The 72,089-nt window shown below is 42.6% G+C and overlaps 1 pseudogene; it reads left to right on the top strand.

Annotated features, from left to right (window-relative positions):
• The first annotated feature begins 13,292 nt into the window (after positions 1-13,292).
• LOC144828107 (uncharacterized) lies at positions 13,293-67,700 on the top strand (annotated as a pseudogene).
• Positions 67,701-72,089: the final 4,389 nt, after the last annotated feature.

Here is a 72,089-nt window from a genome sequence, read left to right as displayed (position 1 = left end):
CTGGGATGTTTGGAATGCTTACCGTGGGGACATCTGTGCACCACCGGATCTGGATCCTGTCCGTGAGGAATTGGAAGTCGCTTGCGCCCACTACACGTACTCCTTTATATTTTCTGTAACGATGGAAGTCTATATTCTCCGCTTATGGTTCGCAGATACCCTTGGCACACCGGTCACTTTTCAGTTTGTGTATTGTTGTTTTTGTGTTCAATAAAAAGATTTTTTTTTAAAAGCATGGGGGATAAAGACGGCCCTTGAGGCATCCCACAGGGCAGAGAAAAAGCAGCAGCTTTTTAACCGCTCAACTCAATGATTTGTTTTCTGTCTGCTAAGGCTAAGAAAGATCTCAAAAGGGCCAAGGCTGAGCCCCTTATCCCAACCAACTGAAGCCGGTTGATAAGCACACCATGATTCACCATTTCAAACACAGCTGAGAGGTCTAGGAGAATCAAGGATGTCCTACCTCTCTTGTCCACATGCCTGTGGATCTCCTCTATGGCAACAACCAGGGCAGATTCCATGCAATGTTTTGGCCTAAAGACATGTTGTTAAGGGTTCAGAATTTTGGCTGAATCAAGATAGTTTGTGAGTTCCTCATTTATAGCCTTTTCTAAGATTTTCGTGTGGAAAGGTAGGCGAGATATTGGGCGGTAGTTCTTTGTCCTACCCCCTAAGGCCATACAGACCAACACTGTGGAGTTCCCACCAGTGGGTGGTTTTGTGGAAAAAAGACAGAGTCCCCCTGACAATGTCCTAACTAGGACATATAGGCTGGTAATGGGGCGCCCTAGGCCACTGCCCATCAGAACCTCTTCCCTGTTTGTTTTTCAAAAGGGGCATGGGAACTCTCCCCCCACCTTATTCAAGACTAGTCTGTGTCATTGTGAATCACCCTTCTTGGGGTCAATCCCAGGTACCTTCTTATGGACCTTGATGAAGATCCAGCGGTCCACTTTAAATTGTACAGCCCTTTGGAACAGCTTCTGACTGTCCTTGAATTTCAGCATATACTTCCCAGTGTTGAGGCCATGCTTCCCGATAGGTGCTTCCTTCATTGGGGTACTTCATCCTTCCCCCCTTCCCTGGGGCCACTAGTAAATCCCTCCCTTCATTAGGTATAGGCCTCCAAAGAAAAGCTCCCCAATCTTCCTCAGGAACACTATGCATCTCCAGAGTGACTTCATATGCCTTAAACCCCTGTCTATGTCATCCCCCAACACAATTAGGCATCAGATCTTTGGGGATATGGACTCTCCTCTGTCCACTGGTTTTTCACTGCCACTATTGCTGTTGGACCCCGAGACTTGTTTGATGCACATAATAGAGCAACTTCAAAACACTGATTGTATACAAATTAACCTTTTCAGTATAGTATAAAAAAAGAAAGAATTGAATTGATTTTCATAATACGGTGTTCAATTATGTTTTCATTCTTTCTGTCTCTGTCTCTCTTGCATATGAATTATGTTTGATGTAAATACAGTATTGAGTATTGAAGTATATCCCAGCCATATAGGACCAATTGTTTTTTGTATTGGATTGTACCCAGGTCCTTTGGTCGTTTTGCGTTACCCCCACTAGCGGTCAGCGTGACTTGCAGTTGGGGGGGTGGCGGGGATTGCACAGGGAGGGGGGTCAATAATAAAAAATAAAAAAATGTAAACCTACCTTTCCACCGGCCCGGGTCCCGTGTCTTCACTGCTCCTGCTCTCCTGCCTCTGACAGAGACAGGAAGCAGGTGGCCTTCCTCCCCTCCCATAGGCCAATCACAATGTTTCAGGGGAGCGTTGTGATTGGTCAGGATGCCGCCCAGGCAGGGGCTGTAGGGGATGGCATGTTCTCCATGTAGGCTACAATGCAGCCTGCATGGACAAGTGCAGAGTGTGCATGACTGGTTTGGGTGCTCAAGAGGGCAGACCAAACCGTCTTTACGCACTAAGGAGTTGGCAAACCACTCATGCCCTACCTGGGCAGCTCCGACAATAGCGCAGAGAAACATAAAATGGTAATAACCAAAAGTTATTGCCATTTTATGCTTTGGCTTTCTCGCACTGCAAGAAAGCAGTGGTGCGACGCTCCTCTGCCCTAGTGGAGGAGCTGCCCCTGGTTACCCCATTAGCTTATAATGAGGTGAACAGCACAGCATCATCCAATCCAACTGTTCACTGTTACACTTGAGGCCAGAATTTGTTGAATTTATTTCAATGAAAGGTATACACTATAAGGTTGGTTTGAAACACTTATATTTACTATCGAGAGGTTATACAAGCTACGATACATTTAAATATATTTTTCTGGGATGTGATTCCACCGCTTCCATCATTGACTAAGGTTGTTGTCGCTTAATGGTTTCTTTGTTACAGTATCAAAATACTTTTGTGAATTTAACATGGAAAATACATCATTTTTGCTACAATTGCCTTTGACTGGAGCTCCTTGCAGTACTGTTTTGAATGCGTGTACTCGGTCTACACGGGGTGAATTTTTAAACGTGGACCCCTTATCTGTGCAGACTAGCAGAAAATGAAAAGGCAGTGCGTTCCATTTCAGCAGGTAGCTAAGAAAATCATCTGTATTTAAGATGAAACTAGGGGTGTTTTGCGCTATTCATTTGACGATGCTTTCAGCCCTGCCAGGGATCCCAAGCAATGGCACAGAAAATTGGTCTACTCAAGGTTGCCTGGTGTTACATTAAAAGGAAGTGCATTGAATGCTCACACTTGGGGATTGGGCCGTATTACCTGCAAGCCTTTATTTATCATTTCAAAGCTTGAGGAAGAGTTTTGTCTCCTGCCTGGAAAATATGAATCAATTGTCTGCCTCGCAAAGCCACAGAAGTATAGGCTAGGCAGATGGTGGGTATAGATTAGTGTTGTGATTTTCCAGTAAGTAATACCTTTGAAGGTGGGAAAAATACATTTGATGCAGGACCTCAGTGAGGTAATACTTCTTTAACTGCTGCTCACCAGTATTCAAATGTATCCATCGCTTTAGCGTACTGTGCTGTACAGAGAAAGCAGTTTCACATTCAGATGACCTCAAACTCTATTAGCCCGAGACAAAAAAAAAAGGGAACAATAAAAAGGTCTTTCCTTTGTGATCTACTGAGAAGTCAAACCATAGGTGAGGCGCAATGTATCTGGCTAGCTATAGAACCTGCAACTATAAGTGGACAAAGATGACAACTAGAAAAATTAATTAAAAATTAATTATGAAGCATTGGAAGTACAGCACATAAACTGCTGGAGGAGAAGAGTAGGTTGGGGAATGGGGATTTGTCAAATGCTAAAGGAGGAGAGGTCCTTGGTCGTGGCTGATTCAACATCAAAGTATCTTACTTCCTTTAAGCAAATCACCTGGGAGGGGAAGCCAGCGACAGATTAGGGGACTTCAGTTCATGACTTACAGTATAAAGGATGATTTAAGATCATCAGCAATCAATAAATGGTTATTGTATATTTGATTCCACATTAAAACGGTACAAAAATGACAGTATAAAAGATAAAAATGTAACGTGCCACATTTTGAAAACATTACAAAAAATAAAAATACTTCTATTACAATACACTATTCAAAATAGTCTTAAAAAATGCACAGCTAAAAACTAAATTAAATATTTCTGCAAAACGTGCGGACTTACCAGTGGGCATTTACTTTGATATTAAACGTTACATCTTTAGCGACGGGAGAGGTGTCACCTCCGCTCTTCCTTTTAGCTACTGGTGACCTATTCCAATGGCAATGCACTTCCAACTTTCTGAGAATCTTGGGTACAATCACTTCTCTTCTATCATATTTTGACTTTTTCATATCTTATGTAAAAACATTGGATGCTCAGAGGTTTCATGTCCATATAGTAAGTTTTGAGCTGCCAGCTTTGACTTGATCACAGCATCATTTACAAACAGCAGGGACACCATTTATTCACAATGACTGCACATTTCTACAGGCACACGGTTATTTCATTACTGCATTTGATAGAAATCGCGGGATCAAGGATAGCAGACAATTGCGGGTCGGGTACTATGGCATTCCTACGATGGCCATATTTGAATATCCTTTGGATTCCTCAGTGTCTGATGATGTCCTTGGGAATACTGTGCGCAGTGAGGCCTCCACCCCCATGGCGATCTGTCCCTTGGATTGAGGAGTACTATGTTTCATTTGTTGAGTGGTTTGATTAACTTTTTTTCTCACACGTGCATATTATATTAACATGACTGGTCTGTATGAGAAAGAGGGACACAGGGGCAGTTGGTGGATTTTAGAAGTGGTGCGGGGTAAATATTCGACCCGAGTACATAGTGAGCGAGAGTCTGAACAGGAAAAGGAGATGTGGTGAGAGTCCTCCCCACTAGCGTAACGAAAGTTGAGGGGACCCCCTGCAAAGTACATGGATGGCTCAGTGGAGTAACGAAAGATGAGGCCCTCCCTTCAAGGTACACAGAGGGTCCCCGCTCCGGATTTAATCCAGAGCTCTCATACCAGAGTACTGTGCTGAGGGGCCCCCCTTCAGTTCGTCAGCCCCCCCCCTCCCCCGGCACCGCGGGGGCTTTGGAGGCCTGTGTAACACCCATGGGAGGGCTTCCCCTCCAGACTCAGAAGGAGATGTCATGGCAGGGTAATGTGCTGAGGGGGCCCCTGAAGGTCGAGGGCCCCTGCACTGCGGGGGCTGTGGGGGCTTTTGTTACGCCATTGGTCCTCCACCAGTAACATTCTAAAAAAGTAGTCCTAGTGGTGGATTTTAGAGGATATTTTTCCTGCTAATTTATGAAAAAAAGAGGTTCCAAATGGGGCATTTTACAGCACCAGTGTCAAGAAAACATTGGAAGCAAGTCAAAACTTACACCAGGCATAAACTCAGACTGCTTGCCAGGCCAAGGACACCCATCCACGAAAATAGGGACCCCAAGTTTTCCGACCTGTAACACATCTCTGCAACTTTAAAGAATTGATTAAGCAAGCGATCAAAGCCAAGACAGGGGGTGACAGCCTTCATGCCAAATACTGAAAAATAAGATAGCGAAAGACAGATCCATCCATAGTATTTCAGTCTTGAACTTCTGGTATGAACCAGACATACGAAAATAGTATTTCAGCAAAGTGTGTTTAGTTTGTAAAATACATTGGAGCTGTTGTTTCCCAGAAAGTCCGGGGACCACAACAACCAGGAGCCCTGCAACTTTCTCCCCACCTGTGTTGGAACCCGCCCACAGTGCTACTTCACGGCTCGCGGCCCCAGCTTCGCAGATGCCGCTTGTAGCTGTTGTTTCCCAGCAAGTCCGGGGACCACAACAACCAGGAGCCCTGCAACTTTCCCCACCTGTGTTGGAACCTGCCCACAGCGCTACTTCACAGCTCAGGGCCCCTGCTTCGAGGGACGCGCGAGGGCGCGTGCCGGGCGGGCCCGTTTGAGCCCGTTCGAGACCGGGAGAGGCTGGGCTGGGCCCGCCTCTAAGGCCTGGAATAGCAACGCCTGAGCTACTTATTAGTAAGTGAGCATAAAGACCAGTGCGTGACTTAATTTCAATTTTTTGGGCCTTACTCGTTGTAACCGTCAATATTCAATATGGCAGCACGTGAGGGCAGAGGGAGGAAAGGGGCGGGAATTGGGTATGTTGCGGGGACCCTGGATCAGTTCATAACTAGGGCTACATCCGTGCTCGCACATGAGATTGCCATCACGGAGCGACGTTTGTCCCTTGAGCCCGTGTTCGCAAAACGATCATCCCTGGGGGGCATCATGAATGTGCGTTCGCCGGAAGGACATTGTCAGCTTGTAGCCGCAACGGGCCCCCAGCCTGGAAATGCAAACTTACAGCAAACCCGGATATCTCTCAATGAGGTTGGAGATCACGCGAATTCTTCCCCATTGTCAGGCAGTATATTGCCTGGTCCACCGAAGAGCACGATTACGTGCACGGCAGAAAGCCATAAAGATCCCTCTGAATCCACGGACCACACACAGGGGGTGGCTACCAAGAGAAAAAGAGGAGGCACATGAGGAGGGGCACAGCAAAAAGGAAAGAAGCCCAAGATCTCTAAACCTCAGAGAGAGCAGCCGCACACAGACTCACCAGCTATCGAAGTCTCTCAAGAAACTGTGCCAGTAGCCAATACTATAAGTATGATGGAAATTGTAACAGGCTTACCATTGCCTGAGGAAATATATTGGCAGAAAATAGGGGCCCTTATATCATCTTCCCTGGAGCCACTACTGAATAGACTTGCAATAATTGAAAATAGACTGGAGAAAACGGTAGAACTGTTAATGTCAACTTTGGGAGGCATTAAAAATAAAGTAGTAGGCAGGGGCCATGCAAGGGAACCAACGATGGTGGGAGGAAGGGACTTTGTTGCACGCCCTAGTCTCGTAGCGCTCTCGACTGCGGGCCCGGTGGTTCCCCCAACGGGCCCAGATAATGCAAGGGGAGGGATAACGAGTGGTGGAAAGGTGGTTCCCACAGCGACACATGGGACAAGCGGGAGTAACGACAGGGATAGGGATAAGAATGTAGCAAGGAACTTGTGCTCCCATCTAGACCTACTCCCAGACTGCACACCCTATGTGGCTGTTCTGACAGGTGTGCCTGAACTGGAAGATGGTAAAGTTGAACCGTACGATCAACTAAAAAATAAGGTGATACATTGGCTAAATAACAATAGACCTCTGCCCAGAGACGTAAAGTGTAAGATTCTCTTTGTAAGGAGAGTGAGCTGGGTAGGAGGCAGGCCAAAACATTTAGCAGGAGATTGCATTGTTATCAACTTTAATGACCCTAAGGTGGTGGACTATGTCTGTTGGGAAGCCCGGACACACCCACGATCTTCTGAGGCCCGGAATTTAAGCTATTTTTATATGCCATCAGACTATATATCCAATTTTGAGCAGGCAGATGGCCACAATGATAGGATTAGTCAGTTTAGAAGGCCAGGAGTAGGGGCGGTGGGGGCGAGGAGTGAGCCTCTGCCTGTAGTATCAGGGGGAGAAGACATATATGGCCAGTAGGTAGCATCAACGAGGGAAGGGGAGGCCTGGCACTCTCACTGTATAACAGATATGCACCACTTCACTGGGGAAGACACCTTAGTGACGTTGACTGACTACAGGGAGAGAGATCAGGTCAAGAAAATGTGTTAGCTGTGGCCTCTCCAAATCTAAAATCAAAGGCCGAGGAACAGGAAAGGGGAGTCATATTGAATATGCAGCAGTTTGCTCCTGAAAAAATAAAGACTCTTAGAACTGAGGTATCCCAGGGCATTAATAGGCCAAATACAGGTATCTGCACTTACGCAAGTACTCCAGTGAGCGCAATAGAATTAGTATCCTGGAATGTAGCAGGCCTGTCAGCCAAGTTTCAGAACCAGGAATGGTTGGAATACATCAATAAATTTAAAATAATTTGTATCCAGGAAACCTGGGAGATAGACCATTTTAATGTTCACCTAGCTGGGTACAAATCGTTTGGGATCCCCGCAAGAAAGTCCATGGCCGGAAGAGCGAGGGGAGGTCTCCTAATATTCGTAGATTTGTGCTTGGAAGGGGGTTGGATTGATTTAAAATGGAACTCAGAAAAAATGATAGGCCTTGGATTTAAAAGTAGGGGCCTTAATATAATTCTGGTGAATTTTTATAACTCGGGAGGCAACAGAGTGAGAGAGCTTGATGAAAGATTAAGCCGGCTCAGGGAGAAGAAGCAGGGGCAACCGGCACCCATGTTTCTAATAGTGGGGGACTTCAATTGTCATCTGTGCTCCAACCTGTTACCAATCAAAGAAGTTTGGACTTCATGTATCACGGAGGAGGGACCACACTTCGAGCATACAATGGAGGGAAAGGAGCTGACTAGGGTGATGAAATATCACATGCTCGTACATACGATGGACTTATTGGTGGTGGAACCTAACAAATTGGTTACCCCCACTTTTAAAGGAAGGGGCTGCAGCTCCTTCATTGATTTTATTTTAGTGTCCCAACTGCTTAAGAGGTGGTTATTGCGATTTTCAATAGAATTGAGTGGCTTTAGCGACCACAACCTCACAGTACTGTCTTTAGCAGACCCAGTAAGAAGGAGGGTCATAAAAAAGGGGACTGGGTTCAATTTGGAAAAAGTCACCGATCAGGGTAGGCGTCTGAAATGGTCACGTATTAATGGCGAAAATATTTATAGGTCTCTAGTAACAGAAGGGAAACAGCTTTTAGAGGACTGCCTAGACTTAGCAGTGGAAGGACCGTACTTAGTGGAGACATTTGAGGAAATGGGCCGCCTAATTGACGGCCTTTTAAAGACGATAGGGCAAGGTAAGCTTAAAAACGACCCCAGATGGTTTGACAATGCATGTTCCCTTGCACAGAGAAATCTAAGAGTCGCCCTAAGGCTTAATCCAAGGGATAAATATAGGGTCATGAAATGCAGGTTAAATTATAAGCAGGCAGTAAAGTGCAGGAAGCGGGCTCTCCAGATTCAAACATGGGAGGACCTGAGAGGAGCGGCCGAAAGGAAAGACATGACCACCTTCTGGAAGATAATTAATAACCCTTGCTTCCAAGACGGGAATAGCCCGCAGATAGGATCTAATGTTCTCCCGGAACAGTGGGTGGAGGACTTTAGAGGGCTATATAATCGGGGGAATAGTGAGCCAACGTACAATAGGGAGGGGACGGGGGTGGGGAATGTAACACTTGAATTTACCCTGGAAGAGATTACCGCTGGTATCCTGGGTCTTACTAGAAATAAAGCACCGGGACCGGACGGGATACCCCCGGACCTCTACCTAAGTCAGGTGGACTTATGGGCGCCAATTGTGACAAGAATAATAAATGCTGCTATAGCCACGGGGCTCCTCGTTCGTGGTCATAGGCAATAATAGTGCCCATCTTTAAAAAGGGGAATAGAGATAACCCTCAGTGCTATCGTCCAATCTCTCTTATAGATGTTACTGCTAAAGTTTTGGGACGAGTTGTTTTAAATCGCCTGATGGATTGGGCTGAGGAACACCATATTATTACAGATGTCCTCTACGGATTTAGGGCTAAAAGATCTACAACAGACCAATGTCTAAATTTATATTTATTGGTGGCAAAATACACTATTGTTAGCAATGACGCGGTCTACCTGGCCTTCATGGACCTTACCGCAGAATTCGACTGTGTTAACAGGGAGAAGTTGTGGGCATTATTGACCACTCTTTGGGCAGATCAAGAACTGATTAAGATTATGAAAGCCCTACATTGGAACACCTTGGCCAAAGTCAGATACAACTTAGAGGGCGGATGTACTGAGTCCTTCACCTGCACTAGTGGTGTGCGACAGGGGTGTATCTTGGCCCCATTCCTGTTTTCTCTATATATAAACGGTCTAGAACAAGCCCTAGTAAGCCTAAATGTGGATTCACCTAGAGTAGGCAGAAGAGCAATCCCTGTTCTGCTCTATGCAGGTGACGCTGTACTGTTGGCACACACTCCACTGGGACTACAGCGACTGATAGATGGTTTCGTGGATTTTATGAATAACTTAGAGTTGTCTGCCAACTTCACCAAGTCATATGTAATGGAAACAGGGACCAAATTAAGGAAAGGCTTAAACTATAGAATAGGTGACCATAAATTAGAGAAGGTGCAGTCCTTCTCGTACCTGGGCATTTTATTTGATGGTATTTACATTTTAAACTATTAATTGAGGAGTGCTGCAATAAGTTAGTTTCCAGTACAGGGGCAATTATGAGTTTTGGGTGCAGACTTGGACGCTGGTCTCCGGCTGAAATGATGAAATTATATAATTCAATCTGTTATTCTAAAGTGGCATATGGGGCGGAACTCTGGGGGTTTTCTGATTCTAACAAACTGCAGGTAGGCGAGAATAAGTTTATGAGAAGGCTCCTCAAAGTCCCACAGTGCGTCCCCTCTCATATAGCTCATGAAGAACTGGGTGAGGTTTTGTTTATAGAGGACAGGATCCAGGTTAGACCCCTGATAGCATGGCTAAAGATTTGGGACAATCAAGAGGCAATATTAACTAGACAAATAATCATGGATTGGCTTGCGAGGGACAGGGGAATGAACATCCCATGGTTGGAGTATCTAAAGGTGGCTCTCGAAAAGAAGACCGCAAAGATCTCTTCTCAAACCCGACCTGAATTACAGGTCGGGATAAGGGTGGTGTGAAGAGGAAGTTTTTTATGTATAAAGTCCTAACTAGAGAAGAGAAGGAACGGGGCAAACAGTCGATCAAAGATTACAGCTTAGTGAGGACCAGCAACGGAATGGAACCATACCTCACCCTCATACACAACGCCCAGGATAGATTTTTAATTACACGTTTTAGGCTCAATCTTTTACACTATTTATTAGCCGACCCGGCAGGTTTTATTAGTGGTGCTGAGCCAAAGGGTCCCTGCGGCTGCCATCAACGATCTCCGCAGGATACCCTTCATTTTGTATTATTATGCCCTTTTTATCCATTGCCCAGATGCCGTTTTGTAGTTAGTTTGCTGAAGAAAAATCAATTTAAACATGCTAAGGTGGCTCTTCTATATTTACAAATGGCACAAAACCCCTTGACCCTACTCTCCATTACGAGCTTTTTAAGATTAGCAGTTAAACTAAGAGAGACAAGAGGGATCTGCTGAAAGGAGTGCCCTCGAAAACAGAAACTAAATGCAGGCGTGGGATCGGGGCCCAATGAATTGTAATTGATCTAGTCTATATGTATATTTTAATGTTATTTCATATTGTACTTTTATAGTGTTTTCTAATGCCGAATAAAGATTCCAAATTGAATTGAATTGTAAAATATAGCATTTATGTAACATAAATTAAGACACATAGAAGAACCATATAACAACATAAGTTGAATGTAAATCAGTGCAAACCTGACCAGCTTTTTGGACAAAAAGCACATAAAATAAAAATGTGTGCTGTGGTTGATGCCTGATATGGTTTATAAAGTGTTTCAAAGTTTACAATACAAACAATACATTTAACAAAAAAGTTTAATTTTAAATATAATGATAAATAATATAGCATAAGTAAAATGACTAGCATGTACATTTAATGTGTGTACATTTTTCTACTCTGGATATCCAGCCTGTCCGATCCAGCCCTCTTGGACCTATATTGAAAACCCATGTCTTTTATTTCTCATGAAGCAAACCTGAAATTTCGTATGTTTTCGTTGGATTTTGCTTAGGCTTCACAAAAGAGAAAAGTTGAAGATGTGATTCTGCCCAAAGTCTAGACTAAAATATAGTTTTAGTATTTATACTACACGGATCACTGATTTCTAATCTGTAGGTTCACCAAGTGGCAAATAACAGTCAACCGAAACCCCACTGCACATGTGTGGAAAGGCAAGCCATAAACATGTACCTATCTATCCCACAAATAAATCAAGAGCAAGCTAGCTTGTTGGTTCTTTGTAAGAAATGCAACCATACATTCCCACAGAATATTTACCAGTTTGGTTCTTGTATCAGTCCTCATGACACAATGTGAAGGGCCGCTAAATTGTATTTGAAGACAGGGAGGCTCCTATTATGCAGCCTTTTCTTGCTTTATTAAAAAAAATGGCCAAGCAAGAACTACATTACCTAAAATGAAGGCGAGAAAAACTATGAAATGACATCATAAAGGGAGAACCAATCAAATGACAAAAGCTCCCTTAAGTATGTTGACTGCAAACAACAAGCCCTCGTTTCTTGCTGCTCGCAGTCAAGAAAAGTACAGCATTTATTTTGTGATTAGTTCGTTATTTGATTGTGTTTTTGGTTTATAACTTTGATTAGCGTGACTCTCAAGCTTATTTACTGAATTAATTTTGTTATTGTCCTGTTATCTTTCTGTTAATGCTTTATCTTTTTCCTTTCATGATTTCCATCTAATTATGTATTAGCTTTTTATTGCCCCATTTGTCTCTCGCGGTCTACTGTGTATCTTCTAACGGTATTACCGTTCATCCCGTTGGTTCCCTGCTGTCTTCCTGACAGAACTCGCGACCCATCAGGGAGGGGAAACGGCCACTGCAACGAGGCCGTTTCAACGAAAACTTTAACCACGCATGCATTACAACGCATGCGTGGTTACAACAACAGCCTTTACCACGCATACTTTTACTACGAGGTACGTAGTAAAGGCATGTGTGGTAAAGGGTACATATAAAAAAGGGGGGTTGAGGGGGGCTTCCCCCCCAAAAAAACACTCACCTTTAGACGTGATGTGATCGGCATCGCAGAGGAAGGAAACGGCCGTTTTTTTTTTTTACTTATGACGTCACCACGCTAAAATACGTGGAAAAAGATAGGCGTGTAAATAGCATTCCGTTGTAACGCATGCGTGGTAAAGGCATGCGTTGAAAAAACATACAACCATCAGGGAGTATCTCCACGCTCATTCTACGTGCTGATACGCTGTTAATTCCTGGCAGCGGCGCTCTTTTCATACCTTGACAGTGCCGGTCCTCTTCTGAGCTTCGTTGTTCCTCACAAGTCTAATTAACTCTGACCTCAGGGGTGTTTTTTGAAAATTTCCGCTTCTTAATAGCAAGTCTATTTTCATTACGGTTCTTCTTGTACACGCCCCTTGTTTATTTCCTGTCAGATTTAACCCTCTGTTTACCTAAAAAGAGTTTTTTAAATTTTTTCTCTCTTTCAGACACTTCCGAGTGTTTATGATGTCTGAGGAAGAGGAATCTCTACAGTTTAAGGACAAATTAAAATCTTTTATTAAAGATTCAGTTCAGCAGGCAGTATCCATTTCTATGTTAAAAGTGTAAAACAATTTGTAAACTTCTTTAACAAAAATGTTTGCCTCTCTAAACGAAATAAAAAATGCCCGGCTCCTTCTACTTCAGAAATGTCCATTAAACTTGGTTCTCCCAACCGAGAGGTTTCCAAATCGGGTCCTCCTTCTTCCCTTCTTCCCTTTTCATTATCTCTATTTTAAGGGACAATGATGATGATGAAGCTCAGGGGCTGATAGATGACCCAGACAATTTGGATGGGTCTAATGTCCAATTTACTTACAGGCCTTGGGAGAAAAGGCGTAACATTTCTCCTGTTGACGGCAGTGCATTTCACCCTGAGTCTCAAGAGTTGGTTGACCATCTTGGTGAGCCTATGTTTAATCCTTCTCTTATCCACTATCCCAATTCAACTGAATGGTTTCCTACTGAGCACTTTGTGGAGTATGTTTCCTTTTATTTGTGCAATGCTCTTGATTAATCCACTAAAAATAAATTAAAATCAGCCCTTTCCGTCCTAATTTTATTACTAACACTCCCATTATTTAGCCCAATATGCTTATGTTCTTTTCAAAATTTGGCAAAGATCCTAAAAAAAGTGGTGGATAGAGCTTGGTCTAATTGCCAAGATAGATTATTGGATTTCGTGGGTCCTCTCACCAGAATTTTGGATTTGGCAGAAGAAGCCAAGATTGAGGGCACTCTTATTGACCCTGATACCCTTTCTAATTGGACCCAATGTGTGATTTGTATTTTAGGCAATACCAATGCCCATATTTCCTTGGAAAGAAGGAAACGTCTTCTTTTAAAAATAGATCCTAAACTAGTCTCCTTAGCTTCCAAATAAGAGGGCCCTGCTGCTAAAGGTTTATTGTTTGGTGACTCTTTCATTAAGGAGTTAAGCAAATATGTTGCCACCTTCACTACAATGGACAAAACTCAAACTTCCACCAAAATGATTTTTTCCCCTCTGGTTTTTGCACGGGCCGGTAAAGATCTGAGCCGCTTTGCCGGACACTCTTTCAATAGAGGCTCCTTTAACCAGCATGGTCAAACGGACTCGTTCTCAGGATATAAACCCCAGTTCTACCCACGTCTCAACAGAGGTTTCTGGTTCAGAGGCTCCAGGAACAATGGAGAACAATTCTCCGCTAAGTCTTTTCAATTCTGGCCTTCCTCCTGTAGGAGGCAGATTGGCTCTATTCCTAAGTTTGTGGGTTTCCCTTTCCACAGATATCTGGGTTCTTCAAGCGGTTCAAGGGTATTTAATAGAGTTCTACGATTCCCCAACCCAACCCAATTTTTTCTTCCTCTTCCTTTACAGTTCTCTCAGGAGCAAGACATTCTTATACACAAGGAGATTCCTTGTTTTCCAAACAAGCGATCCAGCAATGTCCCTTACATCCTTTTGGATTTCTCAGCAACATTTTCCTTGTTCAGAAAAAGAACAAGAAGTTTTGTTTAGCCCTGAAATTAAGGGAATTCAACAACTTTGTAATTTATTGCCATTTCAAAATAGAAACAATCTTACATCTAAGAGACATCCTCATCCAAAATGATTGGTTGGTCAGACTAGACTGGCAGGACACTTATTTGACAATTCCCATCCATCCTTCTCATCGAAAATGTCTCCAATTTCAATGAAATATTCTTTTTACCATTACAAGGTTCTTCCATTTGGCCTTTCTTCAGCTACTTGGTGCTTCACCAAGCTTCTTCATCTATTTATTTATTTATTTATTACTGACATTTATTGAGCGCGAACGAATACCCGTAGGCGTCTCGGCGCTAGACTAATCAGATGTCTTTCCCCAGAGCTTAAAAACTAAGGCAGGTCGCTAAGCCGTGTCACTGGTTAAACAGCCAAGTCTTTAATCTCTTTCGAAACTGCAGGAGTGAGGGACTGGTTCTGATGTGTTGTGGCAGGGTATTCCATATTTTAGGAGCCGCAACTGAGAAGCGGCGATCGCCCTAGGAGACTGTTTTAGATCGCGGAACCACTAATTGGTTAAGAGTTATGAATCGGAGCTGTCTGGTCGGTTTATAGGGAATGAGCTGGTCCTTGAGGGGGCGCGGTCCTTGGTCGTGAAATGCCTTATAGACTATGCAGAGTGATTTAAACTTGATCCTGTTTTGGATCGTCAGCCAGTGGTATGTCCGTATGGTATCAGCGATGGGTGCGAACTTAGGTGTTCCAGACAATAGACGTGCTGCTGCATTCTGTATTGTCTGCAGCTATGTTGTTACCCTGGTTTGTGAATTTAGAAAAAGTGCATTGCAATAGTCTAAGGATGATAAAACCAAGGAGCTGACCAGTGTTTTGGCAGCAGCATCCGACAGAAAAGGGGTGATTTTCCTTATCATTCTGAGTTTATAATGGGCTGTGGCCGCTACTTTGTTCACATGTGTCATAAAATTAAGATGATCATCGAAGGTTACTCCCAGGTTCCTGACCTTGGGGGTTGGGCTCGGAGGGGTGCCGAAGGCTGGTGGCCACCAGGTTGCCGACCAGATCGGGGAGAGGGGTCCAAAAATGACCACCTCTGTTTTATCAGAATTGAGCTTCAGGCAGTTACCTGCCATCCACTCTCCAATAGCCATCATTCCATTTTGGAAGCGTTCTGCCACCTCCAGCCCGTCACCTTTAATGGCCAACACCAATTGCGTGTCATCTGCGTATGAGGTTAGGCTCATCCCGTATGCTTTGATTACACTAGCAAGGTCCGAAACATAGATGTTAAATAGTGTCGGACTAAGGGATGAGCCTTGAGGGACCCCACACGGTAGTGACAGTTTGGCTGATTGGCAAGGCCCCAGTGTGACCGCCTGCGTTCTATCGGCCAGGAAGGAGGAGAGCAAGTCTCTCGCAGTGTGGTGAACGCCCATCCTTCCGACACGGTCGACCAAGGTCTTGTGGTCGACCGTGTCGAAGGCTGCCGAGAGATCTAGCAATACAAATAATGCTGTCCCTCCCTGGTCACGGATGATTCTGATGTCATCTGCCGCTTTGATAAGGGCGGTTTCCGTACCATGATACTTACGGAAACCAAACTGTGTATCATCTAATAGATGATTTTTCTCTAAATGCTCTGATAACTGCTGGTTCATAGCTTTTTCCGTCACTTTAGCTAAGAAAGGGAGGCTTGCTATGGGCCTGTAGTTCTTTAATTCCTCCTTATCTAGCCTAGGTTTCTTCAGCAGAGGCTTAACCAGTGTGTTTTTTAATGAATCTGGATATGTCCCTGAACTCAGTATCGTATTACAAACAAGAATGATGACCGGAATAGTTGTGTCCAGCACCATAGCAAGTACTGAGGTAGGGCAGGGGTCCAAAACCGATCCCGTTTTGATAGACACCACAATGGCCTTAGTTTGATCAGTGGTCAGAGATTTAAAACTAGTTAAGGTGTTTCCTGAGTACATGTGGGGGGGGAGGCTCTGTTGAAATTAGTCGTTGAGGTAAAAGCTTGGTATATATCATTTACCTTGGAGAAGAAGAACTCGGACAGTGCGTCGCAGAGTGATTGTGACGGAGCAGGATTGAGCTCTGGAGTATTACCAGATAAAGTTTTAGTGATGTCAAACAGTTGCCTGCTGGAGTTTTTAGCTTTTTCATTCAGTGGTGGCCTTTCTCAGAGCTCAAGGTGTTCGGCTCATCTATTCTCGTCATGGCTCAAGACAAAGATCTCCTGTTAGTACACGTTCTGCTTTGTCAGAATCTTCTTTCTCATTTAGATTTTCTGGTAAATCTACAAAAGTCCGTCCTGTTGCCAACCCAACAACTAGAATTTCTCTGTTTTCTCATCAATACTTCACAGTCAATTCTCCAACTTCCTCCTCACATAGTAGCTCTGATCAAAAAGGAGATCCGCCATTCCCCTCTCTCTTCCGACACTCTCCCTAAGAGCTCTTGCCTAATTAGTTGGTCTCTTGGCCTTCTCCATTCAAGCCATTTTTCCAGGCTCTCTTCATTATATGGGCCTTCAACACTTTAAGATATGTCACCTTCTCAGAGGTCTGGCCTATTCAGATTCCATTTCCGTTGATCAAGAATCCAAAGACGCTTGGATCAGGAGAATGATTTTTTTCTGCTGCCCCAGATCTTGTATTAGAATCTGATGCAGGTCGGACAGGTTGGTTACATGTCAACAGTTTAGAGATGCTTGCAGGTTACTTTGCCATCCAGTCCTTTACAAAAAACTGAGTCAGTTGCACCATTCTTCTTCGCATGGACAATCTGACTGTTGTCAGATATATCAATCATCTCGGAGGTAAGAAGATCAAAGATTCTTGCAGATCTATCCAGACACCTTTGAGAATTTTGTCTTCAACACAATTTGTCGGTACAGGCAGTTTACCTCCCAGGAAAGATGAACGTGGTAGCAGACTGGTACTCCCGCCACCTGCAAGATGCAGCGACTGGAGGCTGCATTCTTCAGTGTTAAGTCATCTTTCTTCTATATTCGGAGCAATGTCAATAGATCTTTTTGCTTTCCATCTCAATTCTCATCTCCCTTCCTTCTTCAGTTGGAGACCAGACCCGTTGGCCCTAGGTAGAGATGCTTTTCTCCAAACTTGGCCTCAGTCTCTTCGATATGCCTTTCCAACCTTTCTTCTTATTGCTCAAGTTTTGGCTCATGTTCGTAGACAGCAATCCTCTCTAGTCTTGATAACTCTGTTTTGGCAAGCCTAGCCCTGGTATCCTTCCCTTCTGGAGCTGGCCTTGGATTTAACAGTTTGGATTCCTCCTTTCCCGGACATTCTTCTCAACTCTTTCGGTCATCAACACAACATGATTATAGATGGATCCCTGTCTCTGATCGCTTGGAGGATTTCGGGTCATCCTGGAGAACCCCAGGAATTTTGGAGGAAGCTATCGGTCTCATACAACAATCATTTGCGCCTGGTACCTCAAGGATTTTTAAATCAGCCTGGTGTGCCTGGTGTTTGGACAGGAATTCCAATCCCGTTTTAGCCCATATCACTTTAGTTGTTAACTTTTTAGCTAACTTAGCAGCTCAAGGCAAAGCTTATCATACCATCAATACATATAGATGCGCCATCTCTGCAGAACATATACATGTAGGTGGAAGACCTATTGGTGAACATCCTTTGGTGTGTCGTCTCCTAAAAGGAATAAGACATTCTAAACCTCCTGCCCCCAGATACAATTCAATGTAGGATGTCAAGTTGGTTCTTCAATTTTTAATTTCATGGCTCGATAATGTTTTATTCTCTCTTAAGCGACTGTCTGCTAAGCTTACTATGCTTCTGTGCTTGATCTCTGTGAAAGGTGTTTCTGGTGTGAAAGCCTTGGGTGCAAATTTTTTCTGTTTTTCTCCCATAGGTGTCTCCTTTCAAGTATTCAGATGTACAAAAACTAATTTATCTTCTATTCTCTATCCCTTTTTTTCTCCTCAACCAAAATTGTGTGTGGCTAACTGTTGAAAGACTTATTTGTCTCGCACTGCAAACGTAAGATCTTCGTCTTCTCCTCAATTACTAATTTCTTTTAAAAAACCTAACAAATCTGTTTCTTCTCCTACTTTAGCTCATTGGATTAAATGGATTATGTCTCTTTCTGGAGTTGACGTTTCATCTTTTGGAGCTCATTCCACCCGAGGGGCTATGGCCTCTGGAGCTTTTTGGGCTGAGGCTTGTTTGCATGATGTCCTTAAATCTGCAGATTGGTCTAATGTTGGTTTATAACCTTTTATTGTAAACCTATTTCTCATGTTTCAGATGCTGTGATTGCAATGCTTTAAACTTGCATAATAGGAGCCTCCGTGTTTTGTAATAAAATTGAGATTTTCCTAGCCTTGGTGTCAGAAAGGCTAGATTGTATTAAAGACACGGAGGCAAGTATTATCCCCCCTCTATTTTGTTTAACCCTCCCATTTTATTTTGCAGTGCCTACTCCTTCCTCCGGTTCCTCAACTTAACCAAGAAGAACGTTCTGTTCAATTACGAATCCTGGAGTTTTGTGCAGGATCTCTCTACATAGACTAACGTCTCTTTTCTCCATATTTCTTGGAATGTTTTTTGGACTTTTCTATTATGTTAATTGTTTTGTTCACTATTTTTTCCTTTATTGTTACTCTTATTTAACTTTCGCATCAAGAAAAGGAGACTTGTTATTCGTAGTCAACATAATTAAGGGAGCTTTTGTCATTTGATTAGTTCTCCCTTTATGATGTGAATTCGTAGTTTTTCATTGCAATGTACTTCTTGCTTGGCTGCTGTTTTAATAAAGCAAGAAATTACTGCATAATACTCGCCTCCATGTCTTTAATAAAATGTAAGCTTTCTGACACCAAGGCTAGGAAAATCTCAATTAAGATTACATTGAATAATTAATAATAGTGTCCAAACAATCAGCTCATTAAAGGAAACATGCACTGATAAGAAGCTGTGCACACACAGGACAATACCAAATACTCTGCTCTCCAAACTGTGTCCATGCCTGAATAAGTAAGTTATGGAATATTGAGCAATGGTGCTGTCACAGTTTTCTTCTGATGTCCAACGTGTGGTATGGCCTGGCTTGGTCCCTGGCTGGAACTGGCCGGCAGGCACAGGTGGAGTAGGGTACATTGGCAGGTGAGAGTGCTTCTGGAATTGGTAGTCAGTCAGGCTTGGCTATTTGGGGGCTGGGTCCAGGTTTGTAGTGACCATTCAATTTTGTGGTATATACCTCATTATTTGGACTGTTAGCTTATACAAGCTGCTGCACAGTTGTGAGGCTGGTATTGGTGTACCTCTCTGGAGTCAGTTTCCCTTTCTCATCTGTAGTGTAGTTGGGACTGGTAAGTGGGGTGCAGTGTGCGAGATCAGGCTGGTAAAATGGTACGCACAGCATTTCATCAAATTGGCATAGCCACTTATACCTTTAACTGCTATCCAAAGTTGTGTTGTCAGTCTAGTGCTGCTATGTAATGTTACCACTACATATGCAGATTATTAGCCATGTGTGCTGCTTTCTCTCCCCTGGAGTGGTGCATGCCTGGGGCTAAGAGAGGCCTCTGTCTGATGTAGGGCCAATTGGCGACAAAGACTCTTTACGTGGGCAGAAGAGTCCAGTCAGCGGCATGCCAATGGAGACCAGGCAGAACAGACCTCAGAAGTCAGGACTGGTCCAGAGTCTCACACTCAGGCCAAAGCGGAGCAATACTGATAGCGCCATTGTGGCTGGAAAGTGTGTGGACCTGAGAGCACTATTTGTCCAGCTCACAGTCCAGCATGGTGAGGTTCAGGCCAGTTAGGGTAAGAAATGCCAATCTGAATCAGGCCTAGGTGACCTAGTCCAGTTTGCAGCAGTGCAGGTACGCACTACAGTTTAGCAGTGTGACGCTACTCTAGACCAGACGTGGCTGATTGCAAATTCCTGTGCTGTAGAGAATTGGGTAGAGGTATTTTGCATACCCAGAGCAGTCCTCTGTGTAGTCTTCTTAGAGGTGAGTAAGCCACTGAAAGTTCAAGCTAGGCTCGACTCAGATGCCTGGCTCTGAGGTCCACTTGGAACCTCGAGCCCAAAATGAGCCAAGCTTTCCCAGGAAGCTTAGTGGCTTAGGGCCTGATTACGAGTTTAGCGATGTGGCAGCGGTTGACGAATCTTCGCGAAATTTTCAAAACTGGTGGGGCGCTCCAGTCCGCTCCTACCCTAAAAGTCTTGGGATGATTCGTGAAGCTGGGGCTGAGAAAACAGGGGGTCCCAAAACGTGTTTTCCCCAAGCAATTTTCCATAGGTATCGTTCATTGCAGCTACAGCCCGAATGGCTGAAGGGAATTACACCAAATTTGGCAAAGTTGTAGTCCTTGGTTCAGACTCGTGCCTTTTGCTTATATGGTGTAAATCTGTTCAGTAGTTCCTGAGAAAATTACAATTAAAAGTACATATATATCTATGGCCTCGGTGGATGCGCAGATTATAAGCGCACCGTCCCGATGACGCGCAGAATGCTGATTGGCTGTCAAGTGGTTGTCAACATTCGAAACCAGGAAGTGTTGGCAGCCATGTTGCGCCTCAAGTGTTTAAAACGTATAAAGGGGGCATGTAAGAAATATTTTGATCATCTAGATCTGCTTAGGGAGTCCCGACAAGTTTTTTTTTTCTTTCTTTAAATACAGAGAAATGTGCGGTGGGTGCATGGATCCGCTGTAAAAAAAATAAAAACGAAGCGCGGGCTCCTGTGCTTGTTTAAAAATTAGCTACCTGGGAAGGATAAATCCCGGGGTCTAAAATATAGCATTTGAAGCGGGGTCAAAGAAAAAAGGGGGTCCCAAAACGTGTTTTCCTCATGCAATTTTCCATTAGAATCGTTCATCACGGCTACTTCCCGAATGGCTGAACGGAATTACACCAAATTAAGCAAAGTGGTAGTCCGTGGTTCAGACTCGTGACTTTTGCTTAAATGGTGTAAATCTGTTCAGTAGTTCCTGTGAAAATTACAATTAAAAATACATATATATCTATGACCTCGGTGGATCCGCGCATCTTGCACGCACTCTAATCACACCTTCCCGATCACGCGCTGAATGCTAATTGGCTGTCAAGTGGTTGTCAATATTCGAAACCAGGAAGTGTTGGTAGCCATTTTGTGCCTCGGTAGAAGCGAGGATGTAAAAAATAGTGGGACTAGTGTTTAAAACATATAAAGGGGGCATGTAAATAATATTTTGATCACCTAGACCTGCTTAGGGGGTCCCAGAAGGACCCCTAGGGTTCCAAAAAAAATCTTTTTGGGGGGGGGGGGGAAACTGAGAAATGTGTGTTGGGTGCATGGATCCGCTGTAATAAAAATGAAAAGAAAGCAGGGGCTCCTGTGCTTGTTTAAAAATTAGCTACCTGGGAGGACCAAATCCTGGGGTCTAAAATATCACATTTGATGGGGGTTCAGAGGGGCCCTGTAGCCCGGGGATCGCCATTCCTCGGTGCTACAAAATAAATGGGTGAGGGAGCTCAAAGGTCGGTCTAAGCCCCGGGGATTATCACCCTCCGGGGCTTTTTATATTTTGAGAGGGGGGCTGCGTGGTCTGCATTCTGGAGCATTCGAAAGCCTTGGGGAACACCACCCCCCAGCAGCGGCTCCTGCTGTGTCTCGGGGTGTCTACCCCCGGGACACTGCTGTTTGCTATGGCAGGGCGGGAGTTGAGGTTCCCGCTGTTTCATAGTAAGCTTGAGGATATATTAGGAAGTGCCATTTCATCACAATTTTTTTAAAAAGCCAAAAATGCGGTTAAAATTATATCGCCCTATTTACTAGGCGACGCTAAGATGCATTAATGCATGTTAGCAGCCGGTTTGCTAAGGGCTCGCTTTGTATCTCCAGTGAGTTGCAATATAGGTGTTCTCAGTGGCAAGGTAGGTGTTTCTATGAGAATATAAAAAGGAAGAGGGAGGCATGACAATAGCGTTGAATTTACAAGGCGGCCCTGGTTTTGAGGACCGATAGGTAAACTCTCGCTAATTGCGTTCATGTCGGATCCTAACATCTGTTCTGAAGTAGACTTATGCATATTTAATTAGCGATTTGGCAGATTTACAAGTTCCTTGCGTCAGTATTGCATAACATTTAACATGGGAAATGTGACGCGCAAGTGGTGCAAGGGGCTTGTTAATCTGCTACACAGTGTTCTGTCTTAGTTTGCTTTCCTTTCTGTCATGTAGAGGATCCTGGGTAAATATAACAGTTTCTGTACAGCCAGTACTTTTCAACCCTACCCCCAAACTGCTTACTGCCTGTTACCATAGTAAAGGTTCATGGAACACTTAAGTGAGCACACAGGTTAGAAGTTCACCACACAATGTTGCTAATCGAAACAGTTACTGTGCTGTAGTTTTAAAACATTTCGATAGGAACCGTTAGTCACAGCTATAGACTCTGGTAAAGAGCTGGTAAAGAGTTAGCCTCAGTATTGTACTTCTAGTTATAAACATCATTTTTATTTTTAAATGTTTTTTAAGCATATGATTATCATACTAAATAATAGTGAAATGTTGTCAGAAAAAGAAGACATATATACTTTTTTTTATTAACTTAAAACAACAATAAATAACTAGAAACATAACTTTAAGATAACATTATCATAAATAACTAGAAACATAACTTTAACAAAACAATATATTAAACAAAATGTGATATGGACTCCAATAGAAGTAGGGTAGGTAATCTGCAAAACAAAAATGAAAATAAGTGTTTAAAATTAGATCGATGTGACTGAAGGAGGTCAAAGATTACAAGTTAAGATAATACTTGGCAATATTTGTTAATTTGCATGTCTGCAGTGTGCCTGATACATTCCACCTCTCTTATAGGCCCGCGTTCAAGAGGTGTCTGTACGGAAGTACCTATTGCGACAGATTTACAGTATGGACCAACAGGTCTTAAAAATGATTCAGAGATGAGACAGAATTAGGTGAGACATCACGTCATAATACAGGACAATATTGATTCTTTTCAACGCATTTAATCTGAGGTATTGTGTATCTAGGCTGCTCTGCTTACCTTGTGTAAACACTGTGACGAACAGAGTTCACAACTTCAACTCAACTTTGGTTCTACACTGCAGACTATTAAATTCAGCCTTGAATTGTTTTATCGGCAGAGTGGACAGCAGCGTCCATAACTTTAAAAGAGAAAAAGAAACAATGTGAGAGAGAGGGAGAGAGAGAAAGAGGGAACAAGTATTTGCAATGCAATAGGTCTCGCATTAGGAAGGTTTGAGCTATTGGTATTGTAAATGACAATTTTTTTATTTATGTGTTGGTTTTCAAAATAGCGAAATTAATAGCTTTGTCGTTTACAATGCCAATAGTTTTAACTTTCGCGAATGTGACACCTATAGCATTTGTACTGCAATATGTGTTGTATTTACGTAACTTAGATGTATTGATATTACAAATAACAATGGTTTTTATTTTTTTTAAATAATCAATACTTAAATAAAAGTTATTGTAATTTATAATGGCAATAGCTTAAACTTTTGTAAATGACTTTTGTGAAGATTGTGTTCAGTGTATTTGATTGTGATGAAAATCCAAGAACAGAAGTGAAATATTAACATCTTTTTGTGATATTTGTAATAAAGCTTGAAACATTGAGAGAACATATTTGAACCAGTTGTTGTTGAATGGTTGCACAGATTGATGCTGTGGTGACGCTGAGTGATGTTGTGGTGGCGACGAGTGATGCTGTGGCGTTCAGTGATGCTGTGGTAACGCATAGTGATGTTGTGGTGCCCCTGAGTGATGCTGTGGTGGTGCTGAGTGATGCTGTGGTGATGCGATAGATAGATAGATAGTGGGAGGGCGATATATAGAAAGAGGGAGGGCGATAGATAGATAGAGTGAGGGCAATAGATAGGTAGATAGATAGATAGATAGATAGATAGATAGATAGATAGATAGATAGATAGATAGATAGAGGGCGATAGATAGACAGAGGGAGGGAGGGCGATAGATAGAGGGAGGGTGATAGATAGATAGATAGATAGACAGATAGATAGATAGATAGATAGATAGATAGATAGATAGATAGATAGATAGATAGATAGATAGTGATAGAAAGATAGATAGATAGATAGATAGATAGATAGACAGATAGACAGACAGATGTACAGACAGATAGACAGACAAGACAGATAAGACAGATAAGATAGATAAGACAGATAGATAGAGTTAGGGTGATAGATAGATAGAGTGGGGCCATAGATAGATAGATAGATAGATAGATAGATAGATAGATAGATAGATAGATGGTTGTGTGTGTGGGGGGGTTATGTGTGTGGGGGGTTGTGTGTGTGGGGGTTGTGTGTGTGGGGGGGTTGTGTGTGTGTGTGGGGTTGTGTGTGTGTGGAGGGTTTTGTGTTTGGCGGATTGTGTATGTGGGGGGTTGTGTGGGGGGGTTGTGTAGGGGGGTGGGTGTGTGTGGGGGGTTGTGTGTATGGGGGGGTGTGTGTGTGTGGGTGGGTGTGTGTGTGTGTGTGGGTGTGTGTGGGGGGTTGGGTATGTGGGGGGGTTGTGTGTGGGGTTGTTTGGTTGAGTGTGGTTGTGTGTGCTTGTGGTTTTGTGTGTGTGGTTGTGTGTGTGTATGGTTGTGTGTGTGTGGGGGATTGTGTGTGGGGTTGTATGTGTGTGGGGTTGTGTGTGTGTGTGTGTGGGGTTGTGTGTGTGGGTGGGTTGTGAGTACGGGGGGTTGTGTGTGTGGTGTTGTGTGTGTGTGGGGGTTGTGTATTGGCGTTGTGTGTGGGGGGTTGTGAGTGTGGGGGGTTGTGTGTGGATTGTGTGTGGGGGAGGTGTGTGTGTGGGGGTTGTGTGTGTGGGGGGTTGTGTGTGTGGGGTGTGTGTGGGTGTGTGTGTGTGGGGTGTGTGGGTGTGTGTGTGGAGATGTGTGTGTGAGGGGTCTGGGTGTGTGTGTGTGTGAGGTTGTGTGTGTGTGGGGGGTTATATGTTTCTGGGGTTGTGTGTGGGGGGGTTGTGTGCGTGGGGGTTGTGTGTGGGGGGTTGTGTGTGTAGGGTGTGTGAAGTTTGTGTGTGGGGGTTTGTGTGTGTGGGATTGTGTGTGGGGTATGTGTGTGGGGGGGTGTGTGTGGTGGTGTGTGGGGGGGGGTTGTGTGTGGGGTTGTGTGTGGGGGGAGTTGTGTGTGTGGGGTTGTGTGTGTGTGTGTGGGAGGTTGTGTGTGGGGGGTTTGTGTATGGGGGGTTGTGTGTGTGGGCGTTGTGTGTGTAGGGGGTTGTGTGTGTGTGGGGTGGGTGTGGGTGTGTGTGTCGGGGTGTATGTGGGGGTGGGGGTGTGAGGGGTCTGGGTGTGTGTGTGTGTGGGGGGGTTGTCTGTGTATGGGGTTGTGTGTGTGGGGGGGTTGTGTGGGGGGTTGTGTGTGTAGCTATACATAACAATAAGAACCGCGGTGCATACAAAAAAGGAGGAATAATAATAAAAGTTCGGCTGATAGCATCAAGGTTACTTACATGACTTAAATTGACTGATTTTGCTGTGTTTTAAACCGATGTAAGGTTCTTCTTCTGCTGTGGATAGAAAACTCATTCCATAGCTCAAGCACTAATTAAATTGAATGCATGTGGGATGAAGCATAAGGTCTCGGAATATATAAAATAAGTAGCAATTGAGCGAAGAGTTTGAGAGGGAGTGTTTTATGAAACTGAAAAATGGTGGAGCCAGTTTGTGAACACATTTAAACACAATACTGACGAAGTGAGACTTAAATTGAAGAAGCACAGGTAGCCGGTAAAGTAGAGCAAAATGCGTGCGGTATGCGGAAGCGAGAGTAACTCGATTACAGGAGTGTTTTTTATTATTTTGATTGGATCAGTGCTACATTTGGGAGACCAACTAAAGCAGGGCGCAGTAAAGGTGAACAAATTACACGGAGAGAGATGTGGGCTTGGAGAAAAGCCTGAAGTACGGGAGGCTGCGAGCTCCTCGTTATCACAGATGATCCCAGGGAGACATGTCCGGGTGGAGCAAAAAACAAAAGCTCTCGGCATTGCTGTGGCGGGGGGGGGAGCGGGAGTGCATTCCTTTGAAGTCTGATGCGTGGGCAGGGGAGTGGCAGCCTTTGAAGTCTGATGCCGAGGCACAGACAAATGGTGGTGTAAGGTCTCGGAATATATAAAAGAAGTAGCAATAGAGCGAAAAGTTTGAGAGCGAGTGTTTTATGAAACTAAAAAATGGTGGAGCAAGTTTGTGAACACATTAAACACAATACAGACTAAGTGAGACTTAAATTGAAGAAGCACAGGTAGCCGGTAAAGTAGAGCAAAATGCCTGCGGTATGCAGAAGCGAGAGTAACTCGATCACAGGAGTTTTAATTAGTTATTTAGATTGGATCAGTGCTACATTGCAGGGCGCAGTAAAGGTGAACAAATTACACAGAGAGAGATGTGGGCTTGGAGAAAAGCCTGAAGTACGGGAGGCTGCAAGCTCCTCGTAATCACAGATGATCCCAGGGAAAAGTAGGGATAGAGCGAAGAGTTTGAGAGCGAGTGTTTTATGAAACAAAAAAATGGTGGAGCCAGTATGTGAACACATTTAAACACAATACAGACGAAGTGAGACTTAAATTGAAGAAGCACGGGTAGCCGGTAAAGTAGAGCAAAATGTGTGCGGTATGCGGAAGCGAGAGTAACTCGATCACAGGAGTTTTTATTAATTATTTTGATTGGATCAGTGGTACATTGCAGGGCGAAGTAAAGGTGAACAAATTACACAGAGGGAGATGTGGGCTTGGAGAAAAGCCTGAAGTACGGGAGGCTGTGAGCTCCTCGTAATCACAGATGATCCCAGGGAGACATGTCCGGGTGGAGCAAAAAAAATAGCTCTCGGCATTGCTGTGGCGGGGGGCGGGGGAGCGGGGGAGCGGGAGCGCATTCCTTTGAAGTCTGATGCAGGGGGCGGGGGAGCGGCAGCCTTTGAAGTCTGATTCCTTGAGGCTCAGACAAAGGGTGTGTGTAACGTGGCTGGCATGCACGCGCCTGTCTCACATGAACTGTATGGGATCCGCAGCCGTTTTGGTAGTCTTTTCCTTTCCACTTACTATAATTCTCGCCAGCAATGCGCAAGCGCATTGGCAGGTGAGACCTAAAAAACAACATTAAAACTGTGAAAGAGAGAAAGTTATAGATGGAGCAGTTAAAACTGGAGAAAATCTTCGTAGCTCACCTTTTGACTCGGTTGTGTGTCCAAGCACGTGCCGGTTCATAGTGCACCCTCCAGTTTAGTGATCTGAAAGATAGTATATAGTTAGTAATAGCATAGTACATACAACTGCACAAGTATATTGTTGCTTTATTTCTTTGTACATCAACTTCCACTGCAAGGAGGTGTTTGTGCGATGTTTTTCTTCCAAAGTACTATACCCCTTGCACTCCCACTGCATAGTGGTGAGTTCTCATTACTGCGTACCCAGACTGTTGCACTCCATTGACTCCCAGAGTCCGGAGGTGAGTGCTTCTTCTTGCGCACTCAGGGGCAGATTTATAAGCTCCTTGCGGCACTTTTTCGTCACTTTTTTCATGTTAAAAATGACGCAAAAGTAGCAACCTATCTATTCTCACTGCCCGGAGGTAATTGTACATTCCTACGCAGTCAAGCTGCTGCACACTATCCTCTCTCTCCGGCCACATTTGACTTGTCGTGGCTTCGGAAACAAGCTTCTTTGCTCACCTTGTGTCATTGGGGTGATTCAAAGAGGGTGCACCACGTGTCGAAGCAGCCTTCTCAGACGTTGTTACGATGGACACGCATCATCTCAGAATCCTCAAAAGTTGAGCTTTGGAGGTGTTGAGGGGGACGCCAATTTGTGAAACACATCCTGTAAGATAAAAAAAAAAGTTAATATTGTGCATCATTTCTTTATCAAACGAGTGAGGAAGTGAAAGAGTGACTGAAAAGAATATTCGCAGCTCACCTGTCTGTCACCGGTGTGTCTTTCAGCATGTGCCGGGACATAATGCACCCTGAAGCTTTACATCTAAAAGATAGTAAAAGAAAGAAGTTATGATTGGTAATTGTTAATATCTTAATGTGGAGTAGAATTACATCGCCCTTTCACATACCTTCCCTCCCGCATTTAAAAAACAACTATTTGTACAGTTCCAACTTGTTTAATAGGCTTCGATTTTTGAAATATTACTATAGTAGTAATGTTTTCTATCCGGTTGTGAAAGCAAGTGGTGCGCAGTGATACACGTGCTTTCGATCATCACAAGCGACAGACATTTTTGACCGATCATAAAAGGTTTCCTGCTATTGGGAAAAAATACAAATGCAATAAGGTATGGTATAAAGGACTGCGTAAGCCTAAATTGCTGCATCGCCATTTTGAATCCAGTCGGCTGCACCCCATTTACTTCCTCTGCTGCGCACCCAGGCCTCACTGCTCACCTTTTCGTGGACAGGGCACCTTGTACATCATGCAGTTCCGCTCTTCCACTAAGAACTGTCACATATGGTGCTGAGTCTTGATATCGCTATGGTTAAGGACATACTCGTGGTCCCATCTTCATCGTAGGTTCCTCACCCGCTCAGTCCTTGCGGCACCACTAACTCAGTGACCAAAAAGGCCATGCTCGTGGTAGTGGGCCTTCCAGCTCGGTGGTTTGGGCCTACATGAGGCGTCCGAACCACTAAGACAGGCCATCTCAGAGCTTGGAATGGGAGCAACTCTAAAATGGCGTAGAGCACGTGCACCCCGTCTTTTTTATTGGTAGGGTCACTTGTGTTGTGACGCATGTGCTGGATGGGTGTGGTGTGGGTGTATACCAGGCATGAGGGAGTGTGTGTGTGTGTGCAGTTCTGACAACTAGACCTGGAACTAGGAAATCACTACAATGGAAATCTGGGCAATGTTGCGTTTTTGTTTTTTCCTGGAAGCGTAAGTGGAGTGGGCTGGACTAACATATGCCAGTGCTGCGCGAGGGTCTGAACCATGATTCCGGAGCTATGGGCGTTGTTCCGTTGTGAGCTATATGAGAAATCAAGTGATTCTGATTTCCATCTTGTAGTGCTGACGTCACCCGGGTCTTAATCGCAAATGTGTCATTATATCTGTGAAGTCCTACAACTTGTCCAACATGGAAGGTACAGGGTATCACTGACTCTATTTTCATTCATAGTTGTATACATAAAAGATGGTGTACATGACGCATTTCTGCGTATATGAATGTTTGTTGTACACTCAGTGGAGTGTTCTAGCTGTAGTAATACAGGGCTATGAAAGCTTTAGGATGCAGTTTTTGGCACATGAAGTGCAGCTAATATATATACGTATATAGTCATTCGGGTATACTGTTGAAGTTGGTGCTGGAAATCAGTGTTCGAGCCTCTGAGTCGCGTCCACATTCTGTTATTGAAGACAAATTACGTAATCTACGCATGCCTGAAAATGTACTGTAAATGCAGTGGCCATATAAAATGTTGATATAGTTTTGAGTTGACTTCACGCTATATAAATATTCTAAAAAAAAAAGAAGAAATAGAACACATTTATAAATTGACTATACAGTTTCTTTGCAGTATTGTAATAATCCATTTTGTATGTTCGTATTTGTAGAATGATCGAGAGAAAGTTATATAATCAAAGTTTTTGTTCTTGGCAGAGGTAAGATGGTTGCATACACTGTTTACAGCACAATATAAGGTGGTAGGGCGCAGGAGCAGCATTTTACAAACATAGTAAGTACACTGACACAGATAGATAGTTGAAGTGGGTACGGGCACGTGTGCTCGACTCCATGTTAATACATTTCTGTTGGTAACAAGTAGAATAGTAATCATGATGATATACACAGATATTCCATCATAAACGGTTTATAAATTCTGCTGTACAAAGGTAGGAGCACTATATGTGAAATAATACACAGAAGATTCTATTGTAAAGGGTTTATGAGTTGTGGTACTCTGAGGTTGGGGCGGTTTGTCTAGAGCCTGCGATGGTGCGTGGTTCAAACAGAACGCACTGGTAAAAATGTCTTTTGGCAACTGAATTTTGTCTTAATAAGGCCACGTGGCGATTATTTATAGTGCACTGAGTTAGTGGTACGTGTGGTGCTCAGCATGTACTCACCCTGCGATGATGCGTGGTTCTAGAGGTCTGTACTCAAAATATTGAGTGTTGTATACGGGTCTGCTTGAACTTTGAGGTTAAAAAAAAAACTACCATCAATGGTTATCAATTGCTCTGCAAACTAGGTCTACTGATTGCCCCCCTTAACAAATTAAACTATTGCATTTCACGCAGTGCATTCTAACTTTTTCAAAATGGGGAGGTATGTCTGGTGGCGTTGTTGAAGGTGATACCCCATAGGTACTTGGTATTGCCGGTGGTAGAGGTACATTTTGGCGCTGTGTTCTACATTTTTTGTAAACATAGTTCACAGGATTTAGAGATTAAAGGTGCATGCGCATACTAGCAGTGCCACAGGAGTATTTTTTGTCTGTGCCTTAAATAAATCAAGGCTAAATTCCCTATTGTTAGTAGTGTAGATCCAAAGCTGAATTCAAGTTGTAAACCCTGCTGTCCGCAGAGTAGATCTTAGGGTGGACTGCATTATCTGCAATCATGATTGAAGTGAAAGATAGAACATGTATGTAGCATACATTTTATTATTCAACTAAATCTATAAGTGATATAAAAGAAGTTTTTGAAGGAAGCATACTAAAGGGATTTTGTGTAGGTTTGATAGGTGTTATACTTAGTTTGGTTTACACTGAGTTGGTGGTATCTGAACCAACAAGGTTCTGTGGAGCCTGCGATGATGCGTGGTCTGGGCAGGCCGAGCTGATAGTAATGTTTTTTGTGTTGTGAATGCTGCCTTAGTAAGGCCATGTGATAATGATTTTTGGTGCACTGAGTTACTAGTACCTTTGGTGCTTAGCGTGTACGTATCCTGCGATGATGCAAGGTTTGGGGGGAGGGGGGCACAGTAATTGGAGTAATGTCTTTTGTCGATTGGATTCTGCATGAATTTCACTTAAAAGTGATAGTTTGCCTCATTGCTGACATAAAACTGTTCACTCTTCTTTCTGATGATTTATGGTGCACTGAGTTAGTAGTATCTTTGGCACTGAGATAGTACGTACCCTGCGATAAGGCGTAATGCAGGGGGGCTGTAGTGGGAGCAATGTTTTTTGCCTAGTGAATTCTGCTTTAATAAGGCTACGGGGAAATGACTTGTGGTGCAGTGAGTACCGAAAGAACTCAGCGTATGCAATAATTTGTGGTTCGGGGGGGGTCGCAGTGGTATACTGGAATGCGTCATGTACAATTGTCATTTGCTCTGAATGGTGAGCCCTCATCGCTGACATCAAGAAATTCTTTTTGTCGTATTTTTTAACAAAATCTGAGGACATAAAGTACAATTAACTCTACCTTAAAAAAACAAGGCTAAATTTTATGCTGTTCGTAGTATAGATTCAAAGCTGAATTCAAGATGTGAACGCTGCTGTCCACACTGTAAATCGAAGGCAGTAGTCAGCAGAGATATAGACGAGTGATTTTTGTCACTTATTTTACCAAAATCAGAACACATACAGTACAATTGTCTCTGCATTAAATAAATCAAGGTTGAATTCCTTACTGTCCGTAGTATACATGCAAAGTTGCCTTCAAGTTGTGAACCCTGCTGTCCACAGTGTACATCGAAGACAGTAGTTGACACAGACATCGAGGAATGCTTTTTTTGTCACATACTTTAACAAAATCGGAGGACACAGTACAATTGTCTCTGCCTTAAATAAAACAAGACTGAATTTTATGTTGTCTGTAGTGCTGATGCCCCACTGGTATCAAGTGGTAAACTCTGTTGATCACAGTGTACATTTGAAAACAGAACTCAGTACAGTCATTGAGGAATGTTTTTTGTGGCATCCTTTAACAAAATAGTCTTTGCCTTACATAAATCAATGGTAACTTGAATGCTGTCCGTAGTGTAGATGGAAAGCTGAATTGAAGTTGTGAACCCTGCTGTCCGCAGTGTAGATCGAAGGCAGTAGTCGATACAAACATCGATAAATGCTTTTTTTGTCACATACTTTAACAAAATCTGAGGACACAGTACAATTGTCTCTGCCTTAAATAAATAGAGAATTAATTTAATGTTGTCTGTAGTGCTGATGCGATTCTGGTATGTAGTAGTGAACTCTGTAGATTGCAGTGTACATTTGAAGGCAGTACTCTATACAGTCATTGAGGTTTTTTTTTGTTGCATCCTTTAACAAAATTGTCTCTGCCTTTCATAAATCAAGGATAACTTCAATGCTGTCCGTAGTGTAGATCCAAAGCTGAATTCAAGTTGTGAACCCTGCTGTCCGCAGTGTAGATCGAAGGCAGTAGTCGATACAAACATAAGTCTGCAGTGCTGGGCCGCTGAGATCGCAATGGGCATGTATCGAGGAGGCACGTGGTCATGGCGGCACCCACGTGGCAAGGTGAGGACCTTCGCTGTGGTATAGTCTCTTCTCTTTGCAGAAGTGAACCACACCCAAGGCGTTGACTAATTATTTATAGTCTTACGCTGACGTTGCATACGTTGGACCAGCCCACTCCGCTTCTGCTTCAAGGGGGGGGGAACACAACTACATGACCGAAATATTCCCCAGTGTCTGAGATAATATGGTTGCGTCCACTATGCAGTACACTACACGTATCAATAGTAAATCTACACACAGAATTGTTTTTGGTTTTTATAGTGAGTTGTGTATAGCATTTCACCGGTAGTCTTGGCATTGTGTAAATTATTGTTGATGTGTGAGTTCCTTCCCTTATACATAGTTGGTTGGCCCATCTCTGAACATTGAGCTTGTGTGCTGTTGAGGGGATATATTATCTTGGGATGATCCGTTGTCCTGTTTTGCGCTGCCTCTGAGGTAGTAGAGGGAGAGGGGCCAGGAGGGGTGGTTGTAGTTGTGGTGGCGCTGGGTATTTTGATTTTGTATGGTGTCGGAAGTGTATAATTAGTACCTCTATCACTTATTGCGCTTTAAATATGGGTATGAGTCGGATGTAATTCACGCAGTACATAGTTGACATCCTTACACTAGTTAAATGTTGATGTTAATTTGTTAGTGGTAAGTGGAAATATTGCTTGTTTTTTTTAGGTAGCATTGCAGATTTGGTTTCTTGTTCAAAATATGGGGAAGTAGTCAACATTATAATTAGGAATTGTCATTTAAAAAACCTTTGAAATTCACTGAAAAACCCACAGGTTTCAGGCAGGTTATAGTTAGGAATTATCATTTAAAAAACCTTAGAAAATCATTGAAAAAACCATAGGTAAGTGAATGTATAGGTAATTGATTAGATGTGTGTGTAGATCTAGAAATCACTGAGTATGTTTTTAGATACTTGTATTGGTGTGTCAATGAATTCAAATATAATACTCTGTATTTTTCAGTGAGTGATGAAAGGCTATACTAGTGTATGATGAGGTGTATCTGATTGTCACGTGGATGATGTCATCAGTGATGTCATTTGAGATGTCATCAGTGATGTCACTGACCATGTCATGAATGATGTAATATGTGACATCATCACCAGTGGATTGCTGGAGCGAGAGTTACAGTTAGTACAACTAACTATAACGGAGGAATTTCAATGGTTTTGTATGAGTGAAATGTCCAGCTAACTATAACACCCCTGAAACCTATGGTTTTTTCAATGAAACTATATATATATATATATATATTCACTGAAAAAACCATAGGTTATAGACCATATATAGTTAGGAATTAGCATTTACAAAACCTTATTTTACTCACACAAAACCATTGAAATTCCATATATAGTTAGTTGCACTAACTATATATCGCGCACCCGCAATCCACTGCTGATGATGTCAAATATTACATCATTCATGACATGGTCAGTGACATCACTGATGACATCACTGATGACATCTCAAATGACATCACTGATGACATCACTGATGACATCTCAAATGACATCACTGATGACATCACTGATGACATCTCAAATTACATCACTGATGACATCACTGATGACATCTCAAATGACATCACTGATGACATCACTGATGACATCTCATTTGACATTACTGATCACATCACTGATGACATCTCATTTGACATTACTGATCACATCACTGTTGACATCATTCATGTGATAATACGATGAACCTCTTCAGACTCTAATATAACCTTAGATACACTCAGTGTAAACAGACACTCACAGACTGTCACTCATCCATGGAGTTACTCACACACCTAGTCAGTCATGCAAAGAATCAATCACACCTCCATTTCCTCAACTATACAGTTATACACACCTTACTTATTCAAACATATACTAACACATATTTACTCTCTTATACAATCCCTGATACAAGTTCACAATGATCCATACAGCCACTCACACATTCACTGGCTCTTATGCACAGTTATTTATATATGTCAACTCTCACATGTACTGTGTTTTACATATGTACTTACTTTGACATGTAGCACTGAGATGTCCATTCACTCGCCAATACACTCATGCACACAGTCAACCGCCCATACAGCTGTTTCCACATGCACTTTTGAACCCATACATCTAGTGAATCAACTGCTCACACATCTATGCACAGAGTCATACACCTCCCAGCCACCCACACACTCACTCAGTCTCCCATAAAAATACTTGGTCAACCAATCAATAACCCATATAGTTACTCATATAGCTACTGATCAACACATGCAGCAGTTTACAGAACAACAGACATAATGATGCACAAATTAAGACAGTTTAGTCACTAACCCATGCACTCAGTGAGACACATTTAATCACTCACTCATACAGTCAGTCATGCACCTACTAAATCCTTCGTCCAGACACTTATACATCCACTCATTCTTCAATATGTAAGACATATTTAAACTTTACAGAAACATAAAATCACTGGATGTTGTTATCAGTGATGTCATCAGTGATGTCATTTGAGATGTCATCAGTGATGTCATCAGTGATGTCACTGACCATGTCATTAATGATGTAATATGTGACATCATCAGCAGTGGATTGCGGGTGCGCGATATATAGTTAGTGCAACTAACTATATATGGAATTTCAATGGTTTTGTGTGAGTAAAATAAGGTTTTGTAAATGCTAATTCCTAACTATATATGGTCTATAACCTATGGTTTTTTCAGTGAATTTTCAAGGTTTTGTAAATGCTAATTACTAACTATATATGGTCTATAACCTATGGTTTTTTCAGTGAATTTCAATGTTTTTTTAATAGCAAATATCAAAAGCTTTAAAATGTATTCTTCTTTAAATCGAAAAATATATTTTATATGTTTTTAATACAATTTTTTTATGTATTTTTGTTTAATAATTTTTTTTGATTCGCTCCCGGTCCGCGAACCGGGCAGCTTCCCGTTAGCTCAATTTGGTGCCGCGACTCGGTCCGCGAACCAGTAAACGTTCCGTTTGCGCAACTGCCGCGTTAGAAAACAACATCGTGACGTGTTGCGTAAGCGCGACGTATCGCGTTGTCGCGTAATGCGTCATATGACGCGCCGCGTTAGCGCACCCGGAAGTGCTCCGGTGCGCGAAGCGAGGCGCGAAGCGCAGCTTCCCGGAAGCGATCCGGGATGCGGCGCGGATCGCGTAACGTAAGCGTAACAAGTCATGTGGCCTGTAAATAACACTTTTCATTGGTTCATTTCACTTTCAGTTTCCTAATGATGTAAGGCTAGGTCATGTGACCTAAAAATAACACTTTTCATTGGTTTAGAACTATTTTTTTCCCAAATGATGAAAACCCATCCCTGTTTCCTCACTCTGACTTTCATCTTTGTGAGAGGAAGACCTTTTTTCATCACTTAGCGATGGCAAGTGTTGTAGCTTCAGCTGGTGCACCCCCACCACCACCACCACCTCATAGGAAGAGAGGACCACCTCCTCAGGTTATGGTTGAGCAAGAGGAGGAACAAGAGGAACAAGAGGAAGAGGAAGAAGAGGGGCATTTTTTGCCAGAAGAGCCTAGGAGGTCCAGAGTGAAAGAGAATTTTATTTGGCAATTTTTTAAATATCCCTGAGGCCAAAAAAAAGTGAATGCCCGCTACGTAACTTGCCTTATATGTAAAAATGATCTGTCCAGAGGGACAGATAAAAAATATAGTTATGGCAATTATGCGATGCATCGCCATATGGAGAGGTGGCACCCTAACAACTACAGTGCTGCGCAAGTACGTGACCTGCTCGATAACCCCCGTCCTGTGGCCAGTACATCTCTTCAACAGGCACTGACGGGACCAGAGGCGAGGGAGACGGTCCCAAATATTCAGCTGAAGTTTGGGGAAGTGAAATTTGTATGCATTTATTGCGAAAAATTGATTTGCTACAGAGAGAGTAGCGTAAATTTAATAAATGCTGCAATTGACAATCACAACTGTCCAAAACGCCCCAGAAAATAAATTATCTTTTTTTTTTTTGCTCCTGTGGAGCCCTTTATAATGAATCATTTTTGTTCCCCCCCCCAAAAAAAAACCAAAAAAATATAAAATCGTTCAAAAAATACAAAAAAAGTAAAAAAATGTTCAGAAAAATAATAAAAAAAATATAAAACAACAAAAACAATTAAAAAAAAGTTCTTTTCAGAACTACCTCCCCTTTATAAAAAAATTGCTAGAATGTTTAGCACTCTGGCAACCTCTATTTCTTTTGGTTCGCTTCCCGGTTCGCTCGCCGGTACGCGAACCGGAAGCGAACCAAAAAAATTATTTAAAAAAAAGAAGAGTAAGTATAAGGGAAGGAAACAGAGAGTAATGTTAAAAGAAAGACAGCTATAGGGAGTAAACCAGAGATACTGTTTAATAGATCTATTTACCGAAGAAAAGATGGAAGAGGGTATAATTGTGAAAAACAAAATAGATAGGGAAGTGAAAGAAAAAAAGGAGAGTAGAAGAATAATAAACAAGAGTTTCTTAGAGAATGTGAGTGAATGTTCAAAATAAGATTAAAACATGTGGAATAACAGAGAGAAAAAACAGAAAGCAGAAAAGAAGAAGTAACAGAAAAGGAATGATTGAAACAGCAAAGAAATGTAAATAACATAGGGGCATATTATCAACATAGGCGATAAAATTATCGCTGCTTTTATCGGCAGAAATCTGCCGCTAAAGCCGCTTTTGCGGCAGAAAACTGCCGCTAAAGCCGCTTTTGCGGCAGTTTTCTGCCGATAAAAGCAGCGATAATTTTATTGCCTGTGTTGATAATATGCCCCTTAGTGTGCTTGAACTACAGGGAGAAAGCATAATGAACAAGTAGTGAAAGAGTGATCAGTCAGAGACAGTGAGAGTAATAGAGACGGAGTGAGTGAAGAAGAGTGAGGAACTATGAGAACAGAGGGACTGAAAAAAGGAGTGGAAGGAGTAGAGTAAGTAAGTAATAGAGAAAGGAATGAGGGAAGTAGCAAAGGCAGGAAACTGAGGGTTAAAGAAATGAAGCAGTGGAACTAATAGAAGTTAAATGTGATAGAAATTTAACGAAAAGAGTACAAAACACTTACCTTATAATTGTCGTTAACTTAGTCACTTGTTATTTTTATACTTTCAATCTGTGAAAGAAACAACAAAAATTTGAAAAATATTAAAACATGTATTTAAAAATTAGAAAAGACAAGGGAAAAGATTGACAATCATCCAATTTTACAAAGAAATAAAGTTAGAGATAAACATGCAGAAAAAAAAGAGAAAGAAACGGTGATAGACAGTCAGAGACAAAAAGAAATTTAAATAGAGTAAATTACTTAGAAAGAAAAAAAGAAGATACTTTCAGTGACAGAAAAGAAGGATAGAAGAGTAAACTAAATTGAAGTTGTGTAAGCTACTAAAAGAAAGTGAGTAAGGTAAACTATATAAGGAAAGGGTGAATAATGAAAAGAGAGTGAGAGAGAGAGGAGACAGAGGAAGTGAAGGAAAGAGTGTCAGATACAGACTGAGTGAGGCATCTACACAATGTGATTCGTAATGTTAGGAAACACAGGTGATGTAATTGAAAAATGTGGAATTCTTTTCCTCATTTCACAATCACATCACCTGTGTTTCCTTTGCTTAGGTATCTCATTGTGCAGATGGAGTCTAGCATATCAAAGACTACGCAGAAGGTGAGCACTGTATGGAACAATTTTGACATTTACAGAAGATTCAGCTTCTCCATGCCCCCTACACAGTCCTAAACGTTTACAGTTTAAACTGACGGTATCTTGTTGGAGATGAAGTGAGGCCTATCTTGCAACATGGTGCATCTTTTGTATCACTGCTGCATCACAAAAGTGAAGCAACAGCGGCATAAAAGAGGCGCACGGCCATCATAAATCTGCCCCTAACATTTTAAATGATGGATTCAGGATGACGATAAGGTGTGGACTATCCAGAGGTTTGTTTGAGGTGAGGCCTACTCAGGGTTGCAGATAAAATTTAGGCTTGTTGAAGAGTACAGAGGAGATAATACATGTGCAGGCCTACCAATGAAGTGAGTCATGTCCACTGCACTCTTGAAAAAAGGCCAGACCTCTTCTGTGTCCCTGGACAAGCCTAAACCTCATCTGCACAATGTGATTCGTAATGTTAGGAAACACAGGTAGTGTAATTGAAAAAAGTGCAATTTTTTTTGCTCATTCCACAATCACATCACCTGTATTCCCTCAGCTTAGGTATCTCATTGTGCAGATGTAGTCTAGCATATCCAAGAGTACGGAGAAGGTGAGGACTGTATGCAACAGAGCAATGTACATTACTCACCTCCCTTGACACTTACAGAAGCCTCAGTTTCTCCATGCCTCCTGCACAGTTCTCAATGTATATCATAAATACAAAAAGTACAGAATTAATTATACATGTTAAATGGTTTATTTTTGCTGTTCTCAGAATGTATCAAATTTCACTAAAAACAGTGAGTTGAAGGTATTCATCATATAACAGCGGGGAAAAAAAACACAATCAAAATGATTGTGTTTAAAAAACCCATATAACATAACCAATCAGAAATCAGAACTCCTTAAAAGTAACTTACTGTCCATGACGTCAAAGGATGTCCTATGAACAGCTTATACTCTGTTGTGCTGCTATTATTTTCAGCCCGCCACTTTCTGAAAGAAAAGCTCCATCGTTTTGACAAATATGTTACATACAATAAATGACTTCTCGCTCTCTACCGCACATTTCCTCAAGGCCAAATCGTGTAAGAGCCATTTATAGCTCTTGGAATTCTTCTAAGCAAATCCCGTCATTTTCTTTTTCCGCAACTTTTAGAAAGAAAACGTTCAAGATCACTTTCACAATCCTGTACTAGTAATATCTCATCCTTCTTGCTCACTCATGTTCCACATTTCCACATTTAACTTTTTACTCTGTACTACACTTATCCTCAAGGCCAAATAGTGTAGGAGCCATTAGAACCTCTTGAAATTCCTCAGAGCAGATCCCGAGATTCTTTCCCTAAAATTTTGGTTTTAAAAACACCAGGTAAGAATTTTTAAGGTCAAAAGGCAATTTTTTTTTTAGTTAAAACAGAATCATTGCAGAATGACCAGCCGTTTCTAGACTTTAAATAAGCTGTGTAATGTCCTGATGTTGTTGAAGGACCGTCATGAATATATAATTGCTGCAGTTACAAACGTCCTTCCTGATATTGACAACTGCGAAGCCACAAAATTTTTCATTAAAGTTGTCAATTTTGTTCCATCAGGCCTACATCGTTGGAACATTAAAATGACATACTAGCCATATGATCGTATAAATAATGTGGACAGCATTGCTGACTTACATTGGCTACACTCCATGTTGTGATCGGCTGATTTTACTAGCTTATTAAAGGACACTGATTTACTGTCTGGCAAAGTTAAATATATAAATCTTTCTGAGTCTACATTAGTAGTACTTGATACCCTACAGTTCTCGCAGTCATGCTGCCATTGATAAGAAAGGCCAAACAGATGATCTACATCTACACCTTCATCTTGCAATACATCAAGAATATACTTTAAAAACTCCTGACAATCTTGCTGAATATTTTGAGAGAATTGCGTTTGACCTGAACATTTGTCTAACAGATTTCGAATTTCAGACACACTTTCTATTTTTGTTCTATCAGTGCTACATTTCTCTAACACAGAATTCAGCAAGCAGCAAAAACTTTGATCCGAATTGATCACAATCTGTTGTTTTAAAGTTTCTAGAGAAAAGACAACATTAACCACTACATTAGCGTAGCAGTTGACACCAGAACTATTTTCAAATTGAAAACCAACAACATCTTCAACAGAATCCTTTTTCTTTCTGCTTATAATTTCAGGTTCATCGACTTTTCGTCTTTTTGCTACAACCTCCCTACTATTGGTCACATTTCTTCGTTTCCGGCCTACCACACGTTTCTCAAACAAAGGATATTGAGGCAAATGTGGCGCATACTCTCTTCTTAACCTATTGTATTCCTTAACACAATCTAGATCCACACAAATGTTTGTGACATCACACTCAATCAAGTACAATCCCGATAAAGTTCTGACTCGTGACAATGCCACATATGCCATACCCTCCTTGAACACAGAACTGCCAATATTCACCAATGCACTGTCTACACTTAAACCTTGTGATTTATGGATTGTCACCGCATATGCCAAGCAAACAGGAAACTGCTTACGGCGAACATATAAGTCTTTTACAAGCAAAAACCTAGCAGAGCAACGACCAATTAGCTGTACTTCCTCAATGCCATCAAATTTAATTTTTAAAAATTCAATTCCATCTCTATTTCTGTATTTCACAAAATCAACAACATTACCCATTGATCCATTTACCAGACCTCTTTCAACATGTAAATTCCTTCTTAAAATTATACGGCAATTTAAGCACACATTCAGAGTCTTTTCAAAACCTGCAGTTTTAGATATAGTCTTCTCTAATGAATCCAATTTTGATTTCAAATTCTCAGACAAAATAATTGTTGATCCCATATGCTCTACTCTGTCAATAGCTTCCAGTTTCACAATCTCTTGGTTTTCTAAATGCAACATTTTGTTGTTGAAGATGGCACATTCTGCAAGAGTTGGCATCAAACATATTCCAGATTTCTTCTCAGTAATTTTCCGAAAAATATTCTCAGGCACAACGTCTTGTTCTGGATACAAATTTGACAGTAATCGTGCATGTAAAGCTTCTTTCCCATGCTCGGTCACTTTTCCGATTCTAACATCTTGTAGAATATTCTTGTAATCTTCATCCTTCGCCTGACGCATATTTTCACGCAGTTCAGCATAATTGAAGTTTAACCATATATTGACGTTGCCAATGCTCCCTAGGCACTTCCTGGTATCTTCATGCGTGAGCATTTTGAACACAGGTTGTCCTTTCACTGGTGTCAGCTGCAGAAGATCACCGAAAACAATGATGTGTTTGCCACCAAATAACACATCATACTCTGTTTTGAGAACTTCTTGCATTCTCAAATGCACAAAGGCAAGCATGACATTGGAAACCATGCTTACTTCGTCAATGATAAGAAGTTTCATTTTCCTCAAGACTCTTGAAACTTCACAACAAGCATCTCCAGATAACTTGTGGTATTGTAATTTGTTATCATGCTCCACTGGCAGCATCAGTAGACGATGCAAAGTAATACCTTTAATGTTATGTGCTGCCAGTCCAGTTGGAGCGGTGACAACACAAGACAGCGATGACTCAGTCCTTTTCTGCAAATAACATGAAATTGCTTTAATGAGGAAACTTTTTCCAGTTACCGCTTCTCCACTCACGTACAGTCGGACAGGCTTCAATGACGTACATGAGCACTCTTTCTTCTCATGACTTAATCCATGATCAATTTGGTTGGTAACTTCGTCATATATTTTCCTCTGCTCAACGTTGAGTTGTCTTTCCAAGTCTTCTAAGTTAACCGCATCCTCCTGAGCATGTGCCATGGCTCTTTCCACTTCAATCATGGCAGTGGCAGCTTCATTTTCGATAACTGGTCCTCCTAGTGGATCCTGACTCAATGAAACAGAACTCTGACTGTCCTGAGAACTGTCTCTAGCAATCTCGGCTGCAATCGTTGCTTCCTGCTCGATTTCCGCATCCAACATTTCTAGATATTTGGGAAAAACAGGACATTCTATGGTCTCCTTGGCGGCATTGAAAGAGTCTTTGTAACAGAGGAAATCTCCAAGCAGTTCCTCTTCTGCACGCCAAGGCTTGAAAACTTGCAAAAGTGCTAAATAGAAAAACTCTTTTCTTTCAGGAGATTCGCCACTCAATTTTCGATGGTTTACCAAGTGGCATTTTCTTTGCTTGACCAGACATCCCTCACTTCCAATTACAGCATACACTCCTTTATCAATATCTTCTTTGATGTTCCTCTTGAATATGTAATTTTGTAGAACCTCATACAGACAAACATTCTCGAGGTGACTGCTTCTATTTGGATAATATGTATCCAACATGTTGGTCTTCAAAATATCTGTACTGTTTGGCTCCTTTTCCGCCAAATACTCAATTTCCCGTACAGGTTTCAGAACTCGATTACGCGTTGCAGCAAGACCAAGACTCGCCCAAATGATACTCCTGGATTTGGCATAGAGACTTGCTGAAGACAACCGGTCAGAACATTCGTAAGCTCTGATTTCTCGATGCGACAACATCTTCAGACTGAAACTGTACAACTTCTTACTGAGGCTCTTTTAATGGGAAATGTCCTCCCACATATCCTTCAATTCTGTCTTTTCTTTTTTGGTGATGTAAGATGTCACATACCGAGCCACAGCCATACAGTTATCAGCCACAAACTGTATATCCATGTTAGCATTCCACATGTACAAAATCACTGGGTTGTAGTCGGTGATGTACTTGGACTCTTCGTTCCTTTTCAAATTGTACGTATTTTTGGGTGATTTCTTCATCACATTATGTCGCAGCGAAGACATCAAACTGTTCACTCTTCCTTTAGAAATCACCAGTCGTGGAAAGGCGAAACGACATTTTGTGTAGAACTTGTCCTTGTTTCTGAATTTACGACGACAGTACTTTCCGCAACGATGGCTTTGGAAGCGTAAAACTTGTTCTCTTAGGCTTTTGTGTTCCTTTGCCTTTGGAACGACACATGTAGAATACTGTTCTATGAAACTTATCACTAAGTCATCCGGATCTGTTCCAAATTTGGGTGCATCTTTGATCCACAGCAGCATATGTATATGAGGAGCACCTCTTGCTTGGTACTCCTTTCTCCAGAAGAAATCCAACACCTCTCCAAGAGGTGGATTTTTCTTGTTCATGATGAAAGACATCATAGCTTCAAATCTATGATTGAAGTACCTGCATACATTCACTGGATCCAAAGAGCACAGTTCTCCGGGTGTCTTGAATTCGATATTTTCAATGTTTCCATTTGCCTCTCGTAGAAATTCAAGTAAGTCTTCCCAGCCATACTCGGCACAGCTGAGAGTGAGGAACCATGTGGGAGTTCCTAAGTTCCTCAGCATACATTTTAAATCACCATGACGACGGTACCAGTACTCATTAGTACCACGCTGACACGCCATGAGCTTAATCAGGTGAGAATCCAAAATACTGTCTTGCACATTGACTTTATCCATAAAGTCACTTGCCGAGATGTTTTGCATCTGTACACCACTTTTCAAGATGTGGTTCACTGCATATGACAGTCCAGACAGATCGCTTTCAAACAGTAGATGAAACAAATAGAGAATGCTTTGACGAAAGCTAGGATCTTCTGCATACAATCGTAAAGTCCGGTATTCAGAAGCAGGAATTTGATCAGGTCGCTCATCATATCTTCCTCCTTGACCTGTTGGAAATAGCTGTGGGAAACACCGAGCTTCCAAACTTTCCTCCCAAACACTAATGGGACTTCCTTTGGCTTGTTTCATTTGAAACAACTCAATAGCATTCCCCATGACTTCCTTGGAATGCAAAGGATGAACACTATAATGTTCATATATTTCTTCATTTTTAGAGGCTTCTACTTTCTCAATTTGACCAGCACACAAATCGCTATCCTCTTCTTCACTTACTTCCTCTTCTGCAACATATACATTCTTGTAGTACTTATTGTTTTTCTTCAAATACAATGTTGCCTTTTTGACTTTCCTAACATCCACTAAATCTTGCCATATTTTCTTACTCTTTGTCGGAACCCCATTAACTAAGATAACCAGAGGTTCCTCTTCCACTTTCTCTACTCCAATTGTATTAATGTTTTTCTTCAAATCTAGAGGCAAATAAACAACTCTTCCCTTTAATCCTCTCTGTAAATCTGAAGGAGGCAATTTCCCTGTCTTTGGCTCCATTCTTACAATCGCCTGAAAGGGATGGATACTTTGAATCAAAATAGATTCATAAGTATTTAAATCCTTCAATTCAGAAGGAATCTCAACCAATTCCAGATTATTGTGAACCGTTCTAGCAGGCATCCGGTTTTGATTTAATTTGTTACAACAATAAGTACACACACGTTGATCCGATCCCAAATCAAAACAATTTTCTACCATCAAGTATGTTGCGAAATCCTTCCATTCACTATTATTTTCCCTTTCACTTTTTGCATATAAATCCACTAACTTAGTCTGATTCTTATAATAAGTGCGTCGACAACACACACAAGTGAAATTAGGCCTCTCACTTGATTTCACCTGAAACGTGGCAATTTCCTTCTGAAAATTATCTGTACTGGAAACCTGTACACTATCTTCCACATTACCTTCTTCTTCTGGGTCAATTTCAACATTCTCCTCTTTACTTGCAAAGTAACAAAACTCAATTTCTTCACAAATATTCTTCACATCTACTTCAGAACCATGCAAAAGAGCAGTGCATAATTGTTTAAGCATAATTGCTGGACTCTTAGCATAATACAACATTCTAACTAATTTCCTCACTTTATTATGATGCACTGCTAGCATCCAGAAATGATGAAAAACACTCTGGCATACTCTCCTGGAAAGACAAGCCAATGAATGACCATGCAAACCTGTCAGTTCTCTCAATCTGCAAGGATCTAAGTCTTGCAACAACTTAATTTTTTGTTTCAGACTTTTCTTACTATATGTACGTAAGAAATTACAAAACAAATCAATTGATTCCTGTCGCACACTGCAAATACTACTACACTTCCAGGTGTACACTGGACCCTTAGGACGTCTCCCTAAAACTTCATCACCTAACACCTCTTCTGCCTCTGTTGTCACAAGTTTTTCTTTTTCAACCACACATCCATCTTTCACCTCATATGCTCGACCACTGGTGTCAACTGCATGCACCAAATCATTATCCTGGAAATAACTCTCCTCATTAAAAAATGCCTCACAACTTGAACTATGCATCCATTCTCCTGTAAAAACTTCACAAAAATTACTACGATTAACTGTTCTCTTCCATCTACTATTTGATTTGAAATCATAAATTGCCTTGTTTAGTTTCCTAATTCTATTGATTATCAAAATAAATAACTTTCGCTTAATTTTGAATGCCTGATCAATAATTTTCTCAACTTTTTTTTTTCTCTTATAAAAAACCCCTTTCTGTTGACCTTTCTTAATATTTTTTAACAAATTGCCAATTATCCTGTTGCGGAACATTCGTCTACGAATGTCCCTAAACTGATTTTTCCTTCTACTACCTTGCACAGAGTTATCTCCTGCTCTAGCAGTAACATTTTTGATTGGCCTTTCCTTTCCGTTTAAATTGGCTCTCTTTTTCTGGACTAAAACATGTTCTGTAGTTAAACTTTTTTTTCTACAAATGTTTCTAAGGAATGATTTCGTTGGTGACTTGACGAGATTTTATTGTAGAGGACTGCTGCAAGCATTTAGTAATCTGCTGTCTTTGACGTTTTGTAGCCTTTCGGCTTCTTTCCTTAGACGGCATTCTCTAATTTTGAAATGATCTGCAGTTGAATCTGTGGTAAAATAAAATAATTTTTTTTATTAACCACTATTACCACACAGTAAATCAATAACAGTCGTCAAAAATGTAACACACTACTTGTCAATTTTACATACAATAATTTTTAGTGCATTGGCAAATTTAGTAGTCACAAATAGTAGCAAAGAAATGGAATGCTTCTACATTTGACCTGTGCTCTTTTATATGTGAATCTGAACTAATTTTATGAGCATATTTGACTATTTTATTAAAGACACTACACACAAGCTGTTTTTGAAGTTGTGTTTAATTTTAAATGAAACGGTTTACATGTTTACTTTTCATTTCCAGTAACTTTTTCAAATAAATGTTTATAGTTCCATAGGCTCAAGCAGGTCAGCTTCCCACCCTATGTCATACAATTCTGACAAATCAGCATCCTCATCATGTTCTTCATCATCCTCAGGATTTAAATCATCCAAGGGATCTACTTCCACTGATGTTTCAATCACAATTTCAATGATAATATCGAGATCAACAGATTGCTCATTATCACTCATGCTTGATGTTGTCGTTATCTTTAAAGAAAGAGAACAACAATGAGATGTTGCAGAGTAAGAGACAAATCTCAGGGACTATAATTGTAAAATTGTTTAACAAGAGTAACATTTTGCAGATATTATTTAACCATGTCCAGCGATGCTGTTTCAAACAGGCGTAAGGATTTGAATCAGCAATGCCATAAATGTGACTCAGTGAAATCTTCTTAATTTTACTGTGTTAGTTTTACAGGGCTTTCATGCAAATGACTGGCCACCCTACAACAAAACGCTCACATGAAATCTAACGCAGGTTTCATGTGGCACAGGACTTTACAGCATGACACATCTGCCTAGATGCATCAAGTTGTAAATATGTCGCAACTTAGCAAATCTTTTGCACCGCCGCTGCGTCACAAAAGTGACGCACAGCGGCGCAAAAGAGGCACACGGCTATCATAAATCTGTCCCTAACATTTTAAATGATTGATTCAGGATGACGATAAGGTGTGGCCTATCCAGAGGTTTGTTTGAGGTGAGGCCTACTCAGGGTTGCAGATGAAATTTAGGCTTGTTGAAGAGTACAGAGGAGATAATACATGTGCAGGCCTACCAATGAAGTGAGTCATGTCCACTTCACTCTTGAACAAAGGCCAGACCTCTTCTGTGTCCGTGGACAGGCCTAAACCTCATCTGCGCAATGTGATTCGTAAAGTTAGGAAACACAGGTGATGTAATTGAAAAATGTGGAATTTCTTTTCCTCATTTCACAATCACATCACCTGTGTTTTCTTTGCTTAGGTATCTCATAGTGCAGATGGAGTCTAGCATATCAAAGAGTACACAGAAGTTGAGCACTGTATACAACAATTTTGACATTTACAGAAGATTCAGCTTCTCCATGCCCCCTACACAGTCCTAAATGTTTACAGTTTAAACTGACGGTATCTTGTTGGAGATGAAGTGAGGCCTGTCTTGCAACATGGTGCATCTTTTGCATCACTGCTGCATCGGTTTCATGTGGCACAGGACTTTACAGCATGACACATCTGCCTAGATGCATCGAGTTGTAAATATGTCGCAACATAGCAACTCTTTTGCACCGCCGCTGCGTCACAAAAGTGACGCACAGAGGCGCAAAAGAGGCACACGGCTATCATAAATCTGTCCCTAACATTTTAAATGATTGATTCAGGATGACGATAAGGTGTGGCCTATCCAGAGGTTTGTTTGAGGTGAGGCCTACTCAGGGTTGCAGATGAAATTTAGGCTTGTTGAAGAGTACAGAGGAGATAATACATGTGCAGGCCTACCAATGAAGTGAGTCATGTCCACTTCACTCTTGAACAAAGGCCAGACCTCTTCTGTGTCCGTGGACAGGCCTAAACCTCATCTTCACAATGTGATTCGTAAAGTTAGGAAACACAGGTGATGTAATTGAAAAATGTGGCATTTCTTTTCCTCATTTCACAATCACATCACCTGTGTTTCCTTTGCTTAGGTATCTCATTGTGCAGATGGAGTCTAGCATATCAAAGAGTACACAGAAGTTGAGCACTGTATACAACAATTTTGATATTTACAGAAGATTCAGCTTCTCCATGCCCCCTACACAGTCCTAAATGTTTACAGTTTAAACTGACGGTATCTTGTTGGAGATGAAGTGAGGCCTGTCTTGCAACATGTTGCATCTTTTGCATCACTGCTGCATCGGTTTCATGTGGCACAGGACTTTACAGCATGACACATCTGCCTAGATGCATCAAGTTGTAAATATGTCGCAACATAGCAAATCTTTTGCACCGCCGCTGCGTCACAAAAGTGACGCACAGAGGCGCAAAAGAGGCACACGGCTATCATAAATCTGTCCCTAACATTTTAAATGATTGATTCAGGATGACGATAAGGTGTGGCCTATCCAGAGGTTTGTTTGAGGTGAGGCCTACTCAGGGTTGCAGATGAAATTTAGGCTTGTTGAAGAGTACAGAGGAGATAATACATGTGCAGGCCTACCAATGAAGTGAGTCATGTCCACTTCACTCTTGAACAAAGGCCAGACCTCTTCTGTGTCCGTGGACAGGCCTAAACCTCATCTGCGCAATGTGATTCGTAAAGTTAGGAAACACAGGTGATGTAATTGAAAAATGTGGAATTTCTTTTCCTCATTTCACAATCACATCACCTGTGTTTTCTTTGCTTAGGTATCTCATAGTGCAGATGGAGTCTAGCATATCAAAGAGTACACAGAAGTTGAGCACTGTATACAACAATTTTGACATTTACAGAAGATTCAGCTTCTCCATGCCCCCTACACAGTCCTAAATGTTTACAGTTTAAACTGACGGTATCTTGTTGGAGATGAAGTGAGGCCTGTCTTGCAACATGGTGCATCTTTTGCATCACTGCTGCATCGGTTTCATGTGGCACAGGACTTTACAGCATGACACATCTGCCTAGATGCATCGAGTTGTAAATATGTCGCAACATAGCAACTCTTTTGCACCGCCGCTGCGTCACAAAAGTGACGCACAGAGGCGCAAAAGAGGCACACGGCTATCATAAATCTGTCCCTAACATTTTAAATGATTGATTCAGGATGACGATAAGGTGTGGCCTATCCAGAGGTTTGTTTGAGGTGAGGCCTACTCAGGGTTGCAGATGAAATTTAGGCTTGTTGAAGAGTACAGAGGAGATAATACATGTGCAGGCCTACCAATGAAGTGAGTCATGTCCACTTCACTCTTGAACAAAGGCCAGACCTCTTCTGTGTCCGTGGACAGGCCTAAACCTCATCTTCACAATGTGATTCGTAAAGTTAGGAAACACAGGTGATGTAATTGAAAAATGTGGCATTTCTTTTCCTCATTTCACAATCACATCACCTGTGTTTCCTTTGCTTAGGTATCTCATTGTGCAGATGGAGTCTAGCATATCAAAGAGTACACAGAAGTTGAGCACTGTATACAACAATTTTGATATTTACAGAAGATTCAGCTTCTCCATGCCCCCTACACAGTCCTAAATGTTTACAGTTTAAACTGACGGTATCTTGTTGGAGATGAAGTGAGGCCTGTCTTGCAACATGTTGCATCTTTTGCATCACTGCTGCATCGGTTTCATGTGGCACAGGACTTTACAGCATGACACATCTGCCTAGATGCATCAAGTTGTAAATATGTCGCAACATAGCAAATCTTTTGCACCGCCGCTGCGTCACAAAAGTGACACACAGAGGCGCAAAAGAGGCACACGGCTATCATAAATCTGTCCCTAACATTTTAAATGATTCATTCAGGATGACGATAAGGTGTGGCCTATCCAGAGGTTTGTTTGAGGTGAGGCCTACTCAGGGTTGCAGATGAAATTTAGGCTTGTTGAAGAGTACAGAGGAGATAATACATGTGCAGGCCTACCAATGAAGTGAGTCATGTCCACTTCACTCTTGAACAAAGGCCAGACCTCTTCTGTGTCCGTGGACAGGCCTAAACCTCATCTGCACAATGTGATTCGTAAAGTTAGGAAACACAGGTGATGTAATTGAAAAATGTGGCATTTCTTTTCCTCATTTCACAATTACATCACCTGTGTTTCCTTTGCTTAGGTATCTCATAGTGCAGATGGAGTCTAGCATATCAAAGAGTACACAGAAGTTGAGCACTGTATACAACAATTTTGACATTTACAGAAGATTCAGCTTCTCCATGCCCCCTACACAGTCCTAAATGTTTACAGTTTAAACTGACGGTATCTTGTTGGAGATGAAGTGAGGCCTGTCTTGCAACATGGTGCATCTTTTGCATCACTGCTGCATCGGTTTCATGTGGCACAGGACTTTACAGCATGACACATCTGCCTAGATGCATCAAGTTGTAAATATGTCGCAACATAGCAAATCTTTTGCACCGCCGCTGCGTCACAAAAGTGACGCACAGTGGCGCAAAAGAGGTACACGGCCATCATAAATCTGCCCCTAACATTTTAAATGATTGATTCAGGATGACGATAAGGTGTGGCCTATCCAGAGGTTTGTTTGAGGTGAGGCCTACTCAGGGTTGCAGATGAAATTTAGGCTTATTGAAGAGTACAGAGGAGATAATACATGTGCAGGCCTACCAATGAAGTGAGTCATGTTCACTTCACTCTTGAACAAAGGCCAGACCTCTTCTGTGTCCGTGGACAGGCCTAAACCTCATCTGCACAATGTGATTCGTAAAGTTAGGAAACACAGGTGATGTAATTGAAAAATGTGGAATTTCTTTTCCTCATTTCCGAATCACATAACCTGTGTTTCCTTTGCTTAGGTATCTCATTGTGCAGATGGAGTCTAGCATATCAAAAAGTACACAGAAGTTGAGCACTGTATACAACAATTTTGACATTTATAGAAGATTCAGCTTCTCCATGCCCCCTACACAGTCCTAAATGTTTACAGTTTAAACTGACGGTATCTTGTTGGAGATGAAGGGAGGCCTGTCTTGCAACATGGTGCATCTTTTGCATCACTGCTGCATCGGTTTCATGTGGCACAGGACTTTACAGCATGACACATCTGCCTAGATGCATCAAGTTGTAAATATGTCGCAACTTAGCAAATCTTTTGCACCGCCGCTGCGTCACAAAAGTGACGCACAGCGGCGCAAAAGAGGCACACGGCTATCATAAATCTGTCCCTAACATTTTAAATGATTGATTCAGGATGACGATAAGGTGTGGCCTATCCAGAGGTTTGTTTGAGGTGAGGCCTACTCAGGGTTGCAGATGACATTTAGGCTTGTTGAAGAGTACAGAGGAGATAATACATGTGCAGGCCTACCAATGAAGTGAGTCATGTCCACTTCACTCTTGAACAAAGGCCAGACCTCTTCTGTGTCCGTGGACAGGCCTAAACCTCATCTGCACAATGTGATTCGTAAAGTTAGGAAACACAGGTGATGTAATTGAAAAATATGGAATTTCTTTTCCTCATTTCACAATCACATCACCTGTGTTTCCTTTGCTTAGGTGTCTCATAGTGCAGATGGAGTCTAGCATATCAAAGAGTACACAGAAGTTGAGCACTGTATACAACAATTTTGACATTTACAGAAGATTCAGCTTCTCCATGCCCCCTACACAGTCCTAAATGTTTACAGTTTAAACTGACGGTATCTTGTTGGAGAAGAAGTGAGGCCTGTCTTGCAACATGGTGCATCTTTTGCATCACTGCTGCATCGGTTTCATGTGGCACAGGACTTTACAGCATGACACATCTGACTAGATGCATCAAGTTGTAAATATGTCACAACATAGCAAATCTTTTGCACCGCCGCTGCGTCACAAAAGTGACGCACAGTGGCGCAAAAGAGGCACACGGCCATCATAAATCTGCCCCTAACATTTTAAATGATTGATTCAGGATGACGATAAGCTGTGGCCTATCCAGAGGTTTGTTTGAGGTGAGGCCTACTCAGGGTTGCAGATGAAATTTAGGCTTGTTGAAGAGTACAGAGGAGATAATACATGTGCAGGCCTACCAATGAAGTGAGTCATGTCCACTTCACTCTTGAACAAAGGCCAGACCTCTTCTGTGTCCGTGGACAGGCCTAAACCTCATCTGCACAATGTGATTTGTAAAGTTAGGAAACACAGGTGATGTAATTGAAAAATGTGGAATTTCTTTTCCTCATTTCACAATCACATCACCTGTGTTTCCTTTGCTTAGGTATCGCATTGTGCAGATGGAGTCTAGCATATCAAAGAGTACACAGAAGTTGAGCACTGTATACAACAATTTTGACATTTACAGAAGATTCAGCTTCTCCATGCCCCCTACACAGTCCTAAATGTTTACAGTTTAAACTGACGGTATCTTGTTGGAGATGAAGTGAGGCCTGTCTTGCAACATGGTGCATCTTTTGCATCACTGCTGCATCGGTTTCATGTGGCACAGGACTTTACAGCATGACACATCTGCCTAGATGCATCAAGTTGTAAATATGTCGCAACATAGCAAATCTTTTGCACCGCCGCAGCTTCACAAAAGTGACGCACAGTGGCGCAAAAGAGGCACACGGCCATCATAAATCTGCCCCTAACATTTTAAATGATTGATTCAGGATGACGATAAGGTGTGGCCTATCCAGAGGTTTGTTTGAGGTGAGGCCTACTCAGGGTTGCAGATGAAATTTAGGCTTGTTGAAGAGTACAGAGGAGATAATACATGTGCAGGCCTACCAATGAAGTGAGTCATGTCCACTTCACTCTTGAACAAAGGCCAGACCTCTTCTGTGTCCGTGGACAGGCCTAAACCTCATCTGCACAATGTGATTTGTAAAGTTAGGAAACACAGGTGATGTAATTGAAAAATGTGGAATTTCTTTTCCTCATTTCACAATCACATCACCTGTGTTTCCTTTGCTTAGGTATCGCATTGTGCAGATGGAGTCTAGCATATCAAAGAGTACACAGAAGTTGAGCACTGTATACAACAATTTTGACATTTACAGAAGATTCAGCTTCTCCATGCCCCCTACACAGTCCTAAATGTTTACAGTTTAAACTGACGGTATCTTGTTGGAGATGAAGTGAGGCCTGTCTTGCAACATGGTGCATCTTTTGCATCACTGCTGCATCGGTTTCATGTGGCACAGGACTTTACAGCATGACACATCTGCCTAGATGCATCAAGTTGTAAATATGTCGCAACATAGCAAATCTTTTGCACCGCCGCAGCTTCACAAAAGTGACGCACAGTGGCGCAAAAGAGGCACACGGCCATCATAAATCTGCCCCAAACATTTTAAATGATTGATTCAGGATGACGATAAGGTGTGGCCTATCCAGAGGTTTGTTTGAGGTGAGGCCTACTCAGGGTTGCAGATGAAATTTAGCTTGTTGAAGAGTACAGAGGAGATAATACATGTGCAGGCCTACCAATGAAGTGAGTCATGTCCACTTCACTCTTGAACAAAGGCCAGACCTCTTCTGTGTCCGTGGACAGGCCTAAATCTCATCTGCACAATGTGATTCGTAAAGTTAGGAAACACAGGTGATGTAATTGAAAAATGTGGAATTTCTTTTCCTCATTTCAGAATCACATAACCTGTGTTTCCTCAGCTTAGTTATCTCATTGAGCAGATTTAGTCTAGCATATCCAAGAGTACGCAGAGGATGAGGACTGTATCCAACAGAGCAATGTACATTACTCACCTCCTTTGGCACTTACAGAAGCCTCAGTTTAATATTTCTCAGTTCAATATTTATTTAAAGAAGCACACAAAATATGACCTTCTCATAAATGTGAAAAGCGTTTAAAAAAAAAAAAAAAAGATTTTCTGGTCATAATTTGAAAACACAACACAGGTCCTATGTAGAAGCACATCCTATCAGTACTTAAATTAGCCAAGCACACATGGGGGCGTATTTACAAGGACCTTACACCACAGGGAAATAACTTAAATTAAAATGGGGAAAATAACATCAAAGGGACTCAAAGGCCTTTTAAATATGCCCCAAGCAGCCTATGAAACTCTAGCAGTACATATCAAGAAACTTAAATGACTTCAATAAACGTTTTTAAACACATCAACTAAAGCAGTTATTCAACTACATTCAAGGGGAAGTGACTTAAAATGCCCTAACACACATGAAAGCGTATTTTGAAGGCCCTTGCACCATTTTTCCATCACTTTTAACATGGCTATGTAACTCAAAGAAACAAAATCTAAATTTGCCAAGCACACATTGGGGCGTATTTACAAGGACCTTGCACCACGGGGAAATGACTTAAATTAAAATGGGGAAAATAACATCAAAGGGACTCAAAGGCCTTGTAAATATGCCCCAAGCAGCCTATGAAACTTTAGCAGTACATATCAAGAAACTTAAATGACTTCAATAAACGTTTTTAAACACATCAACTAAAGCAGTTATTCAACTACATTCAAGGGGAAGTGACTTAAAATGCCCTAACACACATGAAAGCGTATTTTGAAGGCCCTTGCACCATTTTTCCATCACTTTTAACATGGCTATGTAACTCAAAGAAACAAAATCTAAATTTGCCAAGCACACATGGGGGCGTATTTACAAGGACCTTGCACCACGGGGAAATGAATTAAATTAAAATGGGGAAAATAACATCAAAGGGACTCAAAGGCCTTGTAAATATGCCCCAAGCAACCTATGAAACAAAGCAACATTTTAAATACACAACTTTCTTCATAATTTTCTCCTTAAAGCATACTATTCTCTATCTAAATTAAATGAATTTTTTCTCACCTTAGCAAATACTTTTTGAGTGTCAAAACAGACTCAGACACACACCAATTTGTCTTCAGAAGAGCAAAGGGTATGCACTCCAGAGGCTGCAGCCAAAAAAAGCACAGAAATGCTGTAATTCATCACACATATCTCTCATGTCACCCAATCAAAACTCTTCCCTCACTTTTTTCAAATCAACACCCTTCCCCCCTCTGCCCTTTCTGCCTTTTTTGCATAGCAACCACCTCCTGAAAGACCTCTCATGTTTGCAACTTCACACAACAATGTTTCAATTGAACTCTGAACTCTCAGTACACCTGCCTGTCCAGTGCAATCTTTCATAAAATGATTTTTTCTTGACCATTCAAATTACATCTTTCAAAGAACTCATCCATGCACCCTAACTTTCTGTTTTCAGCAATCAAAATCCACCAATCACTGCTACTGATTAATTACCACAGAAACTCCACAGTTTTTTTCATTACATACTCCTACTGTTTCAACTGCCATTTCATTACCACACTTCATCTGACTGCAGCAGAACCTCCTCTCACTATGTTTTCTGTCTGGATTGTTGGACATAGTTATATCCACTGGGCTCAAAGGTATGCTGATAACAGAAATTTACACAACCTCAATTTACAAAATGTGGAAATCAACTGGATTGGCCACAGAGGATTAAGATGTCACCAATTGATACCATTGGTGAAAACCTTTTTCCATTTGCCAAAACCTGACCTGTTAATTGTGCACTGTGGAGGAAATGACTTGGGCACTTTGACTGGGGTAGGTCTGGAAATGCTTTTAAAGGACACCTTTGAGCAATTGATGGCACTATTTCCTCAAACTGCCTTGGTATATTCAAATATATGCCAAAGACAGAAATGGAAGTGGTCCAACCAATTTTGTCCACAAATTGAGAAATCGAGGAAGCATGTAAATAAGTCTGTTTCAGCTTACATGAAAGAACATGGAATGGGCTCCATCTACAACAATAACTTGCGTTACTACATGCAAGATATCTACAGAGCAGATGGAGTTCACTTCTCAGATGAGGGGAACAGAATTTTCATCCTCAATTTAAGACTGTGCATTGGTACCTACTTGTAGGTACCTACATCAGCCACAGGACCCAAAAGCTCTTTTCAGAGCTACCCTACATCTGATCACTAACAATTATTATTTTACTCTAACTTTTTTCACTAATTTTCACCAAAGTACGCTCCCCGGAGCGCTACCCGGTACGCGCACCGGACGCTAACCGCGCGAAAATGTGAATTATTTTTTTTTTCCGCACATATGGGCCTCCTCAGCCACCCTCAGAAAACCTAGGGGGTCAGGATACGTCTACCGTGCCCCCTTCTACCCATTCTGAACATTATTTGCCCACCATCTTGTATCTTAATTCTACCGAAACACAAAATGGAGGACTCCCGTAACGCTGCCGGTTCGCGTACCGGGGCGCGCACCGGGAAGCGCTCGCTCAAAAAAGGTGGGAAAGTAATATACAGAAAAACCACTGGAGACACTTTCACCAAATATAGATTAGCTCATACTACATACCAATCCCTACCATTTTCACAAATTTGATTGGAATTCCATTTAGCCATTTAGCCTGTAGACCTCTCTAAATACCCTGAGGTAAATTACTTCACAAAACACATCTGAAGTGTTGGAATTGACAACCAATTAAAATGTTACTTTCATTTTCTTCTTTTTTTACCTGACATTTGATTGGTTATGTACCTGAATATATATAAAGAAAGAGAGAGAAACACAGCCATTTTTGACTACTACTTCCTGAACTACATTGCAAGATCATTTTCACTGACGGTAAGATGTTATTTTATAAATTTGAAAACATTTTCAGATAGTTATATACTATCCCTCTGTAAGAGTTAGACATTGAGAAAGGCTTGTTTATTATAATTATGGATTGATTTAGGTTTCTGCGGTATAATTATGAATTTACTTAGGCTTTTTCACAGGCACTTTTTAATAGTACTACTTCACGCCTGAAAAGTACCTGTCTGAACTTAAACCCAACAGTGCCCTATCTCTACTGATATATTAATTTTTTATGCAAATTTCAGCACAAAAATGGAAGGAGAACAGAACGTTTCCTTTGAAATTGTCCTAGAGATGAACAATGAGGAAATCATTGAACCCATTGACTTGGAATTCATGGATGAATCACGAGACCATGAACTTCTACAATGTGTAGAATCTGTGGATTTCTTACTTCAATATGAGGACGGTCAAATGTGGGAAGTTATGTTCAGTCAAAAAGAAGACATATCGGACAGTCAAATGTTAGACGTTCTATTAAATTTTGAAAAAGAATCAGAAAAATAAAATTATATTTAATAATAAAAAATTGTTTGAGTCTTTAATCATTTTTATATGTAATTCATAAACTAGTACCAAATTGATTATAATGTAAAGTCAGACTTATAGTATACTGTGCACAATCACAAAAATAAATTTATATTTAATAATCATAAATACTGCTACTTAAATAAAAAAAACAAAAAAAACCAACAAAAAGAACAATCAATAAACATACAATATTTCAAAATATCATAGTCTATCATTCTTTTTTTCTTATAGTACGCTCCCCAGACCGCTTCCCGGTGCGCGTACCGGGCGCTCCCCACGCAAAAAAAACAAAAATTTCTTTTTTTTTTTTTTGCCCAGCGGGGCCTTTTTAAAGCCTCCACATCAAACCTAGGGGGTCAGGGAGAATCTACTATGCCCCCTTATGGTCATTTCCCCCTTTGTTTTGGCCTCCTCTTGTCTCTCGATCCTACCGAGAGACAAGATGGCGGCCGCTCCGGACTGTTTAGAATGTTGACAGACACCGGAGAGCCAATCAGCTTCGCTTCGCGAAGTTCCGTTACGCGTCAGGTACGCGAACCGGTGCGCTGCCCGGAGCGCGCTTACAGATATATATATTTTTTTTAACGTTAATTTCTCAAAATCCACTGGAGCACATATATTGAGACCTAGCAAAGGCACATCGGGCTACCAGTCCCTACAATTTTGCCAAGTTTCCTGAAAATCCATTCAGCCGTTCGAGCTAAAAGTGAGGCCAACCGCCCTATGGAAAATTGCATGGGAAAAACACGTTTTGGGACCCCCCTTTTTTCTCGGCCCCCCCTTGACGAAACCCCCCCAAATTTTCAGGGGCTGCTCAGAAACAAAATGTGCCATTTTCCTGAAAATTTCAGCCAATTCCGTCCTCAAACGCCAAAGTTATTCGACATAGAATTTTCAAAAATCCCATAGGAAAAAATCCTAACTATATATACCTACTGGCGACCGCCAGTAGGTAATATATATATATATATATATATATATATATAAATATATATCCAAAAATAGCAGGATGCCCAAAGTGAAGAGGCCACAGGAAGTTGAAATATTTGCTCACGAAGTTTAATGGCAGCTTGCACACAGGCAAAAGGACAGCAAATCACATCAGTGAAATAATCGCCAGACGCGTTTCAGGAAGTTCATTTTCCCTTCTTCAGTGGCTTGTGAAACCCATGGGGGCAGGAAGCACAGTTCATATGCACACCTCAATTGCAAACACCTGCCATGGTGGGCGTGGCCATGTGCATAGCCTTCTGGGTGTTGTAGTGCGCAAAAATTGTTCCACAATGGGCGTGCTATTCCAGTCCCCAAACTTAATCACCAAATAATTCCCAAGTGGGTGGATGCATTCGTTGTCAATTGTCTGCCCCGCTTTGTAGCTGACATTCTGGAGCGATCGGGCACCCCCTGCAAGGTGCCGGACCTCCTTCCTCCCTATTCGTCTTACACCTCATAGTGCAGGCTCGGGATCCGCACACCGGCGATGGGCCTCTTCTCGACCGGGACCGGCCGATTAAAATCCAAAAATAGCAGGATGCCCAAAGTGAAGAGGCCACAGGAAGTTGAAATATTTGCTCACGAAGTTTAATGGCAGCTTGCACACAGGCAAAAGGACAGCAAATCACATCAGTGAAATAATCGCCAGACGCGTTTCAGGAAGTTCATTTTCCCTTCTTCAGTGGCTTGTGAAACCCATGGGGGCAGGAAGCACAGTTCATATGCACACCTCAATTGCAAACACCTGCCATGGTGGGCGTGGCCATGTGCATAGCCTTCTGGGTGTTGTAGTGCGCAAAAATTGTTCCACAATGGGCGTGCTATTCCAGTCCCCAAACTTAATCACCAAATAATTCCCAAGTGGGTGGATGCATTCGTTGTCAATTGTCTGCCCCGCTTTGTAGCTGACATTCTGGAGCGCTCGGGCACCCCCTGCAAGGTGCCGGACCTCCTTCCTCCCTATTCGTCTTACACCTCATAGTGCAGGCTCGGGATCCGCACACCGGCGATGGGCCTCTTCTCGACCGGGACCGGCCGATTAAAATCCAAAAATAGCAGGATGCCCAAAGTGAAGAGGCCACAGGAAGTTGAAATATTTGCTCACGAAGTTTAATGGCAGCTTGCACACAGGCAAAAGGACAGCAAATCACATCAGTGAAATAATCGCCAGACGCGTTTCAGGAAGTTCATTTTCCCTTCTTCAGTGGCTTGTGAAACCCATGGGGGCAGGAAGCACAGTTCATATGCACACCTCAATTGCAAACACCTGCCATGGTGGGCGTGGCCATGTGCATAGCCTTCTGGGTGTTGTAGTGCGCAAAAATTGTTCCACAATGGGCGTGCTATTCCAGTCCCCAAACTTAATCACCAAATAATTCCCAAGTGGGTGGATGCATTCGTTGTCAATTGTCTGCCCCGCTTTGTAGCTGACATTCTGGAGCGATCGGGCACCCCCTGCAAGGTGCCGGACCTCCTTCCTCCCTATTCGTTTTACACCTCATAGTGCAGGCTCGGGATCCGCACACCGGCGATGGGCCTCTTCTCGACCGGGACCGGCCGATTAAAATCCCAAAATAGCAGGATGCCCAAAGTGAAGAGGCCACAGGAAGTTGAAATATTTGCTCACGAAGTTTAATGGCAGCTTGCACACAGGCAAAAGGACAGCAAATCACATCAGTGAAATAATCGCCAGACGCGTTTCAGGAAGTTCATTTTCCCTTCTTCAGTGGCTTGTGAAACCCATGGGGGCAGGAAGCACAGTTCATATGCACACCTCAATTGCAAACACCTGCCATGGTGGGCGTGGCCATGTGCATAGCCTTCTGGGTGTTGTAGTGCGCAAAAATTGTTCCACAATGGGCGTGCTATTCCAGTCCCCAAACTTAATCACCAAATAATTCCCAAGTGGGTGGATGCATTCGTTGTCAATTGTCTGCCCCGCTTTGTAGCTGACATTCTGGAGCGATCGGGCACCCCCTGCAAGGTGCCGGACCTCCTTCCTCCCTATTCGTCTTACACCTCATAGTGCAGGCTCGGGATCCGCACACCGGCGATGGGCCTCTTCTCGACCGGGACCGGCCGATTAAAATCCAAAAATAGCAGGATGCCCAAAGTGAAGAGGCCACAGGAAGTTGAAATATTTGCTCACGAAGTTTAATGGCAGCTTGCACACAGGCAAAAGGACAGCAAATCACATCAGTGAAATAATCGCCAGACGCGTTTCAGGAAGTTCATTTTCCCTTCTTCAGTGGCTTGTGAAACCCATGGGGGCAGGAAGCACAGTTCATATGCACACCTCAATTGCAAACACCTGCCATGGTGGGCGTGGCCATGTGCATAGCCTTCTGGGTGTTGTAGTGCGCAAAAATTGTTCCACAATGGGCGTGCTATTCCAGTCCCCAAACTTAATCACCAAATAATTCCCAAGTGGGTGGATGCATTCGTTGTCAATTGTCTGCCCCGCTTTGTAGCTGACATTCTGGAGCGATCGGGCACCCCCTGCAAGGTGCCGGACCTCCTTCCTCCCTATTCGTCTTACACCTCATAGTGCAGGCTCGGGATCCGCACACCGGCGATGGGCCTCTTCTCGACCGGGACCGGCCGATTAAAATCCAAAAATAGCAGGATGCCCAAAGTGAAGAGGCCACAGGAAGTTGAAATATTTGCTCACGAAGTTTAATGGCAGCTTGCACACAGGCAAAAGGACAGCAAATCACATCAGTGAAATAATCGCCAGACGCGTTTCAGGAAGTTCATTTTCCCTTCTTCAGTGGCTTGTGAAACCCATGGGGGCAGGAAGCACAGTTCATATGCACACCTCAATTGCAAACACCTGCCATGGTGGGCGTGGCCATGTGCATAGCCTTCTGGGTGTTGTAGTGCGCAAAAATTGTTCCACAATGGGCGTGCTATTCCAGTCCCCAAACTTAATCACCAAATAATTCCCAAGTGGGTGGATGCATTCGTTGTCAATTGTCTGCCCCGCTTTGTAGCTGACATTCTGGAGCGCTCGGGCACCCCCTGCAAGGTGCCGGACCTCCTTCCTCCCTATTCGTCTTACACCTCATAGTGCAGGCTCGGGATCCGCACACCGGCGATGGGCCTCTTCTCGACCGGGACCGGCCGATTAAAATCCAAAAATAGCAGGATGCCCAAAGTGAAGAGGCCACAGGAAGTTGAAATATTTGCTCACGAAGTTTAATGGCAGCTTGCACACAGGCAAAAGGACAGCAAATCACATCAGTGAAATAATCGCCAGACGCGTTTCAGGAAGTTCATTTTCCCTTCTTCAGTGGCTTGTGAAACCCATGGGGGCAGGAAGCACAGTTCATATGCACACCTCAATTGCAAACACCTGCCATGGTGGGCGTGGCCATGTGCATAGCCTTCTGGGTGTTGTAGTGCGCAAAAATTGTTCCACAATGGGCGTGCTATTCCAGTCCCCAAACTTAATCACCAAATAATTCCCAAGTGGGTGGATGCATTCGTTGTCAATTGTCTGCCCCGCTTTGTAGCTGACATTCTGGAGCGATCGGGCACCCCCTGCAAGGTGCCGGACCTCCTTCCTCCCTATTCGTCTTACACCTCATAGTGCAGGCTCGGGATCCGCACACCGGCGATGGGCCTCTTCTCGACCGGGACCGGCCGATTAAAATCCAAAAATAGCAGGATGCCCAAAGTGAAGAGGCCACAGGAAGTTGAAATATTTGCTCACGAAGTTTAATGGCAGCTTGCACACAGGCAAAAGGACAGCAAATCACATCAGTGAAATAATCGCCAGACGCGTTTCAGGAAGTTCATTTTCCCTTCTTCAGTGGCTTGTGAAACCCATGGGGGCAGGAAGCACAGTTCATATGCACACCTCAATTGCAAACACCTGCCATGGTGGGCGTGGCCATGTGCATAGCCTTCTGGGTGTTGTAGTGCGCAAAAATTGTTCCACAATGGGCGTGCTATTCCAGTCCCCAAACTTAATCACCAAATAATTCCCAAGTGGGTGGATGCATTCGTTGTCAATTGTCTGCCCCGCTTTGTAGCTGACATTCTGGAGCGATCGGGCACCCCCTGCAAGGTGCCGGACCTCCTTCCTCCCTATTCGTCTTACACCTCATAGTGCAGGCTCGGGATCCGCACACCGGCGATGGGCCTCTTCTCGACCGGGACCGGCCGATTAAAATCCAAAAATAGCAGGATGCCCAAAGTGAAGAGGCCACAGGAAGTTGAAATATTTGCTCACGAAGTTTAATGGCAGCTTGCACACAGGCAAAAGGACAGCAAATCACATCAGTGAAATAATCGCCAGACGCGTTTCAGGAAGTTCATTTTCCCTTCTTCAGTGGCTTGTGAAACCCATGGGGGCAGGAAGCACAGTTCATATGCACACCTCAATTGCAAACACCTGCCATGGTGGGCGTGGCCATGTGCATAGCCTTCTGGGTGTTGTAGTGCGCAAAAATTGTTCCACAATGGGCGTGCTATTCCAGTCCCCAAACTTAATCACCAAATAATTCCCAAGTGGGTGGATGCATTCGTTGTCAATTGTCTGCCCCGCTTTGTAGCTGACATTCTGGAGCGATCGGGCACCCCCTGCAAGGTGCCGGACCTCCTTCCTCCCTATTCGTCTTACACCTCATAGTGCAGGCTCGGGATCCGCACACCGGCGATGGGCCTCTTCTCGACCGGGACCGGCCTTTTAAAATCCAAAAATAGCAGGATGCCCAAAGTGAAGAGGCCACAGGAAGTTGAAATATTTGCTCACAAAGTTTAATGGCAGCTTGCACACAGGCAAAAGGACAGCAAATCACATCAGTGAAATAATCGCCAGACGCGTTTCAGGAAGTTCATTTTCCCTTCTTCAGTGGCTTGTGAAACCCATGGGGGCAGGAAGCACAGTTCATATGCACACCTCAATTGCAAACACCTGCCATGGTGGGCGCGGCCATGTGCATAGCCTTCTGGGTGTTGTAGTGCGCAAAAATTGTTCCACAATGGGCGTGCTATTCCAGTCCCCAAACTTAATCACCAAATAATTCCCAAGTGGGTGGATGCATTCGTTGTCAATTGTCTGCCCCGCTTTGTAGCTGACATTCTGGAGCGATCGGGCACCCCCTGCAAGGTGCCGGACCTCCTTCCTCCCTATTCGTCTTACACCTCATAGTGCAGGCTCGGGATCCGCACACCGGCGATGGGCCTCTTCTCGACCGGGACCGGCCGATTAAAATCCAAAAATAGCAGGATGCCCAAAGTGAAGAGGCCACAGGAAGTTGAAATATTTGCTCACGAAGTTTAATGGCAGCTTGCACACAGGCAAAAGGACAGCAAATCACATCAGTGAAATAATCGCCAGACGCGTTTCAGGAAGTTCATTTTCCCTTCTTCAGTGGCTTGTGAAACCCATGGGGGCAGGAAGCACAGTTCATATGCACACCTCAATTGCAAACACCTGCCATGGTGGGCGTGGCCATGTGCATAGCCTTCTGGGTGTTGTAGTGCGCAAAAATTGTTCCACAATGGGCGTGCTATTCCAGTCCCCAAACTTAATCACCAAATAATTCCCAAGTGGGTGGATGCATTCGTTGTCAATTGTCTCCCCCACTCGGGTTTGAACTTTAAAGTATTATTTTACTCTGGGAGCAGCTCACTGCAGCAAGATTTATTGAACTACCAGCACCAGCAGGCCCCGGGGGCGCCCACGCCCACTGGAGCAGGTGCAAATCATTGAATAACTTTGAAAGCTCCACACAGAGTTTGCTGAAGCCTCTGAAGAAATGCTCAGGGGAGCATGAAACGCGTCAGGCTTGTAAATAGCATGGACTCTGTTCTCATCTTTCTACGCTGTTTTCCTGAAATTAAAAACGAAATTCTACAACCTACCTGTATGCTGGCTCTTTAAAAGTGGGACAATCTTTGTGTTGGATTATTTACTGGCCAGTCCCGGTCAGGGAAGAGCCCTTACTACATACAAGTGGTCCAAGCTGCATTCACATGGCATACAGCAAGAATTGGCAGGCAAGGTCGTTTTTCAGGTTGTTATTTGCAGCGCAGAGCAGTTTGAACATTTTCCAGCCCCACTCGGGTTTGAACTTTAAAGTATTATTTTACTCTGGGAGCAGCTCACTGCAGCAAGATTTATTGAACTACCAGCACCAGCAGGCCCCGGGGGCGCCCACGCCCACTGGAGCAGGTGCAAATCATTGAATAACTTTGAAAGCTCCACACAGAGGTTGCTGAAGCCTCTGAAGAAATGCTCAGGGGAGCATGAAACGCGTCAGGCTTGTAAATAGCATGGACTCTGTTCTCATCTTTCTATGCTGTTTTCCTGAAATTAAAAACGAAATTCTACAACCTACCTGTATGCTGGCTCTTTAAAAGTGGGACAATCTTTGTGTTGGAATATAAATATATATATATATATAAACAGAAGAACAGTTCACCAGACGCGGCACCACACGTCCCGGGTGCACTCCAACGTAGTGGTGAATCGCGTCGTATTGAAAACAATCCGCCCATTTGTGGAAAAATATGGAGGCAATCGACGGGGAGATACTTTGAAGGTGGAAGTTTTATTCGGCAGACAACACGAAGCAAACTGACAGGAGCGTTTCGGCAACGCCTTCTTCAATGTCAGTTACCATTACACAGTAATTCGTATTTATGCAAAACAGTAAAGGAAAACGTCATTTTGCACAATGGAAAGTGAAAAGGTATACACAAAGAGGTAAAAACTTTAGTATCGATGTCGGCCATCGAAAGATGCATAATTCAATACAGTCCTTATTGGAACAGGCCACTCATCTAACAATAATCCACTAACAGAAACTCATTGTGTCATAATTGAATACATAGAAATATATACAATTTAACTAATGTGCAAATTTCGGAGCATGTATCGTGAGAAATTCCACCAGGCGAGTCGGCCAATCAAAAGCAGTGCAAGGTGCAGATAAGTGCCCTCCCAATATCGCAATAAATAGAAGCAAAAAACATTCAAGCCCAAAATGGGCATACGTTACAAAAAGGGGGGTTGAGCCCATGCAGTCGCGGGGACCTGGGCGCTATGTGGTATATGAAAAGAAGGGTCCCCGCAAGGAACCGTGTTGTGTACAACACACACTGATACAATTATGATCGAATTAACCTCAAACAAGGAGCATCAATCAGAAGGACTTATAAAAGGTATTGTCCTTTATTTTACAATACCAAATTTCACTATGAAAACACAATCACATTTGCATTTAGTAAATAGCCCCAGTTGGGAGAAAAGGGAAGGGAGGGGTGTGCTCAGGGCTTTGTAAAGTCACAGAAGAATAAACACAATCAAAAAGAAGGTGAATTATAACAGTCTTAAATCAAATTCAAAACAACTCAAATACAAGGCCTAAACAGTTAGGGCATCCATTGAAAAACTGTTATGCTGAGGACATTCCACGGTCACATACATAGTTCAGAGTAATCAGGGGCATGTGCCGGAGGTCCAAAGTGAGGGAAGAGCCGTCTTCATCATGACAAGTGCAGGAAAGGGAAATAATGAATATCGTTGAGTTTGACCATGACCTCTGGTCTGATCTTACTCAATTCCATGTCCAGAGGCCCCTTCGGGCCCGGACTCCATGGTAACTGTAGCCATTGTATTGTAATATTGTCAAATAGGATGACATTCAATAGGTCTCACAAATAAATTAGTCTGACCTTTGGTTTTAATTTACAGATTTAACCGCCCCACCCAACTCCTGCCTTTCCCTTTCCTGCACTTGTCCTGATGAAGACCCCGTTAAAGGATCTAACGTAACCTACGGCTAGGGGTCGAAACGTCGACGGCTCTTCCCTCACTTTGGACCTCCGGCACATGCCCCTGATTACTCTGAACTATGTATGTGACCGTGGAATGTCCTCAGCATAACAGTTTTTCAATGGATGCCCTAACTGTTTAGGCCTTGTATTTGAGTTGTTTTGAATTTGAATTAAGACTGTTATAATTCACCTTCTTTTTGATTGTGTTTATTCTTCTGTGACTTTACACCGCCCTGAGCACACCCCTCCCTTCCCTTTTCTCCCAACTGGGGCTATTTACTAAATGCAAATGTGATTGTGTTTTCATAGTGAAATTTGGTATTGTAAAATAAAGGACAATACCTTTTATAAGTCCTTCTGATTGATGCTCCTTGTTTGAGGTTAATTCGATCATAATTGTATCAGTGTGTGTTGTACACAACACGGTTCCTTGCGGGGACCCTTCTTTTCATATACCAAAATGGGCATACATCCTATCCAGAATTAATAACGTAGATGAATATGTATGTTGAAGCCCTGATGGGCATAAGCCACATCAGCATGGGTTGGACACTAAGTAATACATTATATAGAGTGAATCAAATACTTATGGAAAAAATACAAATGTCAGAAAAACATAGGACAGACAATAATAGTTCAGTTAGGGGGCGCTCAGAGTACTCAATTCTTACTCATTGTTAAGACCCTGCGGGGTTTTAGTTGCCAGCTCAACTATATACCTGGATTCCAAGCATCTCAGTGCCTTTACTCTGTCCCATCCTCTCTCATTCTTTTCAGTTTGATCAATACAGTAGAATCTCAGCAAATCCCGATTGCTCTGGTGCATCTGTTCGAAAGGACGTGCGACTGGATATGTTTGATCTTTTTTAGCAATCGCACGCAAATGCTCGAGAATTCTTTTTTTGGCAGGATGAATGGTGCTGCCAATGTGCTTTTTGGAGCAGGGCCATACTAGGCAGTAGATCGTAAAATCAGAGTTACAATTCAAAAGTTTGTTTATCTTTCTGGATGTTTTGAAACCCTCTTTTCCTACCTCATAGTCTGTGGCTTTTTTGCTGAACTTACAGGCCTTACAATTGAGGCAAGGAAAAAAACCTTTACTTCTACAAATATTAGGGGTGCCAGATGTAAAATTACTATGAACCAAGTGATCTTTGATAGATGTGCTGCGTCTGTAAGTGATGAGCGGGTGTGGTGATAACACCCGTTTCATCACATTGTCAGTTCTCACTTTGTGCCAGTTCTTTCGAAGGATTTGTGTGACCCTCTGTGATTTTTCATGAAATCTCGTAATCATTCTTAAAGGACCCGTTTTTGACATTTTAGTTCTCTCAACTAACAGTGTATTTATTTCTGTCACTTAGGTTTTATGGATGGCTTCCCTCAAAATGCCTTGAGTATATCCCCTAGTGCTGAACCTCTTTACAGTATTTTTCTTAGCTTTCACAAATTCATCATTTGTGGTACAATTCCGCTTGACGCGCAGAAGTTCGCCAAACGGGATGTTTTTTATCAGAGGTTTGGGGTGTTGGCTGCCGGCATGCAATACGGCATTGCCAGCAGTGGGGTTGTGGTAAAGTTTGGTAAGCAGTTTTCTACCCTCAGTGTAGATTTCAAGATCTAGATAGAAGACACTGTCTGATCTTATGGTGGTAGTAAAGGGAAGGTTAAGGTTGTTGTTGTTAAGGGCTTCTATATATTCAGTAGCTTCTCTCTGAGACCCTCTCCAAACGATAAGTAAATCGTTAATATATCTCACCATAGGGCAACTTTTTCAACCCAATGGTCATATTGGTCCGCCCAGGCCACATGCTTCTATCACCAGCCAACGAAAAAGTGCGCATAGCTGGGGGCGAAGCACATGCCCATCGCGGTACCACTTCTCTGTCGATAAAGTTGCCATCAAACCGAAAGATATTGTTCTCCAGGCAGAAAGCTGTCATTTCTATCAGCATGGTATTATGGTCATGATATTTCAAGGCACGTTTGTTGAGGAACCATCTGATGGCATTAAGGCCCTTAGTGTGTTCTATGCAGGTATAAAGACTGGTGATGTCCAATGTGATCATCACCATGTCATCTTCCCATTCAATCCCTTCAATTAATCTTAAAAATGCCTGCGTGTCTTTAACATAAGAAGTTAAATCTTTTACCAAAGGGTTCAAAATGGAATCAATGGAAATGGAAATGTTCTCCAATAAACAGTTCTGTGAAGCTACAATCGGTCTCCCCGGTAGCCGTGTGAGATCCTTATGCACCTTCAGGAGATGATAGAAGGTGGGAATCACCGGGTGTTCACAGAACAGAAAACGATGTTCCTCTGAATCAATCAGTCCACTGTCCTGCCAAGCCTGCAGGAGGTCCTGGATTTTCACTGCACAGTCATTATACTCTCTCCTATGTATGGGTGTATAGCATGTGGTATCATTCAACTGGTGTTGTGCCTCCTTAATATAGTGGTCTTTGTCAAAAATGACAATATTGCCCCCTTTGTCAGAGGGTTTCACAATCACAGACTCATCCTTTTTCAGGTCCATGATGGCTTTCCACTGTCCAAAAGGGATATTGAATCGTTTATTCTTGGTTGATTTATCGTTCCGTTTTTTAAGGTCAGAAATGATCACTTCATGGAAGACATCGATTGCATCGTATGGCAACTGGGGAATGATTTTAGATTTTGCCCTTAAACAAGGTCTGTCCTCTAATTTGTGAGACACCTGCCATGCCTGAGATGGTGGTGGCGTTAAGTCCCGGGGAATGTTTAGTCTCAGGTATGTCTTCCAACGATTGTAGTGCCAATAGTGCCTCTTGGTCATTACCACTGAGTTCAATCTCTTCATTAGAAGTAGTGGAATTGGATGTTGGTTTGGGGCGTAAGGTATGAATCTTTAGCAGCTTGAGCTTTGTAATATACTTGTACAGATCAATCCTTGTTTGCGTGTAATTAAACGTGGAAGTTGGACAAAAGGTGAGACCTAATTTCAAGACCTGTATTTCATCGTTGCTCAGTTCTCTGTGAGAGAGATTAATGATGGGGTTTTTTCAACTTTCTCACCCTATTGTTTGGCGTTTACCATCTGCCACCCCTCTTGCTACGCGTCATCCTGGGGGTAACTGATTCTCCCTGTCCTTTTTTGCCCCTTCTGATTTTGGGTTTGGTTGGTCTGGTGGGTGCACTCTTGGCGGTGGCATTTGTCTGCTTTCCCTGATCAATTGTTATTCCCCCGAAAAAGTAGGCTCATTCATGGTCTCCGTTCTGTCAGGTACTGTCAAGCTTGTAATGGAGGTTGCCTCGGAAACACCATGGAATTGAAGCTCAGTCCACAACTCCCCCTCACCGGTTCACTCCGCCCCAGACTATAGTTATACTGGTAGCAAGAGGTGATGCCCGTGTGCGGAAAGCAGGGAAACAAAACAAGGTAAGGAGGGAAAACAAAGTGTCTTCATACACAGTATTCGAGCCAGTCAAATCGAGGGACAGGGAGACTTCTGTGACCTTCTCCTAGAATACAAAGAGGGAAGGTTATATCAATTCTTATAGGGCAGGTAAGATTAATGGTGGGAAATGATATATGCAACTACCTGTTTATATACTGGGTGTGTGTGTATTCTTCGTACTCCCCAATGTTCTGTTCTCTCCACAGCACAAAAGTAAATAGGGACAAGAATGCTGGAACACCCTAAAATTGTAAGCATATAGTATAAACCCTGAAGTGTAATCTCTATAAGGATATATGGGTGTAGACTCCTTAGGATACCTTAGTGAAGGAAGGAAGGACGGTATTCTCCTGTTGTCTTCACAAGAGACGATAGAGGTTAAAAAATACTGTGTATGCCCTGTAAAGCAATATGCACAATAAATCAATATGGTGAACCCCTACTTGTTACTCTCTATTAGGGAAGTTCATACAACCTTATGTTACCTGTGTGGGGGGGTAGTACAAACTTATAGATGATCGTGGATATGCAGTAAATACTGAATCCTGTTAAATGTATATGGAGCAATTCACTCTTGCTCAGACTCGCTAATGAATATACTAAATAATAGGCGAAACAATTATTCCAACACACGAATCCTACTAGAAACAAAACTAACTCAAGATATACTGCTGCCGTCTCAGCACAAGCTAAATAACATGCCGGATCCGTGACACGAATACCTGCAGTGTAAATATACACGGAGATTCAAAGAGGACTGGATACGCCGATTGCAGGATCTGACGAGACCCGTATACGCCACCACCGTGACCCGGAAGATACACTGGACTTCTGACCCGGAAGGAACGCGAAGCGTTCTGTAAACAGCGAGGAAGGTTTTTAAACGTGTTGCACGCATGCGCCAACCTCCGCGCATGCGCTTTAAACATCTCCGTCATCTTGCCAACCATTGCCCTCAGGAGAACCGTCAACCACGAACCTGCCGTTCATGCAGGCACGACAGTACACCCCTCCTAAACCCCCTCCCACCGGTTTGGGTTTCCCGGGGTACTTTCTATGAAACAGACGCAACAGCCTCGGCGCATGTATTTGGCTAGCAGGCTCCCAACTGCGCTCCTCAACACCATAACCCTTCCAATGAATCAGGTACTGCAATCTGCCCCATCTTCTTCGGGAGTCAATGATGGCTTCAACCGCGTATCCCTCTTCAGTATCAACAACAACAGGGGTGGGGGCCAATGGAAGACGTGTACCAGGTGCAACAGGTTTAAGGAGTGACACATGAAAAACAGGGTGTATTTTCATGGACGGAGGAAGGTCAAGCCTCAAGGCAACAAGGTTCACTATTTTGGACACAGGAAAGGGACCTATGTATTTAGGTTGAAATTTACATGCCCCTCTCAATGCAATGTGTCTGGTTGACAACCATACCTTATCCCCTATTTGATACGTGGGTGCAGGTGTCCGGTGTGCGTCCGCCCCTTTCTTGTACAGTGTTTTGGCTGTATCAAGATTATCCTGGATGAAATTGTGTACTACTTGCAAATGTTGGACCAATGCCGACACTGCTGGGGTGTCGCAAGAGACCGAAAGGGGTATAGGCAGTACCCGGGGTTGGAACCCATGAGATCCGTAAAAAGGGGTGAACAAAGTGGAGAAGTGATGACTGTTATTGTAAGACAATTCTGCGAACCAAATTATTTCGTCCCAATCTTGACTAGACTGGATACATTGGCATCTCACGAATTGCTCAAGGCTTTGGTTAACGCGTTCTGTTTGTCCATGCGTCTGTGGATGGTGGCTGGATGACAAACGAACGTCCACCTGTAGCAACTTACATAATTGTCTCCAGAATCTAGATATAAATTGTGTACCCCTATCGGTTATCAAAACAAAGGGAATTCCATGTAATCTGGTGATGTGTCGTAAAAACACCTGTGCTAACCTCATTGAAGTAGGAAGACCTGGCAAAGGAATAAAATGGGCAGTTTTGGTGAATGAGTCAACCACCACCAACAGGGTAGTATTTCCGTTACTAGTGCGTGGCAACTCCACAATGAAGTCCATTGACACAGTGTGACATGGACCCGGTGGCGTAGGAATAGGACAAAGAAGACCTACTGGTTTGACATGGGATGCTTTTCCTTGGGCACAGATGTGGCATGTCTTAACATAATCCTGTACGTCTTGTGAAAGGCTAGGCCACCAACAATAACGTTTCACCATTTCTATCGTTCTTTTATATCCCGGATGACCGGCTGTTCCCTGAGTGTGACACCAATGTAATACCTTCTGTCGCTGTGGAGTAGTGGGAATATACAAACTCCCCTGTACATAATATAACCCTTGTCTACACTGGGTGTCTTGGGATTTAAGATACTCAAGGGTGTCAGGAGTTTGTTGAGCTTCCTTGACTTCATTCATGAACCTTTCTTCGGCAGTGAGTACCCCTATTATCCTGTTGGTATCTAGGATGTTGGGTGGATCCTCTGATGAAGGCGAGGGATCAAAACCAATGCGAGATAGGGCATCTGCCTTCCCATTCTTTTTACCAGCCCTGAATTGTATTTCAAAA

This window comes from Lissotriton helveticus, chromosome 4_1, assembly GCF_964261635.1.
Source record: "Lissotriton helveticus chromosome 4_1, aLisHel1.1, whole genome shotgun sequence".
Lineage (NCBI taxonomy): Eukaryota > Metazoa > Chordata > Amphibia > Caudata > Salamandridae > Lissotriton > Lissotriton helveticus.
The sequence above is the reverse complement of the archived record's forward strand: the minus strand, read 5'-3'. Positions and strand labels throughout refer to the sequence as shown.